General features: G+C 37.0%; 4 protein-coding genes and 1 pseudogene across 5 annotated transcripts in view; 1 reads left to right on the top strand and 4 right to left on the bottom strand.

Annotated features, from left to right (window-relative positions):
* LOC107696131 (translocation protein SEC63 homolog) overlaps positions 1-11394 on the bottom strand; it is a 19955-nt gene extending 8561 nt beyond the window's left edge. The window contains exons 1-11 of the mRNA XM_016496320.1: positions 11147-11394; positions 9822-9921; positions 3496-3610; positions 3292-3404; positions 2994-3055; positions 2818-2876; positions 2641-2691; positions 2013-2121; positions 1839-1933; positions 1602-1734; positions 1283-1375 (exon numbers count right to left, since the gene is read on the bottom strand). Of these exons, the coding sequence (XP_016351806.1) occupies positions 1283-1375; positions 1602-1734; positions 1839-1933; positions 2013-2121; positions 2641-2691; positions 2818-2876; positions 2994-3055; positions 3292-3404; positions 3496-3610; positions 9822-9921; positions 11147-11270 (1054 nt within the window). The 5' untranslated portion in view covers positions 11271-11394. The remainder of the gene's footprint in view (positions 1-1282; positions 1376-1601; positions 1735-1838; positions 1934-2012; positions 2122-2640; positions 2692-2817; positions 2877-2993; positions 3056-3291; positions 3405-3495; positions 3611-9821; positions 9922-11146) is intronic.
* Positions 11395-12116: 722 nt separating this feature from the next.
* Positions 12117-13887, bottom strand: LOC107696080 (uncharacterized; annotated as a pseudogene).
* Positions 13888-18055: 4168 nt separating this feature from the next.
* On the bottom strand, positions 18056-30847 carry LOC107696130 (osteopetrosis-associated transmembrane protein 1-like). 2 transcript variants are annotated; one of them, XM_016496319.1, is made up of 6 exons: positions 30465-30847; positions 22497-22611; positions 20847-20941; positions 20659-20769; positions 18876-19041; positions 18056-18564 (listed from the first exon to the last, which is right to left on the bottom strand). In XM_016496319.1, exons 1-6 carry the CDS (start codon positions 30501-30503, stop codon positions 18509-18511), a joined length of 582 nt encoding a protein of 193 aa, XP_016351805.1. In that variant the 5' UTR covers positions 30504-30847; the 3' UTR covers positions 18056-18508. The 2 variants fall into 2 exon arrangements, with proteins under 2 accessions (XP_016351805.1, XP_016351804.1); XM_016496318.1 differs by lacking the exon at positions 30465-30847 and adding an exon at positions 23016-23461.
* A 6091-nt stretch (positions 30848-36938) lies between these two features.
* LOC107696079 (nuclear receptor subfamily 2 group E member 1-like) lies at positions 36939-47279 on the top strand. Its single transcript, XM_016496253.1, has 7 exons — positions 36939-37135; positions 43556-43832; positions 43974-44120; positions 44273-44369; positions 44507-44656; positions 44793-44898; positions 46106-47279. Exons 1-7 carry the CDS (start codon positions 36939-36941, stop codon positions 46266-46268), a joined length of 1137 nt encoding a protein of 378 aa, XP_016351739.1. The 3' UTR covers positions 46269-47279.
* Positions 47280-49161: 1882 nt separating this feature from the next.
* Positions 49162-60940, bottom strand: part of LOC107696129 (sorting nexin-3) — a 26100-nt gene continuing 14321 nt past the window's right edge. Inside the window, exons 2-4 of the mRNA XM_016496317.1 lie at positions 52122-52217; positions 51732-51856; positions 49162-49973 (exon numbers count right to left, since the gene is read on the bottom strand). Coding sequence (XP_016351803.1) covers positions 49868-49973; positions 51732-51856; positions 52122-52217 — 327 coding nt within the window. The 3' untranslated portion in view covers positions 49162-49867. The remainder of the gene's footprint in view (positions 49974-51731; positions 51857-52121; positions 52218-60940) is intronic.

Below are 60940 nucleotides of genomic sequence, written 5' to 3'. Positions count from 1 at the left end.
CTCGACCCCGCCGCCTCAGCTCACTCTATCCTGGCCTCAGCGCACGCTAAGCCGGGGCTTCGGCTCACTCTAGCCCGGCCTCAGCGCACGCTAAGCCGGGGCTTCGGCGCACGCTAGGCCGCTGTGTTTTTCGTTGTGAAAGCGAAACTACTTTGTTTGGCCTTCCAAAAATGGACACGACTAGAAATCAGTGGTTAAGTTGTATTTACAACACTGTTCCAGAACACTTCAACCCAAATATTCAGATGTGTGCAGCACATTTTATGGAGGACCGTTTCCTGATCCTGGTAGAGTAGACTACAATGCTGGCTGTTCTGACTCAAGTAAATTTTGTAAATTTTTTATATTTAAAGAGTTTTTATATTTTATATTTAAAGCAAGTTTTTTGGGCAAGGGCTTGTAGGGCTTGTAGTTTGTCATTTCTCCGATCACAAATGCAGACATGGTTTTATGTTTACGCGGCGCGATGCAACGCAACGCGTAAAAAGACAGTACAAGTCATTATAATCCATAATTATGTCCCCACTGGATGCAACGAATGCCTCGTTTATAATGGGTTTTCATGTTTTTGAATCATCGCTCCGGCCTGACAGGGCATCATCACAGTATGGTAGGGGCGTAACATTTCCGTCACACGCTTGAGGTATTCGGCCAATCATAACGCACTGGATAGCTGGCCAATCACAGCACACCTTGCTTTTCAGACCGATGAGCTTTGTAAAAATCAACGCGTTTCAGAAAGGCGGGGCATAGAGGAGAAACAATAATGTACAGTATGTGGAAAATAATGTTTTTTGAACCTTAAACCGCATAAACGCATTTAATTACACCAAATACACAAAATAATGTTCTTTTTAGCAACATCATATGACCCCTTTAATACATTAAAAAAATATAATTTATTCCTGTTATAATTTGATCCTTTTCAGTATCATTACTCCAGTCTTCAGTGTCACATGATCCTTTAGATTAGATTCTAATATGTTTTTAGGTGCTCAAGACATATTTCTTATCAATGCTGAAAACAGTTGTGCTGCTTAATATTTTTGAGGAATTTATAATACATTTTTTCAGGATTCTTCAAAAAAAAAAAAAAAGTTAAAAAGAATAGCACTTATTTTATTTAATTTTTTTTTAACAATGTAGTATTTAGTGTCACTTCTGCTCGCTTTAAGGCATCCTTGCCGGAATAAAAGATTAATTTCATCACATAAATCATACTGATCAAACCTTTGAACAGTAGTGTATATATTAATGAAAGCATATTAATTATATTAATTACCTCCTCTACTGGTTGCCATCATAGTAAGTTGACAGCCAACATTGATCATTTCCTGTAGTAAAGCAGGGCACTTCTTCATCACAAACCTTTGATCTGCAGAAGATACAAAACAGCTAATTAATTCACATTAATAACATGAATATTGTGTTTGGGTAGCTAAACTGGCAGAGCACGGCATTAGCAACACCACGGTCATGGATTTAATTCCCAGGGATAACACATATTTGGGTTAATATATTGCTTGAAAGCTGGTAGTTGGGTGTGTTATTATCCTACAGGATTAAATGTTGACACTTGAGAGGTGTGTGTGAATGCATACCCTCCTCTATGTTCTCAGAAACATCCATCCTGGCAAGGTGTGTAAGTAATAAGACTCGAGCCTTCAGGCTGTAGGGATAGCAGAACGGAGGCTCCTTCTTCTTCACATTAATGTTCCCCAGCTCCCGAATTAACTGCACAAAGGAACACAACACGAGCATTAAATTTGAATCATTATCCACTAGCCACTTCATTAAGTACTCTAAATCTTTAGCACAAAATAGTTTGAACATTTTACCTGTGGAACTTCTATGTTGTCTGTTGGTCTTATGATGGCCTCTTTGTTACTACGAGGATCAAATTCAAATGCTGCCGTCAAAACCATCACCAATCCTGTCAAACACAGAAGAGACTCAGTCTGAGGAATCTAAAAGATCTAAAGGGGGTCATAAAATATTTTCCTTCAACTTACGTTTCATGTTCATTGTAGGTGTTTTGTACATAAAGTGCATGAAAAGCTGTGTTGTGTTGATGAGGATCTGATCACCACTGTAGCGGATGGAGCGGTACCACCATGTGCCCTAAACAAAAAGGCTAGTTATTATTGGGTTTATCAGAATATTAATGAATGGAAAGGGTTTCTATACTACAGTTTCCAAGCACTTGTACACTACCTTTAGAAAGTTTGGGGTCAATAAGATTTTTTTTTAAAGAAATTGATACTTTTTATTTTGCAAGGACGCACTAAATTGATCATAAGTGATAAAGACATTTATAATGATACACATTAACATAACTGTTATCAACACTGAAAATTATAATGTTACTCGAGCTTGTGACACTGAAGACTGGCGTAATGGATGCTGAAAATTCAGCTTTTCTATCACAGAAATAAATGACTTAACACATTAAAATAGAAAAGAGATGTTTTAAACTGTAATAATACTAAACAATATTACTGTTTTTACAGTATTTTTGATCAATTATCTTTGTCAGCATAAGACACTTCTTTCGAAAACATAAAAATAAATAAATCTTACTGATGTTTTAAATTATATCTAATGTCAAAGTTATTTATTGCCACTAGAAGACTGGCTTACCACAACCACAGGAAGGATAACCATAAAAGCCAACCCATAGACCAGCAGAACCTGTGAAAGGCACAAACAGGTTTTGCAAGTTATTGCATTCTTGGTGTATTTATCTACTTATTAGTTGACACTTAAATTTGGTAAAAACTTAACTGACAGCTGGAAAAAATGAGTGGGTGAACTTACCAGCATGGAATTTTTCTGGTCAACAATCCACGCAGGAAGAGCGATTCCAAAACTTGTCACTGATCAAGAGTAAAAAGAAATACAGAGAAAGACGGAATAATGATGAATTTTCAACATAGGTAATACTAACGGAACAATTCTTTAGAAATAAGTTAACAAGTTAAAGAAACTGTCACCTCTTGGGCCATCAGGGTTGCCATACTTCTCCCAGTTATCCCGTGCTTCCTCATTAGTTAAACTGTGAGAAAGTATCAGCATGGACAACAATTTCAAAAACCCAGATGATTACATGCGGCACAGTGGATGACATTTTTATGAATAGCTTTTATGAACTGTATTGTGCTGCACCTCTAATTACACACTGCAATACCAACACCAACCCACACAGAAAAATGAGTTGCAACTGCTATAAATAACATGACATTAAATGTAAAAGGCAACAATAAATAAAAAAGGTGGTGACAGCAGTCTTACGCCGAGTAAGCTTTAGCAAGCTTCATGAACATGGCCTCATCTCCACCTTTATCAGGATGGTGTTTCAGAGACAGCACTCTGTACTGTTTCTTAATCTCAGCAATAGACACTCCCTAAACAGAAACATAATGGATCTATTAATCTTGAGAAGAAGCAGGTTAGAGATTAAAATGACAAAGAACAAGACAAGAAATGCGTCCTTACTGCTTCCAAGTGGAGGACCTCATAGGGGTTATACTCCTGGTACTCTCGATCTAATTTAGACACCTTATAGGCCAGGAAAAGAAATATTGCCCACCCAAACAGCAGGGCTGCTTTTCTAATATGAGAGAGAAGTACGTACATTTTTAGTATGTAAACAAAATTGACAATAAAATAGACAGCAGCTGCTATACGTCATGATGACTAAATAGAATAAAAGAGCAGATTTAAGCCATGAAAGACGGGGTATTCCAGAATACTCCACACATCTGATGCAAGCTTTGTTCTTTAAATAGATGGAGCAGAGCTTTGACGAGTGTCTGAAGTCATTGTCATGCTGAAGTAGGGATGTCAATTTTCGATCATTTCCATGATCGATTGTCGTTTAAATTAACGATCAATTAATCGTTAACCTTAATGCTGCAAAATGCGTCTATGCAGCCCGGCATGACAGGATGTGCAAAAGTTACTAAAAAAAACCCCCCGCTTTAGTCTGAATAAAATGCTAGTAGCAGGATTGTAAAATGAACAGATGTGATTATGATCATTTTATAAAATGAAGAGAGCTCGTTTGAGATCATTTTACTTTGTTGACTGTTTCCTATCCCGACACGGAGACCGCTGAACGCGCCTCTTTAAATGGTTTCGTGGTGCTAGTTGTTGTATTTTAAAACACAACTGCAATGTTTTCAACTGACATTATGGCATTTAAAATTAAATTATTCCAAACGTAACTGTGGCGCGTGTGGCTGTGCTGCGCAGTCAGTGAACCGCTTCCATCGGCGCTGCTGCAGCAAAACACACTGTTGCTCACATGAAACATTATCATGCGAGTATTATGACCAGTACTTAATTTGATCCTGCTGGATCCTGTTCCGGAAAATGTCAGATTTTGAATTTTTGCGTTGCGGTAGGCCTATTTGTTTTTAAAAAATCCGGCATTTACAGTGCATTAGATCGTGACAGTGCATGCATGCGTGCATACGAGACGGAGCGAGCGCGGGTCATGACGAGGCATTCCCCATAGCGACCCCTAGAGGACGCAGTTCGAAGTTCCCTTGAAAGGGAACCCTTATTTCTTCCAAATATGTGACCCTGGACCACAAAACCAGTCTTAAGTCGCTGGGGTATATTTGTAGCAATAGCCAAAAATACATTGTATGGGTCAAAATTATTGATTTTTCTTTTATGACAAAAATCATTAGGATATTAAGTAAAGATCATGTTCCATGAAGATATTTTGTACATTTCCTACTGTAAATATATTAAAACTTAATTTTTGATTAGTAATATGCATTGCTAAGAACTTCATTTGGACAACTTTAAAGGCGATTTTCTCAATATTTAGATTTTTTGCACCCTCAGATTCCAGATTTTCAAATAGTTGTATCTCAGACAAATATTGTTCTATCCTAATAAACCATACATCAATGGAAAGCTTATTTATCCAGTTTTATCCAGTGATGTATAAATCTCAATTTCGAAAAATTGACCCTTATGACTGGTTTTGTGGTCCAGGGTCACATATAGTGTTTTTGTCACAAAATATTCTTTCTTGATTTATCAAGGCAAAGCTTTTACATTATTTTGAATGCAAAGTAATCATTTGTGACACTGACTGATATTTTTTTAGACAACAAATGGATAGTCTAATTTGTTTGTGGACAGTATTTTTTATTTATTTATTATTATTCCTTTATTATGGATACATTAAATTAATTAAAAATGACATACATTTATAATGTTACACAATATTTCTATTTCAAATAAAAGTTGTTGTTTTTTTATCTGTTTTCAACACTGATAATACTAAGAAATGTTTCTTGAGCAGCAAATCAGCATATTAGAATGATTTCTGAAGAATCACGTAACACTGAAGACTGGATTAATGACTGCTGAAAATAAATTAAAATTTTAAATATATTAAAATAAAATAATCATAATTTCACAATTTTTACTGTATTTTTGTTCAAATAAAAGCAGCCTCAGTGACCATAAGAGACTTTCAAAAACATTAAAAATCTTTTTTAACTGTAGTGTAATTTTATTCTGTCCAGTGATAAGTTGAGATGTCAAGATGAGTGATGCTTTTCTGACCTCCTAACACTACTGTTTTTGAATTGTGTTGAATTATGTGGTTTCATATACTATGTGATCTGCTGTTATTTGATGTGGTTTGCCGCTTTTTAGTATCACTAATTTTGCCATAAGGTTTGATTCATTGACGATTTTGTGTTTGTTGTGAAAACGTTGCATCCTGGTGTAAATATCTGTATGTGCTGTAAATAAGCAGTGGTTTTACAGCCTTACAGTTCCCCTCTGATCGCTGAAATCCTCGCGCACCCTGTTACCCTGCTGTCGCTTGACAGAACAAGGCCTTCTGATATTTAAATTGAAACAGATGGATTTGATAAACCGTCTGAATGTGAATCTCCCCCAGGCCCGACACATTCCAGAGAGGAAAGAAAGCAACAGAATGTTGAAGCTCACACAGACATATGGGCCAACTTTTTGCGGACTGAAATAAGTCAATTAGTGTAATGAGATCATTTCAATTCCATTTCTGAATGCGGGCAAATATAGGAAGATAATCAGCCATGATTAAACAGTCAGGGTTGTGTTCAAATGCCCAGTGAAGTTAGACTGGCTGGGGCAGATTGCCTGGCACCTGTGCTGCATCAGTGATATGTGTTTTTGTACTTCCACTTCTCTTGACTGTCATCTTGCTGAAAGCCACAATGTGAAACATGTCCACTGAGGACTTCTTTGGGGACACGTTTTGGTTATTTTGTGTTTGTGCATTTGTTTAAAAAGTCTGTTCGCCTCTTTTTTAATTTACACAATGTAAATGAACAGATGGAAGAAGAAACATGTACCAAGACTGAAGACAATGCAGAGAGTTCAATGGATTCATCCAAAACGGATTCATGCAAAAACTACTTAAACTGAGGCATTTTATATTAATAAAAGCCTAAATTCCTCCATTAGCATTAATGTTGAAAGGTTGAAATCATTAATGAAACTGCTTATAATTTACACATGAAAATATCATTGCAAAGAATATTATATATACTGTGTATGTATGTGTATATATATAATATACAGTCTATACAGTCGTGATCAGAATTATTACATCACACTCAAAAAAAAAAAATATATATATATAAGTCAAATGGATCAAATGGATAAGGAAATTACAGTGCCTTGAATTCATTAAGTAATGTTTTATTTCGTTCTAACTAGGGATGTCAATTTTCGATCATTTCCATGATGGATCGTCGTTTAAATTAACGATCAATTAACTGATTAATCGTTAACCTTAATGCTGCAAAATGCGTATGCAGCCTGGCATGACAGGATGTGCAAAAGTTATGAAGAGAGCTCGTTTGAGATCATTTTACTTTGTTTCCTATTTCCTATCCCGACACGGAGACCGCTGAACGCGCCTCTTTAAATGGTTTCGTGGTGCTAGATTTTAAAACAATAAAATGATCCCAAACGTAACTGTGGCGCGTGCGGCTGTGCTGCGCAGTCAGTGAACCGCTTCCATCAGCGCTGCTGCAGGAAAACACACGGTTGCTCACATCAAACATGATCATGTGAGTATTATGACCAGTACTTAATTTGATCCTGCTGGATCCTGTTCCGGAAAATGTCAGATTTTGAATTTTTGCGTTGCGGTAGGCCTATTTGTTTTAAAAATCCGGCATTTACAGTGCATTAGATCGAGCGCGGGTTTGGCTAGATGTATTTGGAGGTTATTACTCATGTCTCATTCGGCACAAATCCAAATGTTTCCATACTCGTAAAGTATTTGAATGTTAAACTATTATTTATAATGTAAACTAGGCTTGTACTTTACACGCATTCGCATATAGACGGAAACGATCATCATTTTCCTTAAAGCATCCCATTTTGTCCCAGGGCTTGAAAACCTGTGCCCTAGGCTAGTTAGGTCCATGCAGAAACTAGTGAACGATGCTCAGTTGTGGCATCACCGTTTAGTGACATAATTGAATGCTCCGGGAAAACGTATAGTCAGTGTCGGTCACAGCGCCTTTTAATTGCTGTTTTTAATCCAGCAATTATTTATTTACAAATTATAAGCTCTGATTATGACAAGTGTGGTATAAAAGCTTTGTTTATTAGAGGAATAATTGGTTAGCTGGAAAATGTTACATCGCGACCATGCTTTTGGATGCCGTTCGAGCCCATATAGCCTACATTTATGCGGCTTTGTTCTGGTTTGCCGGTTGGTCACGAATTTCCACAAATTAAATAATATTTATGCATTGTTTCTTTTCCTAAATCCTCACCGTCTAACCCTCTAATTTCGCAGGTTTATTTTATTGTCATTCACTTTTTATCACTGTTTTCGCATCTAAGGGAAATGAAAGATTTCATGGCCATGAATTAAGAATTTGTTTGATTTATTAAATCATTCCCTCATTTTAGTTAAATCATGGGCTATATTTAAGGAACAAAGTTTATGAAACATGGACAGTGGCCACAAATTAATAAGTCGTAGGAACGAATTAACAAGTTGTAGGAATGAATAGCCTATCTGTCCTGTGTCCCGCAGCCCTGCAAAGCACAGAGCCCGATATGAAATAATTATCTGGGGAAATGACTTAGTTACTACATTTCTATTGCTTTCCATGTTGAAGAACTTTGTGTTGTTTCTATTTTAATGTACTTTTAAAGTTTAAATCACATTAAAAGCTTCATTTGTAATTATGAGTGAATGATTATGCATTTATATACCGTCACTCACAGCCGCTCGCACGTGTTTTGCGCATGAGCCGCACAAATTAAACGGCTTAATCGACCTTCGATAGCTTTAATCGATTGCATCTCTTATCGACAATTAATCGATCATCGATTAATCGTTGACATCCCTATGCTGAAGAATTAATAATTTCATCAATTTTGACCATTGTGACAGGTGCCACAGCAATATGCAAATAAATAAATAAATCAGACCATCACAATCAAATGAATATTGATTGGTGTCTGAAAATTCATTAATCAAATAAAAAAAGTGTGATATCTGTTGCAAGACTCTTGAAATAGCATTGTTGTCCCCTTAGTGATTCATGTTTTAAAAACAAAAGAAATTAAATAATATTTTCAGAACGCCAAGCACTTAATACTAGGGTTGGGTACCGTTCACATTTTAACCGGTACGGTACCTGAATTTCGGTGCCGGTACCCAACGGTACCTTTTTTTGGTACTTTACTCTCGGTGTAATTACAAAAACATTTATTTCAGTGAATATTCCTTTAAAATATTTTTTAATAGGCTAATAATTGTATTATATTTTTCTACAATTAAGTGATTAATCTGGTTGTAATATTTACTTTTATCATTTAATTGTTTTATTCAAATTTGATAGAAAATTTAATATTTAAAGATGTACATTATACTGTAGCTAAGAGAGAGCTTACGAATGGTCCAGACCAACCTTACGAAAGTGTGACTTACAGAAGATATACTTAGCGTACGAACGTGTCGGGAATCGTGCCATAACGTTAAGAGAGAGGTTAAGGAATAGGTTAAGAACTACTTAGCGATAAGAACGTTTTGGGGAACCGGGCCCTGGACTCCACAATCCCGTCCGCGTTTTCGCAGAAACCATATGGCCCTAGAAATGTTACCACACTTCAGAACATTTCGGCTTGCCCTGTGTGTTGTTTGAACCGGGTGGGTGTTTACGCAGTTGGCTAGAGCAGTGCTGATTGGGGAGAAAGGAGGTGCGCTCACTCTTGCCCAGGGCAAGTAAGACTGCAACTCAAGGCTGGCAGTCATGCATATGCTCTGGAACAGAGTAATATCCACATCGCAGGCTTTGCGATTAGCAAATCGCAACGTCTCAAATCGCGATTTCGATTCGATTTCGATTAATCGCACAGCCCTAACGTGAATCGGTACTCGGTAGTGCCGACACAATTCGGTCAGTACCCTTAAAAGTACCGAGTTCGGTACCCAACCCTACTTAATACATGTTAACAATTAATACAAAATATGCTTTTTATATCCTTTAATATACTTAACATGCATAAAAAGCAAATGAAATATTTTAGACTTTTTAAAAAGATGCTGATGTCCAATTAGTTTTGTTCCCCACAGTGCACACTGTATACACACAACTCCAGAAACCTACTAAAAATTACAAAGATTTGTGCATGTTAAAAACTAAATGTTTACAAACAGCAAACAGACAGGACACAAGTGCAGTGTGTCATAATAACAGTAGGAGCAATAAGATAAATGAGATTAAGTCCCCTGAAATGCCTTTTACTAATTTCACACAAACATTATCACTTACTTAAGTGTTGGAACAATGCTCTGCTGTGATTTCATATGCCGAAGGCGATACCACAGACATCTTCCATGAACTCGTCGTAAACTCTTCAACCTTAACTGCTCTGTGAATTAATTTACATAACAGACAACAATGAGGAAAAAAAGCAGCATTGTGCAATCTAACTCACACCCACCATGCAAACATAAAGATCCTGTCAAAACAGTACAGTGCCATTGTACAGTAATAGCTTTTGATAACAAATTATATAAAGTAATAGTATTAACATATTCAAAAAGCATGGTAGTACTGTTACTTTTTAGTTAGTGAGGTACTGCAAACCTTTTTTTTTCTATCTGAATGTGACCCTGTGTGCCTCTCTTACACTGAGAGCCAATATTGAGCCATAATGGACTATAAAAACCTATGAACCTTTCTTGTATAGATGTGTTACTGTGCACACTACATACTTGTTTGCACAACTGAAAATCTGCACTGTTTAACACAGTTATTTGTACTTTTATATACAATTATTAATTTATTAACATATTGTATTTCTCGTTAAGTGTTAATTTGTATTGCATTCATTCTAAATTTGTCATTTTGTTCTATTGCCTGCATAATCTACAAACCATTGTTTGCAAATATGGGTTCATTTATTGTGAATTTGATCAAATTCGACTGACTTACAATTTAATAGCATGTCGATCTAGTGCATGTAAACAGTATGCAAAAGTGCAGTTCAATAAAGAGTACAATTAACAAGAACGTGCATATACCACCATGAACAACTAAATAAGCAGATACCTTTGCAACATTTCATAACACATGCTGAAAAATGAGTGGCAGTGGATGCCATGCAGACTGGAAAGAAACAATTAATGATCAATGACGACCATTATATGAACAGATCAACTGATCTTAAAGCAATGTGTTTGTCAATATAAACAAACGAGGACATACGAAAAAAAGCATACATTAAACAGATGACCAGTACATTTAACGTAGGTTAATGTGATGATGGTAGCAATGCTCAAATAGACATTTAACCTGAAAAGTCTTCTTTAAAAGTATCTGCGTTAAAATCCATAACTGCCACTTCAAATACTGGAAATATCTCATCTAGTGTAGTTGAGCTGAGTGGGGGTCAGCTGCTACTGCTACGTATCAACAATCAGGCGAGCCATTAGTGTCATTAATGGATTTACCTTAGGTATTCGTTTTATTGAATACTGCAACGTCAGAAAATGTTCCTCACAGAGGTGGCAATCTAGTGATCAGTACTGATCATCAAGAGACATATAACGTGAACTGCTTAGCTGTTAGTGTATTAGCATGTGGGGCCTTACCCGCATTCTGATCCCGGGGCCAGAGGTAATAGGTGGCTGGGATTACTATTAATCCCACAAAGGACGTGAGGAAATAGAAAAAGGTGTTGCCACTGTCGTCGTACTGAAACTGCTGTCCAGCCATTTCGCAGCGGCTCTAAACCCCGTTTTTTTCAGCCGCCTTGCCGCCCTATCACTCGCCCCACTGTGGGACTAGTCACATATTATGCTGGAGAGGGAAGCCAGCATCCACGCACTTTCTGCCACGATTACGACTGCTTTCAAAATAAAAGGTTTTCGTGTTATTTGATTAAGAATGCCCGCCAGACTTTGGTCGTGTACAAATCGGTGTTTATTTAAAAAAACGCATGTTATTTTATTGTACTGCGACCAGGTTGCCGGTAGTATGAAGAATCATCAGATTTCCACGCTCAACATGACACGGACTTTTATTATGGCGTGTTAATAAAAACAGTCTTTGCAGTCGACGCTCTGGAACACGACAAATCCTTGCGCCTAGCAGTGTACGTGTTCTATGCATGCGCTCTACGGTAGTACGTGTTTTTACACAACTCATACATTTGGGTGCAGTTTTTCTTTTCTTTTCTTTCAAATAAAGAGGGGGTTTCATCCTGTACAGATTTAGGGATCCCTCACACAGGTTATTAGCCAACCCAAAGACTTAAATAGCATTTTGTATTATTTTTTATTTATAACTAATTAACATTCCATAATGCATAATGGATTAATAATGCATAGAATACATAGTAGAAAATACTGTTTTACACATCTGCTCACAGACCCCTAGTTGAAAACCCTGGTTTTAATTTGCAGATGAAAACTTTAGATCCCTATTATACAAAAACTTGTCCTTCTTGACTTTGTAATTCAACTTAAGTATTTTTATGTCACTCCAACATATTACAACATAGTATACATATTACAGTGATTAACAAAACAGTCACCTTATAATTTAAATTTGAACATTTTGTCAACATATTGCATTCATAATCGTATGCAACATTACTTGATAATACTTGTCTATTTGTACATATTTTCTTTTTTTAGTGTTTTGCCCAAGTGAGGCTGCGATGTCTTGTCTTTTAGATATTCCACCAAGACTTCCAGAGTGTCCGTAGGGTAGTTCATGGAAAGGTTTTTGGGCTACATCGTCCTCAATGCAGTCCACTGGCACATTATATGTTTCTAGGAACATGTTGTATAAAATACAGCAGGTCTTCACAGCTAAACTGGCTTGGCTAATGGAATGCTTCTGCAGACATCTGAGGCTCTGAAAAGTATTTCTCAGAGTACTGATTGAGCCTTGCGCCACTGCAAGAGATGACTGCACTTTCCGGTTATAACATACTTTTTTCTGTCCTATTGTTGCATAATCTGGGAATGGAGTCAGAAAGTGCTCTGAAAGTGGAGAGGTGGAATTGCCAATGATGTGTTTGCCATGTAGCAGAGCCACAGGGTCTTTTCTGCAATGCCTTGCCAACATCCATGGCTGACAAGACTCTTGAGTTATGCCCGTTTCTAGGGTGCTCTGCAGACACGTAGGTAAAACGACCCTTGTGGTTGCAAAAAGCCAAGAGTTTTACAGCATACAACCCCTCTGCGTTTCTATAAACCTCTGGATCTGGCACATCGGTAGGTTTCTCAATAGGAATGAAACACGTTCCTACTACACAGAGAGTATCTGGTAACCCCACAGTAGAAAAGAACCCCACCACAGACATTTCTGCTTCCTCCCCTTGTGGCCAGTTAATTTCATTAGCCAAGATACTGGTAACAAGGGTGCAGAATTCATCCAGCTGATCACAAATGAGTGAGACTGTGACGTGAAAGCGGTTTGCCACACTGTGGTAAGACTCTTGGGTAGAAAGAGCCCACAGACTAGCAAGCACAGCATGCCACACTGTCCATACCTCTTGCCTAATGGCAGTCCATTTCCAAGGTGCCAACAGCCGTACCAACTCCTACAAACACACACACACACACAAAACAATTTTGTTTTACAAAATACAAATGAGATTAGCAGAAAATAGGACCAGCATTAACTAAAGTACCTCAGTTTGAGTTGGAGTCAGCTGGAAGTGACTCTTAAAATCACTTATTTTCAAGCTTTGCAGCACGGTATTGAAAACATCTCTTTTGTCATCTTCTCTGACACATGAAACAGAATAATGTTAGAGCATTTATCTAATGTTTATTATAAACAGTATCTTTCTAATATCAAATAATGTGTGGATCATCTTACCTTTGCAGATTATCACTTGGTTCAGTTTTCAGCTTCATTCTATTGAAATATAAATTAATATAAAAAGAATTAGTTGCATCATTGGGTTTTCACTCCTGAAACTAAAAACAGCTTTTTAGTTGCTGGTTTCTTGCTGGCCATTAGTGGTCTTCAATCAACAGCTAAATATATAATCGAACTGTGTTTGGTACCTTGAAGGTACCAGCAACCACGTTTCAAAATATCACCAGTTTAAGATGGATTTTCAAAAGGCTGGACAACTGAAGGAATATTTCCAATTGTCAAACAGTTGCAAGTTGTAGTAAATAAAATAAGCGGCGCATTAAAAGAGGCACCGTGCTGTTTGTTTACGAAACTGAACGATACACAGAATACTGTTTTTTCACCTTACTTTCCGACGTTTGCGATTTGCATTTTTCTTGAAAAATAAGAAATCTTCAACATCAAAACTGTCTGCTAATAAAAACGCAATACATGTTTCCAGCGCCATGCTTTCCGGATTCAGACTGTTGCAATGTCGCCCTCTTTTGGCAAATCCATCATATAATGTGATGGATTTCCCCACTAAATGTGATTAATTTACTTCAGTGGATATTGCTTGGGAACTTGTTTGACAAACAAAGGCAAAATTAGGCTGAAAATATCTTAAATCAGCCTACGATAGTTAGGTGGTGTTATCTGGTTTAAGCTGGTCGAAATGCTGGCCTCCGAGAGTGACCAGCTAAAACCACTAAAACCAGCCAAGTGACCAGGCTGAAAACCAGCAAACCAACACAGTCTGGTTTAAGGTGGGGTTTTTTCAGCAGTGATGGCATGAAAACATATCTCGTCTCAGTCTATTAATTCACTCATATAAGCATTAAACAAAGTGTGGCTTAAAATTATATTCCATCGATAGATGGCACCAGAGTAATACTATGAACCTGGTGTATGATTCATCTCCATGTAGACAGTATGGTTCAACTGTTAATAAATTCCATGTAATTTACAAGAGAGAGAAAAAGATCAAGTGTGTATGCTGATATGAGAGAGAATAAAATGAGAGGAAGTGATCATGCTCAAACCCTCCTCAATAACCTTTGGCGTTTCCTCTTCAATCCCATTGACCTGAATGATGATGGCAGCACAAAATAACAAATAAGAGCTACAGTGATGAGACTGTTTACTTCAGTCTTGAGAGATGCTCTTACCGTCCTGCCTTAATCAGACAGAGTTAAATATGCAGGGAGTAATTGTGCAGGTCACAACCCCTCATCTTAATTTACACATTATTACATAGAGGTTATGCACTATAAGGCCATAAATCTGTATAAAAATCAACTATAACAAGTTGCATCGAAATTAAGACTGTGACATTTCCTTTTGTTTCATGCCTAAATATACTAAGTAAATGTTCTTTTTATAATGAGTGACACGGTTATTTAAAAACTTACTTTTACAATTCGTACCAGTGGATATACAGTTGTAGAAATGGTAAAATAAAGGCCAGTTCAATAAATATTTAATATTTGTGTTCATGCTCCTAATGTATTTTACATGTAATCATTTGAAACCTAAAAGTAGAATATTTGCATGTTTTATTCATGGCTACGCTGAAAATTAGACAGTTCGTCCTTGACTATGTTGCTCGTGCTTGACTATTTTCTTTCTTAACTGATGTTTTCAGATAATATACAATTGTAAAATTGTTCAGTATGAATGCGAAATAGAGAGTGAACAAACATTTTCATTAGAAAACGTTTTGAGAGTAAAAAAAAAAATAGCATCTTGAATTGATTTGTAACATCATGGCCATGAATATATATAGGCTTATTGGTGAAACAAATTATTTATTTTATCCAGTGCTTTCTGTTATGTTGTACTTAGCTAAGATGCCAAACTCATTTTAGAAATAGTATTGAATGCAGCTCATCATTGATGAAGATGAAGCACCACAGTGGCCACCTATTGCCTCCCTGAAATATTGCCTATTATTCTAGTCAAGAGGCTTTATAACCGTCTTATCCAGCTGATGGGCCTTGCACTGTACCCAAAGATGAGTGGGCAGGGTGCCCAACAGGGTCAGATGTTTCTGCCCTTATGCCATAGCACCTTATTCAAAAGCTCTTATTCTGACAGACCCCCTGGGTCTGTGTAAGCCTTGCCAACTGTGATCCTGTTGTCTTATTAAAAGAAGCAACGGGGCACAGAAGTCATCCACCTTAGGTTTCTGACACATCAATCAGCATCTGCAATGTCTCCTCCAGCTGACCTCTCATACGACCTTTGTAATGGGGTGGAACCTTTTAGAATGATCAACAACAAATGGAGGCTGGAACAGAGAGCTCTGTAGCCATCAGCAGTGCTAAGTGACCACTGTGATGAAGTGATTCTATAATCTATCATAATACCATAATCCCATGATCTTCAGACTTTGACCCTTATGAGGTCATAATGGCCCCTTTCATTCAGCAACACGTTGGCTCTTAAGTGAGAATTCTCTAATTATAAAGCTATATTTCTTCAACAACGCACCATACTCAGCTTTAGCTAATTGGCAGCTTTATAAGGTTTGTATAACTACCTAAGTTACACAGAAAGTATGTGTGATTGATGACAGCTGATTTATATACAGGAACCTCAAAGGATGATTCAATTACAGAAATGAAGAAAGGATGAATGAGAGATACAAATTTGATAAGTCAATTTATTTTGTGATCTCACTTATATCCCAGATAGTATTATTATATAAAAATAGTAGTATATTTATTATGATATTGCTACTAATCAAAGTTTTATCAGCTAACTGATGAACACTGCATACTTTTGTTTGCGGTCTAAAACATGAGATGATTATCCATTATCCTTTGAGATTTTTTTCCCCCAACATAATACTTGACCATAACATGATAGGTTAAATGTCATGTTTTGCAATATTTGATCTAACTTGTACTAATTTTGACAAATAATAAACAAAATAACTTGTGACGGCATATGCATACTACAGTCAATGTCATATTTTTTCCTTACAAACAACTGTCAAGCAATATTGAGAGAATTTTAATAATTACAAGGCAGAGGGTGACTGACATGGAATCAAATTACAAAATTACATTTTCCAAATAAACAAATAAAAATGATTTTCTCAGTCAATTCCTACTAAAGCTCTTTTGGGTAGATTACGGTGCTTGGAAACAAGCCAGAGGGGTTTTTTATGAATTGCTTAAGAACTCAACTTTATGGCTAAACATGCCATATACAATATATGCTTAATAAACTATATATATGAAAAATGAATAAATAACAAATATACAATGAAACACTTTTAGAATCAATTATCTTTTTATTATTCTTAATAAAATTACAGCCTTACAAAACGTGAAAATACAATCAGACTTTTTGTTATGGGAGTTCTTCTAAAAGAGCACAAAGCAATCATTAATCAACACACAAAAATGATTTCATTTATAATGACAGCTCATCCAAAATCCTAATGGCAACTTTTAAACAATGCAGCAGCTACTTTAAAGGTTTGTTGGATCAGTCCCTGCTGAGTTTCAGGCTCAGGGATATTTCATAATGGGCTCACTGCTTAAGGTCCAAAGTCACTGCTCCGATTCTTACCAGGGCAAAACGTGATGTGGGATAATCTCATATCCCCCACCAGTTTCCCCTCATCCTCTCTAAGGTTCTTGTCAGGTAAAGTAAGGCTCGGGTCACACATCTCAAAAGGGATTTCAGGTTTTGCGTCAGTTCCTCGAACACGTGGCCATAAAATCTGCCTGGTTGCTACATTTGGCAGTCAGGTCTGGAGTAATGACTTTCACCAACGGAGCTGGCATTGCAGGAATGAAAGCTGTCATTCTTGTTAGACATTGCACTCAAGAGCCACAAATGAAAAGGCTATTTTTCCCCATATCTTCCTGTATGATCGTATGATTGGATAAATCAAACAAAATGCGCTTAACAGGCAGTGTGATAGGCAATGGGTTGGCTCCATAAGACCAAAAAGCCAATGCAGCTTAAACGGATGTGTTGTTACAATTATTCGGCCAAGTAACTTTATCCTACATTTAGATTAGCTGCTAATGACTGGGGAAACAGGCGCTTTGCAATCCATGGAAAGTCCACGTAACTCTGAAAACAATGAGCCTGTCAACTGCACCAAGGAAGGCTTTAAGAGCTAAGCAAAATTAACACATTTTAATAGAGGTATGAGGAAGCTACTGAATTGAAAACTATTTCACAACTATAGAAGTATGCAAATATCCTATGAATAAACCATACTGCATTCAGAGTAAACAAAATAACACGTTACTTCATATAATGCTATGGTCAACATCTGAGTACAGAAAATAAAAGATCTCTCTAATGTATCACTATTAATGAAGCTTTCCTCTTTCTTTCAGAATAACTGGTCTGTGATCATCAAATATCTGACAGTAGAGTATATAACCACACAATGAGGGTAGACCATGGCAAATCCATTGTAAAACAAAAAGTGAAGTAAAAAGGCACATGGACCATCTAAAAAGGCTTCATGTTGCCTCTTCCATCCTTTACTTTTCTACTCTACTCACTGCATACACCTTTGACCCTGAATAAAGTATTTGTTACAAGATCTTTCTCTAATGCACATGGAGTGCTTCCAGAAGTGGTACCATTGCCATGTAGTGTGTGCGTGTGTGTGTATGTGTGCACATTTGTTATTACCTAGAAAAATATAAAATGTAACATGGTCTCTTAGTGCAGTAAAATTGTAGCATAACCAGTCTAATGTCGGGATCATATGTCTTTCATGCCTTAAATAGAATAATGTCATACTAACATGCATCGTAATTATGGAAATCATCACTGATCCTCTGTGAAAACCAGTAGAATTATCTTATTTTTAAAGCTAAGCAAAAAAAAAGTAAAACTTGCAATTGGCTTTTTTAAATCAATAGTACAAATTACAAATAGTGCAAAAAAAAACTGATTTAAATCAATAGTGATCACAGCATCTGTAGAGCATCATGAAGTCTTTGGTCCAGGAGAAGACGTGAACACTACCCATCCATGCTGAAAGTGCCTGTTGATTTAGCGGGAGAGGTGAACCAAAGATTCAGTGCCCTCTCTTCCCCTCCTCGCCTCATCTCCACTCAGCTGAATTTATCTTGGATATTCATTAGGCTGTTGTTGGACTTAGCTCTTTTGGCTGTGGATCAGAATAAGAGAATAGATTAGAACTAGACTGGCAAGAGATGAAACAAAATATTCAATGCAGTTTAACCTTGACATCAGAGACTTTGCTCAGAGCATTTAGAATGCACTTTGTGTTCTACATGCTTTAAAAGATGCAAAAACTAGTAATGTCTGAGACTACTTGGTTAAATACTGTCTGAAAGTGATTGACCATAAAACCTAGCAGTACGGATCAAGCAAGTACAATTAACACTGTCCAAGACCTCTGCCCTTTTACTTCAACTTACTGCAGAGACAATTTGCACAGTTAGGCAAGTTACTTACGGTGTATAAGCTTGCGTTTCTTTTGTTCCGAGTGCAGGAAGCTGCTTAAGTAGAAGATTATGGGGAGGAAGAGCATAAAGCTGGACACTGCGATGACAGGCACCGTCTCCTCCCGAGGTAACAAGCAACTAAAGTTTTTACTCCACAGCTGCTGTGTTATATTCATCTGAGAAGTAAGCAACGTAATGATACCACAAATCTGATAGTTCTATCATAATCTGCTACCATTGAGGCTGGTTCACACTGTACCAACAAAAATTAATTAATTTATTTGTTTTTTAATGCCAACATCGTCATAGCGAAAACAGAATAAATAACAAAATCATACAATTAACAAGAAGCTATATAAGACATTTAAGGTTAATAATAGACAAAAAAAAAATCAAAAATACATTGTACCAAAAAACAAACAATGGCTTTTTTTGGATTAGTGTGTTACATTACATTAATGTGTTTGGCAGATGATTTTATGACTTTATCCAAAGGAAAATTACAATGCATATTAGGTATACACTTTATAATGGATTTTAATGAATTCCCTGGGAATAAAACCCATGACCTTGGTGTTGCTACTGTCTGGAATACACTACACCACTTTTAAAGGAATAGTTCATTCAAAAATGAAACTTTGCCATCACTTGGTCACCAATGGATCCTCTGCAGTGAATGGGTGCAGTCAGAATGAGAGTCAAAACAGCTGATAAGAGCATTACAGTTACCCACAAGTAATCCACATGACCCCAGTCCCCAATAATTAATGTCCCGTGAAAAGCTGCGTGTTTTTAAGAAACAAACCCAACATTAAGATTTTTTTTAACTTCAAACTATTGCTTCTGGCTAAAATACGAGTCCTCTACCCATAATATTGCTTTCTCCAGTGAAAAAGTGGTCTCATTTGAATCAGGAGAGAAATATGCAAAAATCAAGCACTGCTTACAAGTGTAAACAGTTCTAAACAATATGTCAGTGGATTTTAATGTGAGAGGACAACAGAGGATGGACTTTTTTTTTACTGGAGGAAGCATTATCATGTACTGTATTATGGACATGCGCCTTTTTGCTTCACAAGACATTAATTGATGGACTGGAAATTTCCTGTAGATGAATCTTCAGAATCCAGAATTTTCAATTTTGGGTGAACTAAACCTTTAAGAGGATCTATTAATGAGCAAAGTGATGTAATGCTACATTTCTCCAAATCTGAACCATTCCTTTACAATGTGATCAGCTTGTAAAACACTAGGCATCATACACTTGCCGACATTGTAAATGGTTACAGAGGAAAACTGGGCATCATACACTAAATGACTGAGGCTCACACACTACCAGACTTTTAGGATGCTCTGAAAACAACAAACTCACACAGAAACATGTGCTTCGATGTTAGGAGCTAAGTGACAAATGAAAATAATGTGTTTTAAAATTGGCTCAAAATATCAAACATGTTTGATATTTTCCAAATGGATGGAATAATAGTCTGAAACTTAAAAAAAAAAAGAAAAAAAAAAATACTTTCTGTATAATCTGCCAACTGTCCAAAATCTGCAGACTGGCTCTGACTTTTGGCAACTATCATCCACTCGTCCAGACTGCAAATCAGGGCAAAAATCTGTACAAAAGTCATGTTGTGTATTCCAGCATTTAGTTTGTACAGATTTAGGGCTACAGAGGGTGCTGTTTTACAATTCTCCCAAAATTCCACATCATAAAACTTTATTTGCAAATAACTTAGGAATGTGTTTGAGTCAAATGACAGGGTTTGTGTATATTAGTGCATACTTACTGCGTCTTCTAAATCAATGCAGAGTGTTTGGTTTTTGTCCATTCTACCATAGAGCTCTTTCAACCTTTTGTATGAGGCTTTGCAGTCTTTACACAGTTCAGTGTGGTTCCTCTATTAAGAAAACAGGATACTCAAGTAATTAGTTTTAACTGAGCTTGTACCTATCTATATGAGCCATCTGATATTACCTGATATTGTTCAAAACAGGCGAGTGACTGATTCAGAGTGGCCATGAAGTAAACAGTATCATTGGAAAGAGCCTCTTGATCTTCAGTCAGACATTCTAATGAGCAAAAATATTAGGATTATTCTCCAAATAATCATAACATTCAATAAATGAAATAAAAACAAATAATGTTACTCAAAAACTGGCTGAATTTCTTCATACTACCACAAGTGGTGTTAAGTATATAATCTGGTTAAGAGTGAAAATGAAAGAAACATGCTTAACCCTCTGGTGCTCCTCGTTTGGGAGTCACACTTGTGATCTTCACGGTCAAAAGTGACCGGACACCTGAAATGTAACTTTTTTTCACCCCAGTAAAATCAATGTACTATATTTTTGGTTAGTAATGTTTTTTTTGTTTGTTTTTTTTTGTATTTTGAGATAATTTCATGGCACTAATTAATATTGATGCAATTATTATGATGAATTTCTGCCCATTAAAAATAATTATATATATTTTTTATATATATTTTTATATTACTTTTCAATGAATGCAGTATTTCATGTTAAAATAGAGTCAATGCCTTTAAAATCCCATTTTTGAAGCCAGATTAGTGCCATCTGGTGGGAGTAAAATAAGAAAAACTTCTGCAATTCCATGGTTTAGCCCATAGATTTCTGTATAGCTCTATATAAAAGGCCTATAAATTCTCTAATTGTTTTAGACATAAATACTTATTTTTATTATGTTGTGGGTTTGGATATATATTTAGACATTCTCAAAGACAACTTTTTGTGAAGGTTTAGATTTTTTTTGGTTTGAAATATTGATTTGAAGCGTTAGTTTTTTAATTAGTATTACTACAGTCAAACCTGAACACAGAAAGCATTTTGTTACACAAAACATTAAAATTCTATAAAAATGTAACCAAAATGAACAGGAATGTTTTATCAGAGCTAAATTCTAAAAATGAACAGAAATGTTTTATCAGAGCTTAATCCTTCTGGGTTTGATCTGATTTCAACCTCTTTTTTCAGTTTTCTGACTTGTTTTGGCTATATATGGTTATAGCCACACCAATTCATTTGAGTGAGTGTGTGTTTGAGTGAGTGTGTCTGTTTGGCACTCTTTTGTTTGTAACCCCTTCCTTGCTGTCCGCTTTTTTACTGCATTGTGGTTGAATTATTGCTTTTATTTTACATATTTGCTGTGTTACAGTCACAACAGTTCATAGGTGTGTGTGTATAAGTGTGTGTGTACGCGCGTGTGTGTGAGTGGATGTGTTGGTTTTGCACTCTTGATGTTTTAGAGTTTCACCCTGTCATTGCTGTGTACTTTTTTTCTGCATTGTGTCAGATTTGTTGATTGTACACGTTTTTGTCGATTTCCCATTAATTTCCTATGGTCGGTCATTTTTGACCATAGACCACAAGTGTGACTATTTTTTTACGACCACTTCATCTGCTCAAACCATGCCCTCAATTTTTTTTGTGTGTTCACATTCCAAATGCCATAAAAGTCACCGTACCATTCCGATGAAGCTGTGATTTCAAAAAATTCAAAACAGAACATTCTTCGGTCAAAAGTGACCGAAGGGCACCAGAGAAGGGAAGCATACAGTCTAATGCCAGTTTTAAATGCACCTACAATATTTCTGGCTATGTTACTTACGCTTGCATTCTGCTGATGTCCATATCTCATCTAATTTGCTGAAGAGGGCATAGAGCAGCATCAACCTATCAGAACGCATCAGGCTGTCATGGCAACCGACATTTCCAGGGCCAGGCTATGAAGACAACACATAATCACAAGTTATTAAGTATTTTTCATTAACGTCTACAGCTGCAGTTCATAACTGATACTATAATAACGCGTAAAACGACAAAAAAAAAAAAAAGCCTACTAACCAGCATAGGTGTTAAATTTGTTCATTTTAAAAGGTACAATGAGATTATGATACTGACGTGTAACTATTTAAATAGTTATACTAAAAATAGCTCTTTAAGCATACTAAAATATTCCAGTCAGTGTGATTCGGGCTTGGTGAAACACAGTGAACACACACAATCACGAGACATGAGTGCATGTGACCAGCGGGTGGGAATTCTTGTCAACCTTCAAACCATGCGAGAACATTTATAGGCACTTTGGTGTTATAAATGGACATTTCGACTTGGAATGAGCACCTACTTGGTCAGATGATATGTTTTTATAAATGTCCTCCAGACTGTTGAAGCCAGTGTAACAGTTCTGACAGACTTTGACAGGTCGTGCATAAGTCACCAGGCAGTTCGCGTAAGTCACGTAACGCTGACGGTAGATGCGAAGCAGTTCAATGCAATACTCGTTCATTCCCAAGTCCTCTGGAAATGTAGATGAAAGACTGAGAGAGTAGAAGGATCCCAAAGTGCTCGCCTGCGATACAGGGACGACTGCTGATGGCAGCTTTCGTGCACTATCGCCACTCATCTCTGATGGGTAAATCGAGCATTCAGCAACGGTAATGAATGTAACAGCCCAGCATGCCATTACAAATGTACATTTCGTTAACAAATCCATATCTTATACACTCCAAACACAACACGCTGCCGCTTTGCGACTCTAAACAGCTTCCTGTTTTCTTTCCTTTCCCGACGTCTCGGTCACATGGCTAGGGTAATCTCGCGATGCACGGGATTTCAAATGACCGGTGCACCTGTAATATCCAAAGTGAAAAAGAAGTGGACATCGAGTCCCGTTTCAGCCATTTCCAGTTGTTTTGTGTTTACAATTTATTATTCAGCTTAAACAATTTTGCTTGAATTTAGACAGATTTACGTTTCTACTTAAGAGTTGAATTTCTGCATGTTGCACTGAATTATTACAGAAAAAGCTGAATAGGGTCAATGATACCCCTGCCCATCTATTTAACGTAAAATATAGCCTATGTGATGGCCTTTTTTATTAAATATAAATTTTACTACTAGTTTATAACGTTGTGAATTTTCAGTTGTTAGGAAAATAGGCTATAGCCATATGGTGCTGTCACGGTTTTATTGGAGTTAGGAAATACAGTTAATAAGAAATTTAACAGCTTCTTAAAAGTTGCAAAAGGAGTCTATTTTCGTGATAGTTTTTGATCATGCACACAGAATGTAGTCTATTTATTTTAATTATCACTATCAACATTAATCTAAAGTCGATGTGAATTTTAAAAGGTACAACATAAACGCTGACACCTAATTTAAACCGTTTAATATCGGTTCTAATATATATATATATATATATATATATATATATATAATATCGGTATGTAATAATTAATAAACAGTCTAATATATTTCTCACTGTATTCTTTTTCGGTTTCATTATTCTCTGTGTGTTTGGAGACAGTGGCTTTATAAAAAACGCGCCGCATCCTCTCTCTTCTCGGTTTATGACACCGCGCGCAATTTTGCAAATGTTAGCGCGCTCGGCCAAAAAAATAACTACGGAGTCAAGGTAAACGATCTGAGCTCCGATTCTGATTGTGTTAATTGTCGCAAACCCTCGAATCAAGCCACTGCAGTCAATGGTCTTTAATGTGAAATTAGTGCCTCTTGGTAACTTGCAGTCCGCGGCAATTCTGCAGTCATGAGAGCTTGATGGAAATGGGGGACTCAGAATGCCTCGCATTAAGGGCTATTCTGCTGCGTGCGCTGATGTCCGAGGGTAAATTCGCAGGTTTTATGTCGTGGATTGTGGCATTAGCTCTCTACTACTACAGTGTAGCAGCTATGTTATTGTGATAGCCTTAAATTGGATGATCCAAGTCATCCTTCCTCCCCCTGGCAGCTGAATTCAGCGGTTTGCAAGCAGAGAGCTTATGAACGTGGTGTAGCCTACACAATCACACAGAGGAGGAAGTTTGCAGTGAAAACACTCCAAAATATTTTAGATAGCCTATATGTTATATTATATATGTTACCTACTGACATGCCCAAATATATAGGCCTATTATAGCCTATGTTTACATCACATGTCCTGGAAGAAATAAGATTATTGATCAGTGTGAAGCTAATCAGGTTTTTATACAGGTAGGCCTACAATTACCATGTGCATTAAGGATGCACAACGGAGACAGAGGCAATTGAACGAGGACTAAAATCACTAATTAGGCTGCCTAAGTGAAGTATCTTCATCGACTGGAGAGCTCTTAAGCAAAGAGATGAGCCTGGATAACTTGGCTCAAATTCTGGAAATTATAAATGTGTGTGGCTCAAGATTATCCTAATGAATTTTTTTAAACGAAAAGCAGGTTTTCAAGGAACTACAAGAGACATTGATTTCATGGGTCATCTGACCCTCACAATCATTTCTGAGGTAGGCTAAATGAGGCATGTGATCGTGATGACATTATCAAGAGATTAATTGTTTTGCTCTTAAGGCGTTTAAAATCTTAAAACAAAAATCTGCCGTCCAAATATCGCGTTTGGATTATACACCAATAACAGTTAGGCTACACAACTGAATGTGGATTCATTTGATCGTCTCGTCTCTTTGGTGGATAAATTAATTGACAATTAATGACTTTTTGATACGTCTTGATAAAATATAAATATTGCATATTAAAATTATAAGATGAAAAAATAAATGCGATTCGGTCTCTTTTTATTCTGCAGTGTAGCTTTACTTTGGCTTGGCAATTACTCTTGACTATAAGGGACCAGTTAAGGGTTAACTAAGGACTGTGCGCTTTAAGCCGTAGTCTAAACCTGGAGAGAGAGGAGCTGTAAAGCTATGCAGAAGTTATTCTCCAACCTTTGGGCCGTCCCTAATCCCCCAAAATCGCGTTCTTTTATGCGAGAACTGTGCCTCTTTTCTTGTTTTGCACTGCCTATACAACATAAAGTCAGACTGCATTTAATGCTTATGGCGGGATGTGAGGGGGATTTTGCAAATGCGAGGCCCCCTTTTGCCGAAATATTGCTCTCTAAACGTCGTGTGAGTCTACCAACCCAAAGCGACCCCAGATTCTCCCCCCGGACGGTGTCTGACTCGAATGACAAACCAGCCTGATTTCACTGCATCGCTGGGAAATGTTGGGGCTGATAATAGAGATTTCGCTTTCATTTTTTACGGTTGACTTGGTTATTGTTGCTTTTCTTTTGCCCTGATTCCTTCCAGGGATTAGGCCTGACTTCCCCACTAGCAGCGGCCAAAGTGGCCCGAACTGGGGATGACAACTGATGAGGATCAAGGCTTGGGCTTTTCTTCCCTCTGAGAGGCAATGTGAACTGAGAAGAGCTGGACAGGAGAAAAGCCCTTGGACAGGAGAAACGCGCTCTCAATGTTCAATGAACGGATGCCCCTAAATAGCTTAGAGAGCCCTGCAGCCTAATTAATTACTCCTAACTTTCTCGTTAAAACGTTAATATCAGGACCTCACTAATTTGCTATAAATGGCGGTCCTATATATATATATATAAAAAAAAAAATCAGACAACTTTTAAAGGGGAAATGATATACAGTTGCCCCATTAAAACAAAACAAGAGTGGGACAAGAGTTAGTAATACTTAGCTATAGTTATTTCTGTATGACAGTACCCTTTTAAGGAGTTAGAAACTGCAATTCACAGTTTATTTTTTCCAAGTGGGATAGTCCATAGGCAAAATGTGGTGTTAGATTGTTAGCATACAATAAAAAAGGTACAAAAGCTGTCACTAGATCTTTTCAAAAGCTACACCTTTGTACCTATATTCAGGTTTCAAATTAAATTTATTTATATAGCACCATTAAAACCGCAGCAGCTGACCAGTGTGCTTTACAGCATCAGATAAAATAAATACAAGCAAAACAATTAAAAAAATCACAGATAAAATCAGAGACAAATTATCAACAAGATATCAAAAGAAAACCGGAACAACAACAAAAGTCGAATTTAAAAATTAATCATCAAGGGACATTAAAAGCAATGGAAAAATAATGAGTTTTAAGCAAAGATTTAAAAATATGTATTGTAGGAGCAGATCTAATATGAACTGGTAAACTGTTCCAGAGTTTAGGACCCGTGACAGCAAAGGCACGTTCACCTCTTTGTTTAAGTCTGGATCTGGGAACATTGAGCAATCTATGACTACCGGATCGAAGAGCTCGAGAAGGGTTTTGTAGAGATAGAAGTGCAGATAATGAGGGGGCTAAGTTGTTTAGGGACTTAAAAACAAAAACTAGGGTTTTGAACTCATTCTAAACAGGACAGGCAGCCAATGCAATGATGCTAACGCAGGTGTAATGTGAGTGGATTTACGGAGGCCCAATAAAAGTCTTGCTGACGCATTTTGGACCAACTGGAGATGGGCCAGGTAAGTAGTGTTCATTCCACAATAAAGTGAGTTACATTAGTCTAACTGTGATGATATAAAAACATGAATTACTCTTTCAAAATCTTGAAAAGAGAGAAAATACTTCATTTTGGAAAGAAGGCGGAGATGAAAAAAAAAACAGGATCTAACCACCGAGTTTACTTGTTTGTCTAGTTTCAGCTTTTTAACAAGAGTTTTGGCTTGAAATGTGACATGGTGATCATTAACAAACTTTGTGGGAATTCCACTAAGGGACCAAAGTATATGATTTCCGTTTTCTTTTCGTTTAGATCAAGAACATTTTATAACATCCAGATTTTTATGACCTCCATACACTCCATTAGAGGGCCCAGGGAGATGTTACCTGATCGTTTAAGGGGCAAATAAATCTGGGTGTCATCGGCATAGCAATGAAAAGATACACCATGCTTTCGGAAAATAGAGCCCAATGGGAGCATATACAAAGAAAAAAGGGTAGGAGCTAGTATAGATCCCTGCGGGACCCCACCCCATGGGAGATTGGCAGCTGATGACATGAGGTTGCCAAGGCGAACAGAGAATCTCCTGTCCTTTAAATAGGAACTAAACCATCTTAAAACTGTTCCCGTCATGCCCACATAGGTCTTGAGACAGGCAATAAGAATCTCATGATCGATCATGTCAAATGCAGCAGTAAGATCTATCACCAATATTACACTATCTCCCTGGTCAGTTACCATATAAATATTGTTTAAAACCTTTAATAAAGCCGACTCAGTGCTGTGAAATGTTCTAAAACCTGACTGAAATGTTTCATAGATAGAATTTTGAAACAGAAAACAGTGTAACTGAAATTGAACTACTTTTTCAAGAATTTTAGAAAGAAAAGGCAGATTAGAAATTGGCCTATAATTTGAAGGATCAACAGGGTCAAGATTTTGCTTCTTAAGAGATGGAACCACCAAAGAATGTTTAAGATCTGCTGGTGTTGTACCCAAACTAAGTGATTTGTTGACAATCGCCAGAAGACTAGGCCCCAAGGGTTCAAACTGTTTTTTTTTAATGCGAGAGGGAATGATATCAAATGAGCAAAACGTTGGTTTTAATTGAGCAATTATTTCTTGTAGGGCAGGCAATGAGATGGGTTCAAAAACACTCCAGATGAGAGTGCAAGGGAGAGGTTTGGGAGTGTTAATATTGATTTTGACAGTCTGAGGTCGCTGATCAGCGATCTTATTAAGGAAAAATCTGAGGACGTATTCAGGTGTTAAAGATGATACTATTTGAACTTTTGCATGTGGATTGAGAACCGAGTCAATAATAGAAAAAAGAGCCTTAGGCTTATGACAATTTTGATTAATGATGTCTGAGTAATAATCCATTTTTGCTGCATTTTGGAAATTAGATAATGCAACCTGCAGAGCTTCATAGTTAACTTGAAGTTTAGACTTTCTCCATTTACGTTCTGCTTGTCTGCATTTCCGCCGAAGAGAGAGAGTATTTTCATTTAACCAGGGCATTGTTTTAACTTTAATTGATTTAAGTTTCAATACGGCAGTAGATTCAAGGATGTTAAGACAGGTGGAATTAAAAAGCGCAAAATTATCATTCATGCCCAAATTATTCAGGGGGTTTTCTAACAGGTCAAAAGAGCAGCTTTCAATATTCATCTGTGAAAAATTATTGATTGTATTACAATTAAACATTGTAATACTACATTTTCGAAATAGCATGTATAGTCTGAAGTAACCGGTCGAATCCAGCGATATGGCTGCTCCAGGGAGCGCCAATAAATGAAACAATGTCCGACCAGAGCAGTGGAGAGAGAAAGCCGACAAGCAGAAGATGACTGCTGCAGCACCAGATGGCACTTTAGTCTGAGGGCTATTCCTCCACGCTTTCCACGTCTTCTGCGATTTCTGCGTTTCCTCTGGGGAATAGCACAGGTGGGGCAGCAGAGAAAGGCAGGTATGTCCTCCAAGCAGGGAGGAACACAACAACATGGTCTTCTCAGATCGCCATTTAGATGTTCAATAAAACCTCGAATATCCAAAAGTTGTGCATATTGATAGACCATTGATAGGGTGGAGCAATGATGAATTAAAACCAACACAATATAAATAAAAACAAACAAAGTACCAGAGAAATGGCATGCCAACAACAACGGCACCATCTTGGATATTGGTATCTTAAATGCACATAGTCTGAAAGTGAAAAGAGACGTGTGGCCAATTTGTGCTGTCGGAATTTGTGCTCTGCATTTAACCCATCCAAGTGCACACACACAGTATTGAACACACTCCCCCCCACTGACAATTCTTGCCGGACCTGAGATTCGAACCCACAACCTTTGGGTTACAATTCAAACTCTCTAACCATTAGGCCACGACTGGCCCCAGGTGCAAAAGGTACCAATGCCAAATAATCTAAAATCTTTATACACATTTTTTTAACTAAAAAGTTGGAAAATTGGAAGGTTGTTTAGAATTAGTACTAACATTTCTTCCTGATGAAATAAAAAACTCAGCTTGGTGGTCAAGGTGGAACAGTTTATCACTAGTCTGTGAGGTTAGGGTAAAAAAACCAGCTACCTTTCACTGGGGCAGTACCCTTACAAAAGGTACACCTTTGTACCTTATTTACCCCTAAAGGGTGCATATTAGTGCCTTAAATTGACATATTATTCCTAAATGGTATCTTTTGAAAGGGTACCAAACCAATCACAGCTTTTGTACCTTCTTTTCTGAGAGTGTGGATTAATATATACAACCTTGTATGTATAGCTATGGAACAGCCACGATTAGGAAATATCCAGGCTCTAACCATTATGACATGGTTTATGCCATGTTAGCTGATAAAACCTCTGTGATTAATGAACATATACATCAGAGCCATTTGACACATGCTGAAAGTTTCTGTTCTGCTTTAGCAACACAACTTCTGCTAACAGGCTAAACTTCTGCTTCTGGCTAAACAGCCCTTCACAAAAATTAAATATAATTTTACAACTATGGGCTATATATGCTAGTGGATTTAAAAAAAAAACATATAGTAGAGGAATATGTGTTTTCTCAAAAAGCACAAATCATGTGTGATCTTTTTATCCACCCTGTGAATAAAATTGTGGATTGTGTCAGTTGTTTTGCTATTAAAACCATAGAAATTTGCTGTTGCAGAACTGATTAGTAGCACTAATCAATGATGTTTTGAGCTTGTCTCCCTCAACTAGACATGTTGACCATTCATGAAGAAGTTAATCCTTGTTGACAGTGTTGTACTCCACTGTCGGCCTGCTTGGCTCACAGATCCAAGTCTCCAACAAACAGTCGGGATAATTACCAAACATGTAGCTGACGAACTTGATACACAATGGTGCATTGACTTCCTCACTGTTCGTCACCTCTGTGGAGCACCACGGCGAGGCCATCGCTCCACGCAAGTCACCCCAGTGTTACGTCCTGAGACGTATTTTATTTGTGATTTGTTCTATGTGCTTTGTGGTGTTTTCTTGTTTGTTTGTTTTTTCCCCTTGTCTACTGCTACCATTCGCATGCAGGTGATTGGGTCCACCTGTTGCTGATTTGCTGCCCATTTACCTCAGCTCCACTGATTGGCTGCAGCCAGGAGAAAGCCAGCATATAAAGCCAGCACTGCCTCCCAACAAGCTGAGAGTGAGAGGGTTGCAGATTGTAACCTGTCACACGGACTGCGTTTCTCTGGCTCCAGATAACTTTATTAGGTCGGTTGTTATTAAGTGCTAACCATTGGTGCTACTGTGGGTTTAGTTGGAGACTTGTAAGTTTGTTTAGAATTTAAGTATTTTGTAAGGAAACTTGTAGGGAGGTGGGTGCCTTTTTCTTTAATTGCTTTTCTCCTGGTTATTTGGGTAGTCAAGGAGACAGGGAAGTTCATTTTGTTATTTATTTTCTTTTGGTTTATGTATAGGTAAGTTATGGTTAAAACTGAGTTAGAAATCTTTTTGTTTGTTGTGTTGGCCTTTGCCCCCTCCTGAAGCTTATGTTTCCTTTTATCTTTTTCTTATGATTGAATAAAAAGTTAAATATTTTCTTTTGTTTGGAGGTGTGTTATTGGGGCTGGAGACAAGAGGTCCCTGTGCTTTCTCTCTCCAAAAATTTGTTACTGCTAGGTCCATTACCTCTAGACTAAAAGGGCTAGCATGTAACACCAGGCACCGTTCACCCGGAACAGGAGGAAGGACATCTTGTTTCATAAGACATGATGCTGACTTCTTTCAGCTCCAGCGAACTGGACATAAAACTTCCAGCACATGCCGATCAGAGAGGGAGTAGGAGGCGGTTAGAGTGAGCTTTCTCTCGGAAAAAAAGAGTTAGTTATAGCAGTTTAGAGTTTACTAAGTGTACCAAAATAGCATGGACATTTTAACAGAATATTTTAAAGGTCACTCAGTCATTTTTTGTTGCGCCTAGGAACAAAATTCTTTGCGTTATGTTATTGTCTTGGGCTTATACTGACACCTAGAGGCCTGGGTGCACCAACAAACAAAACTGCAAAAGTCAGCCATGTTTATTTATTTTTTTTAAACTGAAAAGATGCATCCAAATTCACATACTTCCCTACTATATAGTAGGCAAAAAACAGAATGTGAAAAGAGTAATATGTCCGAATTCATAATCAGTTGGTGTGCATCCAATGGATACTTTACTATCTCATGACCATGAGGCCTCAGGAAAGGATTCGTGAATGACAGTGAAGTGACTCAACTGATGCTGCTAGGTCACATGATGATGACAACATGGCAAATGTAGTATGTGGAGAACATCCTTTTTTACAGTCACAAAGTATTACTGATTCAAAAGGAGTGCCTACCTGATGAAGTCCAATAATGGAAGCAAATGGCATTCAGCTGGTCATTTGATCTCAAAATGGCCACCTCCATCAGGAGGAAGTAAAATAAATCTGCTTTTATAAGGCTACTCATTTACTGAGTCATCACATGTACATGATTTAAAACATAAATCATTTGCTAAAAATACTTTAAAAAATGTTAAATGTAAAACTTATTTAAAGAGGGAAAAATTGCTCCTTTAAGAGCCTTAGTCAATTTCCCTGCAATATGTTTTAATCATTTATCATATTTTTATTTACACTTGACTGAAACGAAATGTTACCTTTAATCCAACATAATAAAAGTGTGAATACATTTTTAAGGTTGGTGTGCTGACAGTTTTGCCAGTGATATTGCTGAATGAAAGACCTACAACTCCTTGTTAGTTGCCAACTATGGACTTTTTTTCAGTGCAGCAGTTCAGTGTGAGTTGGTTCTCATTCACTGGCTGGCTTTTGTGGGCCGCCCTCGCTTTCATTCCTCCGTGCGTTACACCAATTAAAGGAGGACGTGCAGCAACTGTAATGGCCCGAAGAGTGATTGTTTTTGACAAGCAACAAAACACATAGACCCACCCCTCCGATTAGGATGACCGGGGGGAGGGTGTATTTTAGGGAGGTAGTGCTCAGCCCAGTCAGTGTCCTTAAAGCGGCATGAACTATGAGAGGAGGGGAATGGCCTTCAAGGGAAACTATTTTTTTTCTCAAAGACCGGTCATGTCAAAGAGGACAGCCTCCCCCTACCAAGCTTTATACACACTATACTGCTTGCCTGCATACAAGTGTCAGCATTAGCTTTTACCACACCAGTGCTCAGTTTGAGTAGCCTGCAATTCCAGAATCAATTAAATTCCTAAAGAGCTGGATCTCAGCACGCAGACCAAATCCCACAAAGATTAAATCCAATATGAAGCTTTGCTTGGTGAATTATAGCAGTCATAATCAAATAATAAGAGCAGCTTGGCTTTATGTGGAGAGGACAATACTTCCTGGAGGAATTTCCCTTTTGTGTGCCATGTAATGTGAGATTCTTATTGTCAAGTGATCTTACCACTAATGCACATTCAGCCTTCCTTCAAAGACTTGACTTACAATGTGAAGACTGTTAAATAACTGTTCTAATCTAATCTAATTCTGCAACAGAATATATTCTGCATGTACTGTAAAAAGTGCCAGAAATTCAGTCAAAATATATATTTTGGGTACAATGGAATGGCATATTGGTGCCTGTATATTTTACTACATCTTATAACCTTATATTTCATTAAATTATGTAATGGCAATATATCAAGGTACTTGAACTACAAAAATTTGCTTTTACCTTAAAATGTACTGATAACCACCAGGATAATAGAGGTGCTAAAATAGAAAGCCACGTAATAAATAATCAAGTTTATAAAACGTGGCCAATACAGATGGTATTAGCTATTAACTAAATAATAGAAAATGTAACACAAAACACTTATTACTGATAACAAAAATGAGAAGAAATTTAATTATATAAAATAAAATCAGATGGCACTTGTCAGGCAGGGACTTCTGGGGATCTCCTTTTACTGCAATTGTATATTCATCAAAATTAAATTGACTGTTTCATTTAATTTACACCGATAATTTATAGTTTGTACTTGCAAAAAACATAAATTTGACAATATCTTGAAATTGCATATAATGCGATGTTAATCCATTTGCACCATTTATTGTAAGATCAGTTTTTTTCTGTAGCATTTTTAGTCTTTTTCTGTAAACAAAAATGAAAAATGCATCAGGAGTAATATTATGCAATTATTTTTACTGAAAATATTTGCTGAAAACATTTTGACAAATGGAAACTCTCTTGTCTCTGTTCATATTTAATATATATATATATAAGATATATAAAAAATTCAATTTCATGATGTGATTATGCAGAAGCCTTTGTTAGAGCCATATGAAATTGTAATAGCCACAAACAAGACAAATATGATGGGCTGTCGAGCCAACAGTTGTTCTGGAATATGACAATACAAAATATAATACAGACACTAATATTGATCTGAAACGAAATGCATAACCGGTCATTAATTGATCACGGTAACACACTGAGGCAAATCCGCGCCATGGTGGAACGCAGGTGAAACCGGCTCTGATCAGCAATAAGCGTTCATGGTCCTCCCCACAGTCCTCCTCTCCCCTCCCTCTCTCCTCTCCTCTTTTCCTTTTCGGAGCGATGCAGAAAGGTTATGAATGATAGTTTGGGGTCTAAGGAGTGAGCGGCAAGGGCCAGTCTTCTGTGTACCATTTGTGTTTGAACCTTTTGAGAAAGTTCGAGTTTGGGGGAAAAACCTTTCTGGTCTGTCTGGCAACTGTATGATTAGCGTTTCTCACTAGGAAGACGAGAAATTCGAAGTTTGACGTACTTATTATCTCTTTCGGGTGCCTTTGCATGACATCATCGCTGAAGCATGCCCCACCAAGCCCCTGTGAATCTCCCCATCCTTATTCCCATTGAGCCTCTGCAAGCCATACATTTCTCTCTCTCCCTCTCCTTTTTTCCCCTCCTTCTCTTTCTCTTCCTCCTCTGCTTCCACCAATCCCCTCCCTTTTTCCTTAACCAGGAGAAGGCATTGTTTGGGGCGAGGGCCTGATCAAAAAACGTGGCCCGCCCAAACTGCGGCCTTTCTGTAAATTCAATAAGCCCACCTTAAAGATTTGCCTAATTAATGGATGACATCTTTGGCTGGAGGAGAGGCGAGGTATTTTGCTCGGGCTCGCTCATTGTTGGCCTCCTAATTAACTTTCCCAGGTCAGCCCGGGTCGGGGGGGGGGCCCTTTCTGGTCTGTCTGGCAACTGTATGATTAGCATTTCTCAATAGGAAGACTAGAAATTCAAAGTTTGAAATTTGGACATAGTGGATGTATTTGGCCTATAGCCTTATCTCCATCAAATAGGCCACCTACAATGGAATCAGTCGTGGCGACGGATGCAGTTTATGCTTAATGAAGATAAAGCCGATCATGGAGAATGAACAGAACATCAACACAAATCACTCTTTGGGAAATCAATGAATCCATCAGTTACACCTAAAAACGCCCCCCTCCACCCCGCCCCAGCTCCGATATCATCTCACCTCCCCTCCCTCTACTCCCTCTGATCCCAAAAACGAAGCTCATCGTGTAATGAGCAGGGTGTGATCTTCCCACAGTCACTGAGGCCAGCTTCAGCATCATAACATCAGCTATTTCTGCTCTCTGTGTCCTTTACTGTAATTGGGTGGCCCAATGACCCAAACTTCACTAGTACAAAATAAATATATGATCATATACAATAAAATAATAAGCTGTTTCAATAAATTTTTTAACGTAATTAGTTGTTAACGTCAATTAAATATATTACATAAAAATCATTTTCAAAATTGGTGGACATGAACAAATTAAATTCACAAGACAAGAGGATTATAATAGATAATAATGATTTTTCTTTTTGACAAGTTAAAAGTTAAAAAATAAATACATCTAATTTCTGTTGTCATTTGAATTATTATTTTTCTTCTCTTTCTATATTTATTCAGTAGCTGAACACTGCATTGCATGTATGTCAAAATAAATAAAATTTGCACAGGTGAGCTTGAAAAATGTAGTAAATGATCAAAATCTCTGAAATATTTTTCTTGTATTTGTTTTTTTATATTAAATAATTGTTGCTGGACAGCTTTACATACTTAATGGATAGTTGGAAAACACTTTTTACTTGATTTTGGTAACACTTCACAATAAGGTTTCATTTGTTAGCATTGGTTAACTACATTAGTTAACATAATCTAACAATAATAATTAAAAAAACTTTTCATTAAAATCAAAAGTTGTATTTGTTCATATTATCTAATGGAGCGGAACTAAAAATAAACTGTTGTATTTTTATTTAATGTTATATATTAATAGTTACTATATAACAAATGTATTGCTGATTTAGTTGCATTAGTTAATGCATTAACTAGCATTAACTAATGGGACCTTATTGTAAAGTGTTACCAGGCTTCTTTGACAATCTGTATTTTATAAAGCGCTACAGAAATAAAGGTGACTTGACCAAGATTAATGTTAAACAAATTACTATATACTATAAATATTATTTTAACCATTTAAAAATATGTTATTTAATATATGATTATTTATTATAAAATTTTATCTATTATGAAATTCTTCTATTAAAATTAATTCAGGACACAGAACATACAAGCATAACTATAGTCAAAAGTGATCCAGTCATTTCAGTGTTACTGCAAATACGATAACTAAAATCACAAGTCAAAAATATAAAAGAAATCATACAATATATCACATTAAAGCCATTAAATGATGTGATGGGCTTTGGCAGGCAAATTATTTCTGTGAAATATGCCATTGATAAGCCGTCACCTGAAGAGACAAATAAGAGTGTGCAAACAAATAGAAGAAAGTTGATGTCACAGCACAATAAAGTTTGTCATTTTGTGCCCCTAAACTGTTTGCTGAAATGGTGTGAACGGCTAAAGCCTCTTTAGCCAGCTGTCATAATTTGTTAACGAGGCCTTTCAAAAAGGCAGAATGATAATGAGAGGACAGAAAAAAGAGACAGGCAGTGAGAGAGGGTAGAGGGGGTGCCCTTCATGATTGACTGTGGAAGCGGAGAGTCGGTCCCCAGGGAGCCGGGTCGGGGGGGGGCAACATCAGACCGATTTCAGAGCAGCAACATGATGGCATCTCTGATGTTTTAATATTAATGAGAGCGAGCTCCTCGGCTCGGCCTGCCAGCACTCTCAACAGGTGCCTCGGATCCTCTCCGCATACAGGACGACAACCTCTCTCCTGTCCCGCTGATGATAACACCTCTAAGTCTCAGGAGGAGCTCTGGGCCTTAAAGAGAGGGAGGGGGCAGGCAGAAAGGGAAACGGAATGAGTTAATTCATCCATTTAAAAACTTAGACGATGAGGGGAGAAAGGAGCTCTCCTTTTAAAGTCACCTCTCGCGAAGCCGAACCACGAGGTCTCGATATTTCTCCTCTTCTCCCAAACCCCCTTGAGAAAGAAATTGACTTTTGTTTGGAGTTTGTGAAAAGTGGGAATCAGGAGAACGACAATGGGGCTCCCCATGGAGAGGACCCAAGTGAAGCCATCTCAAATCAGTCAGCCAAGGGACCAATTAATCCGGCCATTGTCAGGCCCAAGCCACTGCCAGCACATCAACACATTCAGAGCCTATTGTCCCGACCCTCCTGCAGTAGGATTTAGTCCGTCCAACAGCCAGTTTTGTCCAGGCCAGCTCAGGCGGAAGTTTCTCACTGACAATTTGCCCCAAATAGATTTGTCAGAAAGCGTCCATCGACCTGCCAGTTAGACAGGGTGAGGTTGTGTTCGGCCTTTACTACTATTATTATCATTTTGGATATGCAGGCAGCGTAAAAGAAAAAAATTATTACATTATACTTGCTATGGGAAATAAAGTTAGAGAAGTTAATGACAAGTAGACAAGTTAATGGGTATCCGATTGTTAGCTACAATGAAAAAGGGTAAAAAATAAAGAATCATGTCAATAGGCAACAATTTGAATGGCATATAATATATAAAACTAAATATTACTAAAAAAAAATTATCCTCTCTTGAATGAGAACTAATTTCTTTTGAGTATTCAAACACAGTCTAAAAATAAAAGAATTCTAGATATAAATACAAAACAGTTTAATATTTCTTTATTATTATTAGTAGTAGTTAAAAAACATAGATACTGTATATATTCTGGCCTTACATGCAGTATTTGTATAAATCTGCAATCTGTGTTTTGTATGATATTGTCATGTACCGGATGAAAACAATAAAAACTTGAAGTACAAAAAAAAAAAAACAGAGACATCTCAAGGTACAATGCAAACATTGAATTGTTTTATATACAAAATTAGGAAAGTGAAAAAATAGAATTAAAAATGCACAAGCGTAATAAATGCCCACATACATATAAACATATAATCACTTAACAGTAATTTTCCATCAGAAAGAAATAATCAATACACCATACACATATAGATGGACATGCATGGTTTAAGATAACGTTTTGTAAGGACGGCACTCTTAACAATGATCTATGAGACATAAACCGCAACTATAATTCTTAAATGAAACAGGTTTTTTTCATAGTGGGCTAATAATGATGGGTAATTATTAGTCATTTATTTTCAGTTTTTAATCAATTAATTTACAGTTTCACAAAATTTACCTCAATGAATCAAGGGTTAGAAAGGAAACATATTGTAATTGCTAATTGACTGAAAGGTTACTCAGGTGTTTTTATAATTAATATCAATGTATTTCTGCTAAAAATGTTCTGTTTGTTTTTAAATAGATTAATTCATAATAAAAAAAATCTAAAATATTTAATTTCCTATCCTCATTTGATACATTCTTGTAGTAATTTCTTTCTCTGTATTTAAGTCAGGAACAGAAGCGCTTAACTATTTTTAGTCCTCTGGTTATCAGCAACCTGCATCTTTTTTTCTGGTTTGATTCTGCCTCATACATGTGTTCATCTCAGAACAAAGTGCCATCACAGAAAAAGTATTTTGCAACATCTCCAACATGCTGTTACAGCAGTGCTTAAGTATAAGAGATGGTGTTTCTGTCCCTCTCTACTTTAAGGGCTAAATAAGCAGTTGCATACTGATTCTGTCAAGCCAACAACTAGATACACAATCAGATGGTTCTTTGTCAGAGATTTTCATTGACTGTTATTGAGAGGAGAGTCACAAGCACAAAAAGTGAAAGCAGGCAGCCGGGGCAACCATGATGTTGGTTATGTTTGTGTAAAGACTATCTATGAATGACAGGATTAGGGCGAGTTAAGCAGATTACTACGAGCAGACCACCCCACCCCACCCCTAAAACACACACAGAGACACACACACACACACATGTAAACACACAGATAGAGAAAGTGGGAAAAGAGAAAGAAAAAGAGATGGGACAGAAGTCGTCAAATCAAATTAAGTCACAATCATATGCATGATCCTCTTAATATATCATATATCTAAAAGCCATTAGACTCAGAATCATTTTGATTTAATCACTCATGGCCTAGAGTTCGCTGGTGATGCCCACAGAGATATGGATCTTACTGCGACACTGTTTTTCTCAGTCTGGCACATGAGGTCCTGAAAAACACACATTTGAATGTGCAGTCATTCACCTGTCAAAAATCCTAATTTATTTTCAATGCACTGAGAACACCGTTTAAAGGAGGACATGACAATCACTAATTGCAATTAGATACGCCCCCGTTCGCCACGTTTAGACCGAGATTTAGGGCTCCCTTATGGCCCCGAGCTACCGTGGGAATGTTCATAATTAAACCTAAAATATGGGTGTCTACTGGCGGCGGCCACAACACGGCACGCTGTTCAGGTCAAGATGTCATTGCGCACGCTCTCAAAGGGGGACAGTTGTGATTCTCCCAGTCCACGAGGGAAACTCGCACGCATGTGTCCCCTCTGATTTTACAGCGATTTCCCGTTGTGTTTCCTCGTATAAGCAATTTAACCGAGTCTGCGGTGAAATTTATTCAGTATTCAAGGCTTGTACAAAAAATAAAATAAATAAATAAAAAATAATACAAATCTTTTTCATAGACCCCATTGCAATATAGATAAATCGTAAAATCCATCACATAACTTTATTTATAGCTAAATGTTTAAACTGGCTCTGATTCAAGTGGTTTGTTAAAATTATAAGCAGTGCAAAAGTTACGATTAATGATGGTAAATTCTCGGCAAGAAAAAAAAAAGTAGGTTAAAAGTTTTATTTGTCACGTACAGTAGGCTATACAAAGAAAGTAAATGTTGCCTATCCCCCAAGAAAAAAAAAATAACGTTTTAAATATAGAACTATAAATACAACAAACGATGTGTACATTTAGATTGTCTACGCAGGAAAAAAGTAGGGAAAAACGTGCTGCAGTCGAACAGATTACAGTGCCAAATAAATGCGCATTTACTACAAAACAGCAACATTTGTTACATTTACTATATAGTAGCCTCCAATAGTAACCATAACATAAGCCACATTTACCTGTCGATTCACTCTTGTTAAGCAACAAACATACACTACAAAAAAATCCTCTAATTTTCAAGCCGTGCGTGAAAACCTGGCAAGACGAGAGAGCGATGATGTGAAACACTGTCATATTTGTGCTCGCGAGAGGACAGAGCACTCTTTCCTGCAGTCATTCTACCAACGCAACAGGTGCACACGCGCGAGGGAAGGATCCGGGAAAGCGCCACAGAAAGTAAGTTCGTTGCAAAAAGAAAAAGTGATTATGTTTCTAAGGGTTATTTCAATAGAATGCTTTAAACGGTTTACTTCAGTCTGGGAGCAGTTAAGTCACTGAACTCTCTGAGGATGGAAATGTGTTCCTGATCAGTGGCAAACGTTTGCTTCGGTCATTTAAACAGCCTTGCTGATCCTAATCAATTCCTATAGAGCGAACCACTGGCCTCTGACAGTGGCTGACTCACTGTGTATGGAATATCACTTCATTCGTCCCCGTGACGTCATGCGCGAGCAGGAGTTGAAGCAGAAGGCAGGGAAAAGCTAAGTGGGCAAAGGAAGTTGGGCTCTCCTCCCACCCTCCCTCTCTCCCGTCCCCCTACTCTAATACATCTCATACATATTACCAAGCCTTTAATCTGACGATACACATCACAAAGTCACTCACCAAGGCTCCAGGCTGAGACGCATTTCCCAGCTCATGTTGTACTTTTTAAGCTGGTTTTGAGCAGTACAGTGCTGGCTTAAGCCCCAGTGTTTCTCCATTAGCTGCACCAAGTTTCCGTGGCGCTGAGAGACCAGGGACCGGGTTGGGCATATATTGTCTGTGGGGCTGCATCCATCGCATCAATCAACAGTCAGACGAAATCTGGATTCTATTTGCTGAAAATCAAGAGGAGCGACTTGGACACAATCAAAGAAATCTCCAACAGAAAGCAGAGGACCAGTTGTCCACCGCAAATCGGATGTTAAATTTATGCTTGTATATTTGTTTAAAAACCAAGTCAAGAGTGTTAAGACTCCCCTGGGCCTGAAAAGTGTAACTTTTCAACGCAGTTTTCTTGGAGCTGAGGTCTTCAACATGAGCAAGCCTGCTGGTTCAACAAGTGGTTGTCTGGATATTTTAAATGTCAAATCCAGTGAGTAGATCGGCTTTCTTTACTTTCGAGTTTTGCATGTTGTTAGAAATAGCGTGATGGCGAAGTAAAAACGCAGTCTCTTTTTGTTTACGAAATAAGTGAAAGTAAAATAATTGCTTATGGGTTAAGATGACAAAAATCACGTAAACTCCATAGAGCTGTCAAACGCAAATCGAAATGTTTACATGCTGTCAAATTGTTGCTTACATCCTACCTCTTAGACTGATAGTACGACTGCCAAATAAAAAAAGCAGGCAAAACACTCTATAAATCATTTGTATACATCTTAGATGTGAAATTGTAAGAAAAGAAATAAATGGATAAGCACACACAAAAAAAAAAAATTGGCGTTTAGTGATGCTGAGAATGTTTTGACAGCCTCGTTTCCTCATTACACTTTGTTGAGCGTAAGTTTTACATGCTGTCAAATTGTTGCTTACATCCTACCTCTTAGACTGATAGTACGACTGCCAAATAAAAAAAGCAGGCAAAACACTCTATAAATCATTTGTATACATCTTAGATGTGAAATTGTAAGAAATGGATAAGCACACACACACACAAAAAAAAAAATGGCGTTTAGTGATGCTGAGAATGTTTTGACAGCCTCGTTTCCCCATTACACTTTGTTGAGCGTAAGTTGTGCGTGCACACTGAAATTCTAAACAAAAAAATTAACTACCAATTATATTGTACCAGCCTGTACAGTTTTAAAATATCATAATGTGGCCCTAAGGTATGCGTAAACTATGCATAATATGTCATCAAAGCAGATCTGCTGAGTTTTCCTTATTAGGCTGCTCCGAGTAGCCTATCTCTTTTGACTTTCAATTAATTTCAAGGTAACAAGAATGCAAGTGCGCTGAAATTCATCAATAATAAATGTTTTCTGTCAATTTATTATTTTACAGTTAAAATTTATTTTGCAGATAAAATTCTCATAATTGTCTAACTGGAAGCATTTCTTGAAATATGACATATTGAGTGTGATTTGCCTCTAACAGACGTGTGGTGGTAAAAAAAATGTGCACCTCTATTTGACTTTTTACATTAGGCTTAAATGAAAAAAAAAATAGTGTTAAAGGTATTTAAAAGTTTAAGTGGCTTCAAGTGAAAATGAAAAAGGCAATACAATTCATTCAAGTGAAAGGCAAAGAAAATAAGGTAACCCAATCACAATTTTCAAAGCACACTATAATGAGTAATGATTTCTAAATTACAAAACTGAACATATTTTAGATTTAACACAATTTTTAAATCTATCCTAGTATTTTATGAGTAATTTGTATGAATATGAAATTTGTAAGGAGTAATTTATTTAGCACCGGTGAACAAGTGGAATCATTTCGTTGAGGCCTAAACTTTTCGTTGATTATTTTGAATGCCTACCCCAAAATCACTTTCTGTCGACACTTTACACGTATTTGACTCTTAAAATGATTTCAGTTTTACAGGGGTGAAATTGCGGCACTGTTTGGGTGGTCGAAGGCCCATTAAGTTCAGAGTTTCTCACAACTGCACGTAATCCAGTGCAGCAGGTCCCAGGGTTGATGCTGATTACAGTAATGAAATATGCCATATGTCTTTAAACAATTACAGCGCACAATGCGACAGACTGGGACCCCCACCGGGGAAAGTTAAAGACGTGTTCCCTTCTCTAAAACAAATCCGCCTTCAATTCACTTTCTTACCAACGTACCAGTAGCCTACCAGTTGAACTGGATGGAAGACAGTAGGACTTTATGACTTCCTCGAAAAAAAACGGTCTGTTTTGATGGGTTTAGTTATCTTAAATAGACATAAAATCGCAGAAACAATAAAAAAAAAAATCAAAATAGAAATTGTAAACTTAAAATGCAGGCGTTCTAGCTTCAAGCGCCACTTTATTGAACCTGAACGAATGCGCAAGTCTTCTGTTGCTATGGTTACATCCTCGTCGCGATTTTTGTTCGCTAGCGTCTATTTATCGCCAGGTGGAAATATGAGCTCGGCCTAAATTGTAATCATAAACTTAACTAAACGTAGCCTATATACCAATTTGTGAAAAGAATAGACTATGTACTTTTAAGACCCCAACGTTTTGTTCGGACGTCCTTTCCGGTATTCAAGCCTGAATTAGGATAATCAGCTCCCACCCTTTGCAAGAAGCCCCAAAGAGGGTGTGGACTGGGCTTTCTAAAACATTTTGTCTAGTTACTACTCTATTATAGTATCATTTAAAAAAAAATCTACAAAACCTTATGAATATTCTAATTTTACAAATAGCCTATATATATATATACACCTTTTCAAAAATGTATAAATCAAACAAGAAGAAATATATTACATGGCACATGTTTCTAAATTAATTTTTCAACGATTTCTGCTTATGAGAACGCTTATTTCTCATGTCACTGATCGTTACATCACTACAGCCGTGCAGCACGAGAGAGGACCGAGGACTTCAACCATTCGAAAGCAGGTGGCACTGTATTTCCGAGGGCATAAAGAGGTGAACGGTTCGTCGACCCATTTCCCATCCACGTCTATCCCGGGGCCGCCGTTTTTCACTACAGTCACGCAGCTGGAGCCTCACAATCTGGAGTTAAACACGATCACAAGCACACCGGAACGGCAGGCAATTGTGGGACTCGCCCAACCCACACCGAAGGTAAACGCGTTCCTTCACAACAATGTAGTTTAACGAATTGATGCATTATCAATATGAATTTTCTTAAAAACTTACACTTCAACTCATAACTGCATACATACAACCCCGCTTATTTTCTGTGATGATGTAATCTCTTTTTAGTATCCTCATGAAGTTAGCGGCACTCCCATGTACCTGTATGAAGTGGCGACCGAGTCTGTGTGCGAATCAGCCGCGCGCCTGCTCTTCATGAGCATTAAATGGGCCAAGAGCGTTCCGGCCTTCTCCACACTGCCTCTACCGGACCAGGTAAACAAGTGTTTTAATATTTTCACTTATTATTCGCCAAGGTTTAATTTTACACAGTTTAAATATGCTATATATGCCCTCAAGTGTAAAACCAAACCCAAATGCTAGGTGTTTTATTTATAGTCATTAATTACTATTTATTTTTTTTGCAGTTGAGCCTTTTAGGAGACGCCTGGAGGGAACTGTTCGTGCTGGGCATAGCGCAATGGGCCATTCCAGTGGACTCCAGCACTCTCCTAGCTGTTTCAGGTATAGGCCATACAGCATGTAGCCTACTCCTAAGATCTACGCAAGATTTTACGTCATGTTTACGTTTTGTAAAAATATGATTACTTCCAATGTTATATGCATACAAGTGTAATGTTTGGCGCTTTCTCGCATATTAGGAATGAACACCGAGAACACAGATTCACAGAGGCTAAACAAAATCATCGCAGAGATCCAGGCGCTGCAGGAGGTCGTGACGCGCTTCAGACAGTTAAGACTGGACGCTACGGAGTTCGCTTGCCTTAAGTGCATCGTCACCTTTAAAGCGGGTGAGGCTCGATAACATAAAATAAAATACAAAATAATAAAGCGAAATATTATTATTAATAATAATAATTATAGAAACTTTCTCAACTGGCCAAACAGTAGCTGAACAAACCTGCTGTCGTTTTTCCGTTCTTGTAGTTTCAACACACAGTGGTTCTGAATTGAGGAGCTTTCGCAACGCCAGTGCCATTGCCGCCCTTCAGGACGAAGCCCAGCTGACTCTAAACAGTTACATCCACACCAGGTACAGCTAATACTTCCTGAAACAATCAATCTATGGTACCACTTTAGAATAATGGTCCGTTGTTAACAAGTACCTATGCAGGAAGTAATAGGTAGTACTACATTAACCCTTAACTTAATACTATTAACTAATAGAGAAGCAAGATTAACTAAGCAGTAAGTAGTAGCAAATTTAGGACAAAGGTTACTTATTAGATATTTGATAATTACTAAAAAAAATATATCCTCGTTGAAAACTACTTGCGAACTATTACCAATTAATAAAGAATAACCAATGAATTACTAATCACAACAGTAACGTCTTAAAAGTTAACAATTGGGTTCTTTGTGGAAACCAATTTATGAATATGATATCCCCCAAATAAGTCGGCTACAGGTTGAAATTGTGACTACTACTCTTACCAAAGGATGGATGTTCTCTGTTTATTTCAAACAAAAACATAAAATAATAATAAAAATAATTCATTTAAAAATGTTAATAATTAGGAAGTGATTTAATTAGTTCACAATTATGAGCTCTAGTTTGTGTCAGTTCAGTATGTCTCCGACTCCAAAAGACCTATACCTTTAGTGACAGTAGGCTGGGGAGGACTTTTCTTGAATATAAATAATGATGTTCTCTTGACAAAAACAATTCACATCCTTAATGAAGGCATCGACTGCATTTATATTGTGAATTTTCATTTTTATTATTATTCTATGTTTAAGTTTGAACATCCATCCTTTCGTAAGTGTAGTAGTTACAATTTTAAAATGTAGCCGACTTATTTGGGGGATATCATATTCATAAATTAGTTTCCACAAAGAACCCAATTGTTCACTTTTAAGACGTTACTGTTGTGATTAGTAATTAATTGGTTATTCTTTATTAACTGGTCATAGTTCACAAGTAGTTCTCAATGAGGATATTTTTATTTAATAATTATCAAATATCTAATAAGGAACTACCTTTGTCCTAAATTTGCTACTACTTACTACTTAGTTAATCTTGCTTCTCTATTAGTTAATAGTATTAAGTTAAGTGTTAATGTAGTACTACCTATTACTTCCTGCATAGTTACTTGTTAACAACGGACCATTATTCTAAAGTGTTACCCAATCTATAAAAGCTCATGAAATAATTATTGTGCAAGAACAATGGCAAATTGAGAACACTTCTGAATTCTGCTTCATTTTGAGTATTTAAAAAACGAATGGTTGCGTTTCAGGTACCCCACTCAGCCGTGTCGCTTTGGGAAACTGCTGTTGCTCTTGCCTGCTCTACGTTCAGTTGGTCAATCCACCATTGAAGAGGTGTTCTTCAAAAAGACCATCGGAAACGTGCCCATCACACGACTGCTCTCCGACATGTACAAATCCAGTGATATATGAGCTACTGAGAGAGGGAAAAGAAACAACAAAATGTATCTTTGACCTTGACATTCGCATGGACGCTGGGACGCTGTGGATACCAGATACCCTAATGTGATACTTCACGCACTTGTTTGGAGAATAAAGCTCTACCAATGTCAAGATGTTACTATGCAGGGAAACTATAAAACAAACAAGACTGAATCTCTACAAGTTGAACTTACTGCTTAGAAAGAAAAATGAACGTTTAACCAGTACTTTTCTAATTGATTTACTTTTAATCTATTTAAGTTCGTTTATGGAAGTAACTTAATAAGCTTAATCTGTTCTTGTTCTATCATGATTTAAATACAATATTATTAGTTGGTAGTCATATATTTGAATGGCGTGTCCGTGAGGTTATGTACAATCATTCATTTCAAAACGGGACGTTTTGTGTCCATTTGACCAATACCTTTATGACCAATGCTGTTTTGATTTCAGCACCACTATCATTCGTTTGTCCACAAGAACTTTGAAGGAAACCAAAAAATAATAAAAAAAAAAGAAACCATGAGGTATGTTGCAGGGAAGTAGGTCGCTGTCCATTTGACATAGTGCTGAAAACCAAAGGCCCATGAGTCAGAACTGCAGAGCAAGTTCATTCCTGTTTTAACTTCTAGCAGAAGCTCCAACTTTAATCAAAACACTTGAACCAGCTCATCAGGTTTACTTGAAATGTACACTGAAAGGCTGGAATTAAACTCTGCAGGAAGGCAGCAGGACTGATCATTACTGACTTGATGCATCACATAATTACCTATTGAGGTGACTGGGAGGCCGCAGCACCCACACCCTGTGACCTTAACAGAAGATTAGGGTTCATGGGCAGGGCATTTGAAATCCTCTGGATACAGTTCTGTCAGCATTGTGAGTTTTCTGTGCGCCCACTCTATAAAACATAATTTTACTGATGTTTAAAAAGCTGTTTCTGCTCAATACGTGGCCCATGTCAGAGGTCACCATCTAAAGCGCCTTTGTTTGACTAGCTACTATCCCTGGAAAAGAGACATGATCAGCACTTGGATTTGTTTTTGTAGTCTGTAAATACATTTCTCGTTGTACAGTGATAATTTTTGTGAAAGTCCTTCTAAGATATTAGAATAAATATTGAATATTGATCGCCTGGTCCTTCAACGACTGTCAAATTCTTGTCTTCTTCTGCTTTTTGGGTTTCTAAGGCTTCCTTCTACAAGCAGCGAAAGGTCCATTGCACCCTAAACGTGGTACTAAACAGGGACAGAGAGGTTCACATCTGCACATAAGTGCATATTGAACCATTGCCAATACAATACCCTAGACCTTGAGTGAAGTTGCTGTGCCTTGCACGGCTCGGGTTTCAAGCACTCTTTCAGAAATCAAGGGCTTTGCCCAAATTGCATTTTTTTAATCTTCATTTTTTGATAGAGAGGATACAATAGAAAGAAACATGATTGCAATGACAACTTTCAATCCAATTTATCCCAGTTCCTTTTTAATGGGCTGCTCTGATGTGGAGTGAACTCCAAGGTTACATGAGCCAAGCGGCTGTGCCCTTCTCTTTACCTTATAGTGTCTTGTACAGCAATTAGAAACAATACAAAAACACACGTGTTTCGCAATAGCGTACTCGCGGTTATATATCCTACATCTATTATATAGTTAAATACACACGCTTCCAAAAAGTATAAGTTAAGTGCAGTGTTTATCCCTTTACTTCAGGTCATTTTTTTCCTGGTTTCAGTAAACTACACTATTAATACCCACACAAAACAAATTACCCTTATTTGAAGAACCAGTTATTGTAAACCATTTTCGTAAATCTACGAATCAACTTTGACCCTAAAATATTTTATATATTATATACATACACACACACACACACACACAAAGAAAAACAAGTAGATAGAATAGAAAAAATAGAATAGATAAATGTAGATTAAATGTTAAATTAAAAAATATATATATAAATAACTAGCCAATTAGCAGCAGAACCAAGCCAAGCCTTACAATGAAAAAAGTTTCTTCTACTCTACTGTTTTTAAATGACATTTGAGGAGGAACTGACCTTCACATCCTAGTATTGCCTGTGTTCTTTAAGATTCCTGGTCTGTATCTGAGCATTCAGGGCCCTATGACCTCTCATTCCTTCCTCACTCCTTTTTCTATTCTGAGTAACCATTCCTAATATCATTCTCCTTTTCAAAGCCACCTGCCTCAGTCTTAGAAAATCAATAAAAATCCTTTCCATCCATTCTATTTAGACATCTGTTTATCAGTAAATGGAATCACCCGCATTTACAGTTATCTTGGTATCATGAAGTTTTAAATCACTTGAATAAAGCATCTAGCCAATAACAAATGAACAATAACTAAATTAATTTATGCAGTTTTTAATATTGTTTAGTGTATAATACTTGACAAATGTCCATGTGCTATGGATGAATACCTAGTCTAATTAATTTCATCGTGTAAGGCTAAAATAAGAAAACATGTTCATTTTAATAATTCCTGCACATAGAATACTAATACTTGTCTTCCAGTTAACATAAGTTATTTCCTCTGAAATAATCAAGGTTTTATTTTCTGTGGGTTTCTGTTTTTTCAGTTGCATGCTATTTATCAGAAAAATAAACATGTTACCAAAACAAATGGATTTTCCTATCCTATAGCTGTTGCAAGTATGATTTTATATGATTTAAATGGATCGGAGTTCATTGTGTCTAACAGAACACCCCTAGGTGACTCACTTTATACAAACTCCTGACGGTCAAAGAGAAACACCTTTTAATGCAGACTAAATGCTACAACCACTCTAAAGCTAGGATCATCTCTTAAAAGATATTTTAGTGGAACCAAACAGAGATGCTTTAGTTTTGCAAACCACATACGTGTGTGTATTTGATCCTTTTTATTGGAAAATTCTCATAAACAAAACAATGGCACAGCAGTATACAAATCTGGAAACATGCATTGTAGGCAGCACTTTCTCTTTGTTTCTGTGTACCACCATTACACAGTAAAAACAGGCTTGTCTGCAGCTAAGTGGGACACACGACACACGATCAACCACCACGTAGAAAGGAGGTTCCCAATTAAGTGCATCCTGCACAGTGAGCTGCTGTAAGTGTTCTTCAGCATTAAAAGCAACACAAGTAGGCAGTAACAATAACACAGGGAAGCCAATGTGTGTGATATAGTGTGCTTGCATAATTGTGATATAGTTATTTGGTTCGTTTCATTTGATCTTATACTAATCGAAGTTAGTGATGCTCAGACAAAACTACCATAAATAATTGTTAACCACAATGAATTACACAAGAACGTATTTGATCTGACTTAAAGTGGTAATATTAACATTATGGATTTATAAATCAAAGCAAAAAGACCGAAACAATCTATAAGGAAAGATCAAAAAAGTACTTTTGGAGAAGTGAAGTGACACAATGACTAATTGTAGGGAACGTTTTCAATCATTTCGTAAATGTTTTGGACACCCTATGGTTCATGCTAAGATTCTGTTCCAGTTAAGAATGATTCAAACATTTCTTATTGCTTGTGGGGCCATGTTTTGTGTTTGTGCGTGTAGAGTCCAGACCGGTTCAGGCTTGTTTAACTTTGGAAGGGGTGTAGCTTTTATCCACCGACTCGTCCTGTAGGAACATGTGCAGGCAGCGCTCATTTTGGGCCAATGGATGACCAGCCACTCTGGAAAAATCAGACCAAAAAATGTATATTAGCCACCATAAAAATATTATGCAAAGATACACACTGTAAAGCGTGTGCACGAGAGAGAGAGAGGAGGCGGAATCAACTTTGACCCCAATCAAGATACAACTCTTAGATATCATTAGGAGGCTGTGACATTTTGCAGCATTCTTCTTCAGATCATAAATCATCCAGCTTGAATTTCAGAGCGATAATATCGAAATTTAATTACGCATATCTTCAAAAACAGTAGAATGAGTCATCATGCTAATTAAACTCATTATTTTACCATTCAATCTATTCCAGCTTCCACTGGAATAAAAAAGGACCCTCACACCTCTAAAATTACACGATGCTCACGATGTTACAAGTCAAGATGACAGAGGATCATTTTCAGATTTGGGACAGGCAAGCGTACAAGCTACTAACACATAGTCTAGATGTATGATGGGAATGCGTCTCCCTTCTCCAGGTGCTATTAGTAGCGAACAATGACATTTAATTCAGGAATTTTTGGTAAAAGAAAAAAATCCCATCTTAATTACCTCCATATCCTTTCTTTCTTCAAACCTAATTTACAGCTGTTCGTCTTGTATTAAAATTCAAACAGGTAGAGCTGGCGCATTTGCACATGAAACAAAGATAATGGCAAAGTCTGCAATCACAGCAAATAATTACAATCGAACTGTAACTTTTATTGTCTCAGTCGGTGGGGGAACGGCACCTCGGATCAAAAATAAGCAGGAGTGCACACAACATCTTGTAGGGAAAAGGTATGCACGCCTGTAATTTCACTCGCAATTATCATAAATTACACATCAAAAATAAAACAAATGTAAAAAGTAAAGCTGGTGCACTTGCGGCCTCTCATCAGTTTCGATCATTCTGTAGGTAATTATGAGAGAAGGAAAAAAGTGTGAGGGAAGACATCAGATGACACAAAGGCTGGCAAGTGTCTGTTTTTCTCTTTTACTGAAGTACCTTTTCCTAAAAACTCAAAATTAACAGAAAGAGGAAAAACTATTGTATTTCATTATAACCGCTTCAGTGTTCTTTATAAAAACAGTTCAGATGTGCCGAGGCTAAAAGAAGTTAAGAGGAAGGACACACAGTAGAGGACCATGCAAATCTTGTCATAGCAACACTTGAGAATAAAATCGCAAGGAAAATTTTCTTTTTTTCAATAACTAACATTTCCACAATGCATCATGGGTACAGTTTCCTCCATTAGTTCACCACCTTTGCTGTGTAGCCTCTTAAATCTAAATTAAAATATTTACAAATAAATATAAATAATGTTTTTTTGTATATTTAACATCACTAAACAATTTTGTTTCTCAAATGTGCATGCCACGGCACCTTTTGAATTTTTTTTAAATTCTTTTTCTTTTTGCATGGCCAGTTTTCTTTCATGGCTTACATTTTAGTATTCCTAATCACTCAGATAACATTCAAAATGTCCAGCATGGATGGGAATATACTTAGTTACATTTTCACTCCTTAGAATTTGCAGGGGTGCCAATAATTGTGGCACACCAATACTTTTTTTTTTTTTTTTTTTAAAGTCATGAGCTCGACTGCCAAGCAATGCATGAACTGATAAAATGAACAACTGGAATGCTGTGCAAAGTGAGTTTAGATAAAAGAATCTGCACAAAATATACTTAATTTGGAGAAGATACCGGTTAAATTAGAAATTTTGTCCTCATTTGTGAATTTGTCCTCATGTGTTTCTGGTGAACAGAACTTGTAACTTACTTGTTGAGGAACTGTTCTAGGCCTTGCCGCCGTTCTTCAATAAAAGAGTCATCAAATATACCATCATCCCCACGGAATGGGAGCTGCCTGATCAGAGCCTTTCCAGGAAGAGGAGGAACTACCACCTATTTGAAATACAAAAACTTAATTTAAGTTACATACATCTCAGAATGCAATCACAGGTCTCTTACAATCACTTCAAACGTCATTACTTCAACTACAGAATCCTTTCCAATCCAGTGATTGAAAAAGCTTTGCTCTTAAATGTTTCTAGTTGAAATGGACCCTTACAACAACACAGAAGGATGATAAAATCCCTCACCCTGAACATTTGTGCACCATGTTCCAACCAAATCAACACTTTTATTTCATTCATATTCTATCCTTCACCTTGCTTTCTCTCTCCAGCTCTCCTCTCAACCACTCAAAGTCGCTGTATCTCCTCCGGACACGTGACTCCTTCAGCTTGAAGATGGGGAGGTTTGTCTGGGGAGAACATGAATGGACAAACAACATCTGAAACACCACGTCCATCTCAGATTAAGGGAAAAAGTTTAAAACAGACCCACATTTTTAAATAAAAGTAGTTTGAAAACCATGTTAAGACTGACGGTGTAGCTGAACAGCATAATTATTTCAATAACACCAAGTTCAGTATTAGAGTAAAGCATTAAATAAATAGGTAGAGTCCACAAAAAGGCCCACTGAGACACTAAAACAGGGTCAATGGAGAAGCAGATATTTATGAAATAAAAGAACAGCCTGATGACAGTATTCAAGGAGAAGCTGAAGAGGCAAAAGGCAGCGCAAGTAACAAACACACAGACGGGAATAAAAGTCCAGATCAATACTCCTACACGGGCTGATTTGCTCGACGCAGACTCAAAAAAGATGAATACACGGTGGAAGAGACAGTAAGTTAAACGAATAAATTAATGTGTGCTTTGGGGACAAAGTCTCATGTGGGCCCTAACAGGACAAGAAGAGATTAAATGTTCATCGATCCCCAGTTACCCCCAGACCCTTTCTTTTTCCATTGATCATTCTCTCCCTCCATCTCTTCGGCTGCTCCAAGTCTGGTTTTTAGCCTTGAGAGGGTCCCTTCAGAAAAAGTGTAGATCTCTCTTCACAATGAGGAACACTGATGAAATACCCACCACTTCAGCTTCCCCCCTCTATTTTTCAAATCTTTATCCAACCCTGCTTGTTAAGCTATCCTTTTAAGTTTGTATCTTCCAATCATACCTTTCACGTCCTCACACAACAATGTATTCCTGTGATCTCCAGTTACCATCTGCATTTTTGATCCAGGCATTTCCTCAACCCACGCGGTCATATGAGATGGGGATTATCTCAATAGCTTTGAGAGCAGGGTAACTGCAGTGCCGAGGAAGTGTTTAGTAGTAACCTCGCTGAGATGCTCGTTAATACTTTGTGAATGGTTGGACCACTAGGTTTACGTTCTAAGTAAGGAGGTCAAAAGAAGTTAATCCCTATGTCAATTGATCACAGTAACAGTTAATTTAATACACACACTCGTGACAATAACGTCATGGTTTCAGGACTAATATACGGTGCACAGTCAAACCGGAGGAATTGTTAGTTAGTTATTGAACAGGATTAGTTCTTAGGCCAAGGGTGAAAGCCCGTTTATCTTGAAAATGTCTTAAAACACACACATAGAAATATAAAGACCCATGAAGGTGTCAATAGGTCAGGTTCTCGGTTTCTTATTGCACTCTACAGCTTCAGTATTGTGTTTACAAGGTGAAGCATGGGACAAGATAAAAAAAAATATCCAAGCAGGTTAGTCATTTCTTCTCCTTACTTGCAAAAGAAAAATGTCAGCTTTACATCACTTTCTATCAAAGGAGCTATTTTGAAGTCATTCAGGCAAGGGCACAGGACGTCAATGAAAACGAAAAACCAATGCTCAATAGTAGAAAGCCTATGGATGTTGATGATAATTATTAATATTATGTTATTAAACTTTCTAATGGCAGTTAGTCAAAGGACAAGCTGCAGCTGGCCAAAATGTATTACTTCTGTGGCACCACTACTAGCAGTACCAGTAATAAAATTGCAAAAATAATAACTTTATCTGAACAGGCTTGCCAAAAACGCTCCGTCTGGTAGTACCACCACCAGCTCATACGACTGGTCAGGTCAAAGTTGCCAAACAAAACGCAAAGCATAAAAATGCCTTACTTAGAAAGCTATCTCTGTTAGACCAAAGAAGCATTTTAGTATTTTAATACCAAAAAAAATAAATAATAATTTATGTAGCACTTTGACATTGTTACAACATTTATATTTTGAAAACAATGCGGTCCTTTTAAACTTTTCATCGAAGAACACTGAAAAAATAAATATCATGGTTTATAAAAATATTAAGCAGCACAAATGTTTTCAACAAATAACAGTGAGAAACATTTCTTGAACCTCAAATCAGCATATTAGAATGATTTCTGAAGGATGACACTAAAGACTGGAGTAATGACTGCTGAAAATTAAGCAGTTTGAATGTGTAGAAGTGTCCAAAATACTAAATTTCTGAAGAAAATGTGGAAATTGCCTATTCAAAACTCACCACCATGATGACAGGTCTTGCGGTTAGTTGCCAGGGTATTGCTTTGCAGTTGCTAGGGTGTTCTGGGTGGCTGCTTACTGACACAAGCCAAAAAAAAAAAAAAAACATAACTCCTTTCCCTATTTCAATGTGAGTCAACAGGATTTGTTTGTCTGTTTAATCACTTGGTAGCCGAAAATTGCAAGTCTGACCAATCAGAAAAGTAACATTAAACAACAAGCAGCATGATTAATTCCCTAGTGCAAACTTCACAGGAATAGTTACACACTGAAGTTTACTACTTAGGGTTAGGGGTTTGTTCAAATTCCTCACCTTAAGTATGAGCAACAGTAATAATGATGCTTGCAAGCACCACTAATTACACTTCAACAAAAATGCTGCGATGGGAGCAGTGCTGTATATGTGTGTGTGTGTGTGTGTAAAGAGAAAGGAGGGGTATGTCACACTGTATACAGCTGCAGATGTAAACTCTGAAGAGTTTGACTGTCCTCCCCTCACTGCTAATGATCTCAATCAAACCTGAGACAAGCAAACAAAACAGCCCAACAAAGGGCCTGATTACCGTAGCAACCAAAGTTAACCACACAGACGGAAGCCCTTACACATCAAACACTCAATAAGCAGATGAAAACAGCCCAATTCATTAAGACAGCAGCCTTGCACTGCGGCTAAGACGGGGCTTTTCAAGAGGTCCATCAATACCTGTGAGCGTACTGGTGATTGGAGAACGGTATGACATGATTAAATCACAGGTAATGAGACAGTGTTACACGATCAAATGCTTAGAGATTCTCTGATGGCCAGCTATGCTCTCTTGGGTGGTTTTTATGTTAATTCCATAAGCTCCTTGGGATATTTAATGATGTCTGTATTTTAATTCTCTCTAGACGCCAACTAACAGGACCTGCTACAAACCAAGCTTTCTTGTCATGAAGCATAACACTGTGACAAAACCAAGAGTGATGTGATGTTAATCAGAGTTTTTGGCAGTTGCACTGCAAAAAAAAAAAAAAACCTGTAAAAAAAAAGAGAAATATTCCGGCACCTGTGGCACCAGAAAAAAAAAAAAAAAAGTAAAATAACGGAAAACGGAAATGGAAAAACTAAAAATAATTGGACGTTAAAAAAATTGTGAAATAACGGAAAATAACCATCTCGTAAAAATACAGTAAATTTTCAGTAATTAAAATACAGTTAGTTCCTGTAATTTTAATCAAAATATTTAAAAGTAATATTAAAAAGGCCATAATGCTGTTCCATCACATTTATTACTTGACATTGAAATATTACATTCTCACATTTTTGTGCACAATTTTTACAGAATGAGCATTAAATATTGTATAACAATGTGTCGTCATTATAGCAGGATGCATATGGAGTAATTTCACATTTTCAAAAACAGTATTATTTACTGTAACTTTCATACCATGAACATTTTATCACATAGATTAAATGTACAATTTAAACATTATTGAGAATCAAGAGAATCATTCTTGAGAATCTTGAGAAACAACAGAGCATGTGTCAAGGGCCTGAAAGTCCATCTCCTGGTTTAATGATCTATTCAGATTCAACTTGAACAAATGGAAATGTAAAGCATATAACACAGAAATGAAATGCTCACAACACAGACATCATATGGCTTTGACAATCAAGGTATCTGGTCACATCACTGAATACTACGGGTGTATAGGTACACAAACATGAGGGTTCGGTACGTACCTTGGTTTTTGATGTCACGGTTCGGTACAGTTTTGGTACAGCAGGGGGAAAAACTCATTTGTTTTATTTGATTTTTTTATTAAACAGTGGTTTACTGAACAAATTGCTCTTTCTTTAAACAAACTCAGTTATAATTAATTTTCTTAGGGATAAACATCTACTTCGGCATATGCTCTAAACTATATTGAGCCCTTTTACATTAGGTCTACTATAAGGTTACAGTTAACAGAGCCCAAACTTAAATTTAATTACTATTTATTTTGTAAATATAACAAGCAACACTCAACTTAAAAAAATGTATGCAATCATGTAAAATGCACATAATGTAGTTTTTAAATTAACTGATTTTTCTTTTACTGAACAATAAAAACATTGACAGCTAATCAGAAATAATAAAGTGGTCAGGCACTTAAAGCAGCAGATTATTTAACTGCAGCAACCACTTAAATAAACAATGTTATCATCCCTTTTCATGGATGCTAATATATGTATTATTATTTATTGTTCTTGGAGTTAAATAGTGGGGCTTCAGGACAGGTTAGAGAAGCTCTGTGTTAATGTATAGGAATACACTTACCCCTAACATAGATCTGGGACAGGATCCTAGAGTTTCTTCAGACAGCATCATTCTCCTTGCTCATCGAGAACCAGAGGTGCAGCTCCGCTTTGAATTTGTGTTTGAGGAACTGGTACCATGACTGCAAACATAGAGGGTAAAATCAAATCAGATCAAAAGGAAAAGCTCCAATTCTAAAAATGTATATAAACAGAAATGACCAACTTCTTCTGATCATTAGAACTTTGGAGATATCTTACACTTGTAAGGTCTTTTCACATAATGTAATGTCTGAAAAGTAACTTACATAGCCATTTCCTTCCAGATTCATAAGGAATGGAATATTTCACAAGAAAAACCTGCACATATTCTGCATTGGCAGGGTACCTAAAAGACAAAATTAAAACAGTTTGCCATAAAAAAACAAGATGTAAACAACATTTAATTTGTTTTTATTACTTATAAGTACCATAAACACTTCAAATGTTCACAAGTGAAGCAAGGGTGAACAAATTACAAATAAGTTCACGTAACTGACTTACATGTGTTCTATTCTTGGAGGATTTCTGACGTGTCTTTATCGGAGTCTGGTCTGAGGAATTCTGGGAAAGAGGACTGAACAAATTGCTCTTTCTTTAAACAAACTCAGTTATAATTAATTTTCTTAGGGATAAACATCTACTTCGGCATATGCTCTAAACTATATTGAGCCCTTTTACATTAGGTCTACTATAAGGTTACAGTTAACAGAGCCCAAACTTAAATTTAATTACTATTTATTTTGTAAATATAACAAGCAACACTCAACTTAAAAAAATGTATGCAATCATGTAAAATGCACATAATGTAGTTTTTAAATTAACTGATTTTTCTTTTACTGAACAATAAAAACATTGACAGCTAATCAGAAATAATAAAGTGGTCAGGCACTTAAAGCAGCAGATTATTTAACTGCAGCAACCACTTAAATAAACAATGTTATCATCCCTTTTCATGGATGCTAATATATGTATTATTATTTATTGTTCTTGGAGTTAAATAGTGGGGCTTCAGGACAGGTTAGAGAAGCTCTGTGTTAATGTATAGGAATACACTTACCCCTAACATAGATCTGGGACAGGATCCTAGAGTTTCTTCAGACAGCATCATTCTCCTTGCTCATCGAGAACCAGAGGTGCAGCTCCGCTTTGAATTTGTGTTTGAGGAACTGGTACCATGACTGCAAACATAGAGGGTAAAATCAAATCAGATCAAAAGGAAAAGCTCCAATTCTAAAAATGTATATAAACAGAAATGACCAACTTCTTCTGATCATTAGAACTTTGGAGATATCTTACACTTGTAAGGTCTTTTCACATAATGTAATGTCTGAAAAGTAACTTACATAGCCATTTCCTTCCAGATTCATAAGGAATGGAATATTTCACAAGAAAAACCTGCACATATTCTGCATTGGCAGGGTACCTAAAAGACAAAATTAAAACAGTTTGCCATAAAAAAACAAGATGTAAACAACATTTAATTTGTTTTTATTACTTATAAGTACCATAAACACTTCAAATGTTCACAAGTGAAGCAAGGGTGAACAAATTACAAATAAGTTCACGTAACTGACTTACATGTGTTCTATTCTTGGAGGATTTCTGACGTGTCTTTATCGGAGTCTGGTCTGAGGAATTCTGGGAAAGAGGGAATGACAAAACCAGCATGCAGTGAATTCAACTTGAATTATTATAATTACCAATGTACCTATTAAGACATATTACAAAGTTATACTTACATTTCTTTTGTTGAAGGCTACAGATGGCATTCCGTTGGTACTGGTTCGAGAATAACCACCTCCATCTCACTAAATTTGTTGAATTGCGTCAGTTTTGTCTTGTTCTCATTATCCCCATCCACCTCATTATATGAATAAAAGGAAAGACAGTTGGAGGATACATTTCAGCAACACAAATGAAATGTTTAATTTAATAAACATACATATAAAATAATTCAGAGTCAAAAAGGCGCATTAAACGCATTAAAAGTGTGAGACGCATTAAAAATACAAACCTCACGTAAGCGTGAAGCACCTCTCACATCTCATACGAACAAGGTCAAATTAGTTTGAAAAATCAGAGAAACTGAATTAAGAAGTCTGTAGGTCTTAGTCGAGACTCAAGTTGTCGATATCAGGGCCACATAGAACGTGCTGTTATAATTGTTTTTCTATCTAAACATGCGATACACAGACATCTTTGAGCCCAAGAACTGTGCAGTTTTAAGACAGCACTGTAAGTTACAAGTCAAATTTATCATTTAAACAGCAACATAAAAATGCCAAGGCTATTTTAACTTCACTTAAAGGGGCCATACGTAGAATAAAAAAAACACAACTTGTTATTAGCAACACTGGTGGCCGCTAAGTGAACTGCAATTCACAACGCATGCGAGTTACAAAAATCAGGCTGTGAACTTACTGTTCTGATGACAAAAGTTTCATCATGCGCACTGTACACATACCATAGTGTATGCATAACAAGTGAATAATGTAACTATAAATAAACAATGTATAATGTAATGGAACGTTAAATACAGGCATGCACTCACCAGTAAGGGACATTTCATCAGGCTGTGTAGCGCATTAATTTAGAGGTGATTAAAATGACTGGAACTACAAGTACAATCAACTGTTTGCACCAGCCAATCAGAATAGAGTATTCAGACAGACTAACGGCATTGACACTAACCACAGTATAAGCTAAAATGTAGAACTTGAATATCATTTGACACACAGACACCGCATTAAATCATCTGTTAAATTAGTTGACTAACTGAATTGTAGTACATAGGCCTCCCAATTAATCTGGTCTGAGTAGTCTGAAATTTTCACTCATTTAAACAGTATTTTAAGATTTTAGACAGTCTACATTGAAAAATTCAGACTTCACATCTTATGCCTAGGATTAATTATAAATCAGCACTATAATGATTGTCTAATGGGGAAATTCCCTCATGTGGAAAAATGGCACTTATTCGACAAAATACAACGGCAAACAAAATAGGGAACACGACTTGACTAGTGTCAAGCAACAAACATAACTACACCACCTTCAACTAAAACAAGATCTCAAATGTAAAAATCATAAAAATTTTAAACGATTAACAGCCCGCATCCAAGTTTAAAAACACACAATCAAGATTAAGCATAATAATTGCAGTGTCTCATTTCGAAGGCTACGCCCTCCGGAGGTCGCTTTCAAAGGCTGCATACGTCATCAAGGCTGTCTCATTTCAGAAAAGCAAGTACTCCGAATGCGACCTTCGATTGCGACCTTCTTTCACAGAAATTCGGAGGATGCATGAGGTGTATCCTTTGCTGCTACAGATAACCCACAATTCTTGCCGTAAACAACAGTACTTTGCTAGCAAGGCGAGAAATTGTTAATTTGTTTAACCCTCTGGAATTGTACATTTAGGGGTCACTTTCATATTATTCACTGCAGAAACTGAACGGAGACAATAATCTTATAATAATTTTATAATAAATTGATTTCTACAATTAGTTTTATGAATTAATGCTCAATATTTTAATCTTCATTTAACTAGCGTGAGCGCGCAACAACGCTATAAATGTGTTGGCATAGCAAAGTGATACTTCCTGTTTCCTTTTCCGCCCGTCCTATAAAGGCCGTCTCGTTTCATTCTGGGTTGAGGACACTCCGTATACGCATCCTTCAGAGGATGTGACCTACAGAGGATGCAGCCTTCGAGATGAGACACAGCTAATGACTCAAAACCAGGGGTGTCCAAACTCGGTCCTGGAGGGCCGGTGTCCTGAAGAGTTTAGCTCCAACCCCAATTAAACACACCTGAACCAGCTAATCAAGCTCTTACTAGGCATACTAGAAACTTAAAAGTAGGTGTGTTGAGGCAAGTTGGAGCTAAACTCTGCAGGACACCGGCCCTCCAAGACCGAGTTCGGGCACCCCTGCTCTAAACAATGACGGTTAAAACAAAGTTCCAAATGCCAGAAGCCATTGTTCAGAAAATATGCATTTTACCTGCTTATTTTTGATCCACATACAAAGGTTGCTGACAGTCGAGTGATTCCCACCGCGCTGCTGCCCCACTGTGTGCTTAGAGGAGAGGTATCCTTCTGCCTGGCACGATTTCCTCTAGTTTGTATATTTAAAATCTTCATAGTTATCATAAATGTCCATTTATTTCAACAAAGAATGTAGATTGACATTATATTGTGATACGATATTAAAAGAAGTAATTTGTAAGTAAGGATGTAAGTCATATGGGACCAGATATAAAAGATGCCTGGGTTGCACCGTTGTTGTTTTGTGTGTG

This window comes from Sinocyclocheilus anshuiensis, unplaced genomic scaffold, assembly GCF_001515605.1.
Source record: "Sinocyclocheilus anshuiensis isolate Anshui unplaced genomic scaffold, SAMN03320099.WGS_v1.1 scaffold306, whole genome shotgun sequence".
Classification (NCBI taxonomy): Eukaryota; Metazoa; Chordata; class Actinopteri; order Cypriniformes; family Cyprinidae; genus Sinocyclocheilus; species Sinocyclocheilus anshuiensis.
The sequence above is the reverse complement of the archived record's forward strand: the minus strand, read 5'-3'. Positions and strand labels throughout refer to the sequence as shown.

Excerpts from the sequence above, each read along its gene's own strand:
- LOC107696130 (XM_016496318.1), bottom strand. The coding sequence starts at position 23,384 with ATGGATTTGTTAACGAAATGTACATTTGTAATGGCATGCTGGGCTGTT. Across the intron at positions 20,770-20,846 it reads CCTGTTTTGAACAATATCAG|AGGAACCACACTGAACTGTG; the intron begins GTAATATCAGAT and ends TTTTCTTAATAG. Across the intron at positions 18,565-18,875 it reads GAAACGCAAGCTTATACACC|CCAAAAGAGCTAAGTCCAAC; the intron begins GTAAGTAACTTG and ends TCTGATCCACAG.
- LOC107696079 (XM_016496253.1), top strand. The coding sequence starts at position 36,939 with ATGAGGGGAGAAAGGAGCTCTCCTTTTAAAGTCACCTCTCGCGAAGCC. Across the intron at positions 44,370-44,506 it reads CACTCTCCTAGCTGTTTCAG|GAATGAACACCGAGAACACA; the intron begins GTATAGGCCATA and ends CTCGCATATTAG. Across the intron at positions 44,657-44,792 it reads CATCGTCACCTTTAAAGCGG|TTTCAACACACAGTGGTTCT; the intron begins GTGAGGCTCGAT and ends CCGTTCTTGTAG.